Raw genomic sequence first — 72,089 nt, 5'->3', positions numbered from 1 at the left:
CTAGGTCATCTTATTGAAATAAAAACCTGACTAGTCAACGGGTGTTACATCTAATGGTTACTAATTTATGGTCCAGTCTTATATAAACTCATCACATAAGATACCTTCACTCGCATGTCACCTACACGAACACGTTGGATCATTATATTTGTATCAAATACAAAGTAGGTTGTATCCATAGTGTTACCAAAATAAGGTACCCAATCTTATCCTTATACTATAGACTCTTCAAGCTGTATCTTGAACATCCCTGTATGTCTCCACATATAGTTCAAGACTCATAAGATAGTCTTGAATATTAGTTTATTGGATTTAGGGTATTTAAGACAAAATAGACAACAATACAAACAATAACATTTATTGAATTAACATCCATAATTTTTTATTGATGACGGTCAATTAATAACATTTACTATCTACGAGTTTTAGGGCATAAAACCCAACATATTTATATATATGTTTTATTAGTTGCATTATGGGTCAGTCGGGTTCGTTTGAGAAATAGTATTTTTTTTTCAACCGCCTGACTGACCGATCGATTTTCCATTTCAAAAAACTAGTCATCGACTAAACTAGCTATTAAACCACCCGTTCACCATCGAACGTCGCTCGATTTCAGTCGTTTGGATCAATTTTTCGAATTTCTTTTCTCACCCCTACTTTGAGTTGGCTTGCAAGAGATTCTCGCATTGGTGTACAGTTGAGCCTATTGTATTCTAATGCTTATGTTAATACAAGGAGTGACTAATTCAATTAAGCATAAAAAGAAGTAAGGTTGGATCTCTCATTTGGAGATTACTTACTCTTCCATTTGGGGTGGTTAATGAAGCTATTTATAGATCTATCAATTGATCTGGCTACATGTAATAATGGCAGTGTTGAAGGAATCAAATTCCTCGTGGAAGCGCATCAACGCAGTATAATTGAAAATCAATTTGAAATACACTACATTCAGAGAAAAAAGTATTTTAAAAGATAAATATTTAAAAGCTATGAATTGATAAGCATGCTTTTTAGATAGAGAGGAAGAGGGAGAAGAAAAACAACTTACCCTTGTAGAATTATGTCATCACCAAACTCCTCTCTAGTCATAAACACAACTTTTCAGAACGAACAAGAAACAACATTTCCTTCTAGACACCACCACTCAACCATCTTGTTATTCTCAAGAAACAAGGAAAAATGGATGTGTGGGCTCCAACTTCTTTTTTGGGAGAGAGAATATGTAAAAATAGAGAGATTTGTTTTTTTGGAAAAATAGAGAGAGTTCTTTTCTATGTTTGTATTTTGCACTCACTTTTTGATTTCAAAAAACAGATAAAGAAAAAAGTGGTAACTCCCTCTCACGTACAGCAAAATAACTCCCCTGTAATGGGGAGTTATGAGATACTTTATTATTAATTAAAATAATATTAATAATATATATTTACATAATATGGTTGATTTAATTTACCTAAAGACAATAAACCATATAATTATTGGGGTTGATGCCCTAAATCTCGTGGGTTTCGTAGTTTGTAAATTATTTGTACACAAATTATTTATTTAATAAAGTAAAGTGTTATTTTATTTCAAAATTTAGTTTGCATTAGTCCAATCCAATAAATTAAGATCCAAGATTATTAGTCCAGTCCTATCGATTAGTATTTCTTCATGCTCGTTCCAAGTTCGAAGTACAATTTGTAGAAATAAGAATCCCCTTTGTTACATGATTTCTTCTTCATATAGATAGATATAGGATCTATGGAGCAATTACTTAGAAATATATTTTGTGCAACAGACTCTTCCTATCTGATAGAAAGGATCCCATGATCCTGAACCGATCTTACCTAGGATCGTAAAACTCAAGTTTGTCTATGAAGAGCAGATCTAATTATATTAGGGGCTATAATTGATTTCTTCTGCGTAATACTAATCGATAGGGCCTCATTAGTAAGTGCTACAAGATCTCGTACATTAGAACCCATGGTTATGGAACCGAATCCGTTAGTATGGAACATTTTCTTTTCCAAGTGAAATCCCCTAGTATATGAAAGAGTAAAAAAGTGCTTTCATTGTTGTGGAATAAAAAGCCTTCGTATTTTAATGCATGTATTTAATTTATTCGAAGCTATTAGAGCGGGATCCACTTTTTGGGGAATATGGGTCGAAGCAATAACAAGAATATTTCTAGTAGAACATCTTTAATTGACATACAAGTGGATCATGTTTATGTACTAACCTGAACGGTCTATAGTATATGGATAAAGATTAATACCTTATCCTGGTACCACTACAGATACGACCCGCTTTGTAATTGTTACAATAATTGTAAAGTACTACAAATGATCTTATCCTGATCATTTATCTGGAGACGTGTGAGTAGGAGTATCCTATACAAAAAGTTTGTATAAGGCCAGACCACGAGATGATTAGTCTCTCTTTATAACACTGTTACTTGAAGAGACTTACATTTCACTAGGATGACCATAGGTAACTTGACTTTAATCCTAAGTGAGTTGTGAACTTCCTGCGTATGAGGAAAATCCTTTGATCTGTATAGGTGAGAGCACTCAGTTTCATTGACTCAATTAGCCTACCATTTTAGGGAAACTGGGAACACAAATACACAAGATGGAATTCACTCCTTTTCGTCTTGAAAGAAAGTAGATAAACCTTAATGGTTGAATCCAAGTTTTGAAGGATGAGGCACCTCACTCTCTCACTAGCCAGAAAGGGGTCTAGTTTATAGCTGGACTGTAACTAATTGTTCATTAGAGGGATCAGTGGTACGTAAGAAGTTAGATGTAACTACGAGAATAAACGGTAGTTTGACCCAACTGTAGTTACGAGCAATTGTTGAATGGTCAACTTACTGTTGATTGGTTATATCCATGAAAATAGAAATATATCTACAGTACGAAGAGTGCAGTTGTCGATCTTTAGTGGAGTGATCAACAGTTAGTGAATATTGATTAATTTAAATAAAACGTTTAATTAATTGATCTCATATCACTTGAGCTTCAAATTTGTAGGTCCATAAGGTCTCCTTGCTAGCTCACTAAGGTTAAAACAAGGGATATTTATTTTTAGAATGATTTGAATTGTTCAAATTATTTAAGGGAATTAAAAGTATTATTTTTATTAATATGATTGATATAATGTATAATGTACATTGATGCATTATAGTATATAGTTAATTATAAATATGATTTGTAATTAAAATTATATGATATGTGAGAAATAAATACTTGAATAATATTTAAATATTATTTATTTGAATAAAATCCATATAAATACTATATGTTAAATTTAATGTGATAAGATTCATATTAAAACTATAAGTTATAAGAGAGAATTGCATTTTAATATGATTATATTATGTAGTCAATTAACTAAATGTTAGTTAATTGATTATATGATATAATATTACATATTATAATATTAATAACTCCACTAGGGAGTTATTGAAGGAACTCTATACAAAGAGAACTAGTGAGCGGAAGCAAGATCGTTCCAAACCCCATTGTGACAAAACATACACATTTACAATCAAACAGCAATAGTTATGCATAAACTTGAAATTACTGCATACTTCTAATGGAAAATATTAAAGATCGAGTGAACTTACTCTTGAAGAACTTTTCTTCTTGTTTCCCTCAATCTAATAGCACGAACCTTCAACAACACGAACGTCACGCCTTAGCAATCTCCTAGAACAGGAACAAATAACACTCGACCCTCGAACAATAAGCACACACCACCACGAGGCTACCTTGGTATTCTCGGTGTGAGAATCTAGGAGTTGTGGGTCTGTATGGATTTGGTAGAGGGAAGGAGGAAAGGACAGATCGTATAAACGATCGAGTAAATGGGAGATAACAGAAGTCTATCGTATAGACTGGGTACTCGATCGTTTAGTAATGAGTGTCTATCGTATAGCAAACTCTTTTGTGTGTCGATTATCAATCGCCTATCGAAAAAATGAAAACGATTTTCATTTTATCCATCAATTACCGTAATTGATCACAACTTCCTAATAAGTTGGTTATTGGGAGAAAAAACCGAAACCAGTTATCCCATAATTGATTTAATTACAAATAAATAATATATTCAAAACCTATAGTTTTAATATCACATCTTATGCAATATATAAACCATAGTTCTTTTTTTCCTTTATGATATTTAATAATAATTCCTTCAATTAATGTATCTAATACATCAAATCAATTATATCACATATAATTGAAGCAATTTAATTATATCATACATAATCAAATTCCCTCTTGTTAATTTGAACACTTCAAACTAACCCAAAAACTGATTCTCAACTTAAATCCATTGAGCTACCAAGGTGACCTTATGGACCTGTAGCTTGAAGCTCCAACGGTACGTGAATAACTAACTAGACTTTTTAATCACGATATCCACCATCCGTTAACTGTCGGGCACTCGACTAAAGACCGACAGCAACACTCTTCGCACTACAGATATATTTCTATGTCCGTTGGATATAACCAATCAACAGTACGATAACCTTTCATAGATCGCTCGTAAGTATAGCTGGGTCAATTTATCGTTTTGCTCCTGTAGTTACATCTAACTTCTTAAGTACCACTGATTCCTCTAATGAACAATACATCATAGTCCTACTATGAATGAATACTTCTCGGCCTATGAGAAAGTGTGTGGCGCCACATTGTTCAAACCTCGGAATTAGCCCTTAAGGGAGCAATCTATCTACTTACCTCTACTTCAGGGAAGGAGTGAATTCCGTCTTGTGTAGCTGAGTACCCAACTCCCCAATCAGATGAATCCCCAAAGTGGTAAGTGTGAGTCGACAATCTGACCACTCACACCTATGCAAATCAAAGGAATGCCTTCATAGGCAGGAGTTTCCAACTCAATCAAGATTAAGGCCATGTTACCTATAGTCATCCTAGTGAAATGAAAGTCCCTGTCATGAACGGCGTTATATAACGAGACTAAACATTTCGTGGTCTAGTCTTATACAAACTTCTTTGTATAGGATATCCCCACTCGCATGTCGCTACATGAATGATCAGAATTGTAACATCTACAAAGCGGGTCGTATCCGTAGTGTCACCAGGTTAAGGTTTCTCTCCTTTATCCATATACTACAAACCATTTAGGTTATCACTTAAGGCACAATTCACTTATATGTCTCTACATACATGTTTAAGTTACAACGATAACTAGAGATCTTATTTTATTGGTTTGTGGTTAATGCAACTAAAATATCTCATATTTCATAGACAGTAGTGAATAAAATATCTCATATTATTACATAACAAATGTTTTTTCATACTTGTGTTTACAAACTAGAGGACCCTACGAGATTTAGGGCATCAACCCCAATAATTATTTGGGTGGTTTTTTCATGTGAGAGTTAATTAACTCTCTCCCTTTCCATCTGCATATCAACCTGTATTTGATCTCTTATCATGAGAATAGTAAAGGTTCCGCGTGGTGGTATCCTGTTCGTTGGAAAAAGTTGTTGTGTTCGTACTATTTTTTCAGATGAAGTAGTTCCTGTGTACGTCATTAATATTCATGAAGAAAGAGTTTTACAAGGGTTAGTAACATTTCTTCTTCCCTTACTCTCAATTAGAAAGCATGCTTACAAGTTTAATTTTGATGTCTATTCTATTGCAATTATGTATTAATTTCTTTGCATTTTCATTGTTTCAATTTGAATTACAATTGCAGACGTTCACGCACTTTAGCAAAAGAATTCCATTCCTTTAATAATATGCATGATAATCATATTAAAATGCAACTCTCTCTCATAGCCTATAGTTTTAATATGAATCATATTCATATTAAATGTTAACCTATAGTATTTATATAAATCTTATTCATATAAATAATATTTGAATCTCATTCAAATACTTATTTTTCAAATGTTATATAGTTTTAATTATAAATAATATTTATAATTAACTATATAATGTAACATTATTATAATTTATATTAATCATATTAATATAATGAAACCTTAAATCCCCTTAAATAATTTGAACAATTCAAATTATTCCAAAAATAATTATTCATTGTGTTTTATCCTTAGTGGGCTAACAAGAAGATCTTATAGACCTACAGATTAGAAACTTCAATGATACGAGATTAATTAATTAATTTCTTTAATTAAATTAATCAACATTCATTAACTTTTGATCACTTCACTAAAGATTGACAATGCATTCTTTGCACTGTAGATATATTTTTGTATCCTTGAATATAACCAATCAATAGTAAGTCGACCTTTCATGAATTGCTCATAACTATAGCTAGGTCAAATTACCGTTTTACCTCTTTAGTTACATCTAACTTCTTAAGTACCACTGATTCCTCTAATGAACAAATAATTTATAGTCCAACTATAAACTAACCTCTCTCGAGCTAATGAGAGGGTGAGGTTTCATTGTTAAAGACCCAAAATTAGCCATTAAAGGAGCAATTCATCTACTTTCTCTAAAGATGGGAAGAAGTTAATTTATACTTAGACTATAAACTGTTTGTTCACTCCACTAAAGACCGACAGTTGCACTCATTACATTGTAGATACATTTCTGTGCCATGGATATAACCAATCAACAACAAGTCGACCTGTCACGAATTGCTCATAACTACAGCTGGGTCAAATCACTGTTTTACTCCTTTAGTTACATCTAATTCCTTAAGTACCACTAATTCCTCTAATGAATAAACACTTTATAGTCTAACTATAAACTAACCTCTCTTAGGCTAATGAGAGGGTGAGGTCTCATTATTCAAGACCTAGAATCAGCCACTAAGGGAGCAATTCATCTACTTTTCCTAAAGATAGGAAAAAGTGGATTCCATCTTGTGTAGTCATGTTCCCAGCTCTCTACTCGGACAAATCCTCAAAATGGTAGGCTTATTGAGTCAAGAAATTGGCCACTCTTACACATACAGATCAAAGGACTGCCCTCAAAGGTAGGAGTTCATAACTCATTTAAGATTAAGGTCAATCATGTATGATCATTATAGTGCAATGTCAGTCTCTTCAAGTAACTCTTTATACAAGATACCCTTACTCACATGTCTCCACATAAACGATATGGATCATATCGTTTGTAACTCTTGCAATTCTTGTAACATTTACAAGGTGGGTTGTATCCGTAGTGTCACCGGGATAAGGCATACAATCTTATCCATATACTGCAGACCTTTTAGGTTATTACTTGAATACAATCCACTTATATATCTACCACATACTGTTCATGCTACATTAAATAACCTTTAATCTTAGTTTATTGGACTGAGGTATCTAAATGTTGAATAAAATACTTTTTATTTTATTAAATAAATAATTTTTATTTACAAATAACAAACTACAAGATCCATGAGATTTAGGATACTAAATCCAAAAATCTCCCACTTGTCCTAAAGTGAGTGTGGTGTACTGTATAAAATACAATATAAAGTAAAATACGCAATATAATAAACTAGGCATATTCTATACCCCATAATACTCCCATTTGCCATAAATAAGATGACTCATATCTTGTAGACCCAGCCTCTCCAGGTGACCCTTAAATACATTAGTAAGAGCCTTTGTAAATGGATCAGCAACATTGTACTTCGAAGTGATCTTCGTGACAATCACATCTCCCCATTGCACAATCTTCTTAATGAGATGATACTTGCGCTCAATATGCTTTCCTCATTTGTGGCTTCGAGCCTTCTTCGAGTTCGTCACAACACCACTATTATCACAATAAAGGGTGATGGACATTGACATATTTAGAACAACTTCTAAGCCTGTCCAAAACTTTTTGAGTTAGACAGCTTCTTTAGCGGCTTCACAAGCAACTACATACTCCGCTTCCTTGATAAAGTAGTAATACAACCTTGCTTGATACTACACCATACTATAGCACCTCTGTTAAGAGTGAACACCAATCCTAAAGTAGATTTCCTAGAATCTGTATTAGTCTGAACAATGTATCCTGTAAGGATCAAATCCTTAACACTATACACGAGCATAAAATTTCTTGTTCTCCTAATATACTTGAGAATGATCTTAACTGTAATCTAGTGATCAAATCTTGGATTGAATTGATATTTATTTATAATTCTTATTGCATAGCAAATGTCCGACCTCATACACACATGACATACATCAAGCTACATATTGCAGATGCATAGGGAATCTGTCTCATCTCTTTAACCTCTTGAGATGTCTTAGGACATTGTTCCTTAGATAAGATAATTTCATGCCTTAATGGTAATAAACCTTTCTTATAATTTTGCATCAAATACCTAACAAGCATTTTGTTGATATATGATGTTTCAGACAAGGCTAGTGTTTTAATCTTACATTCCTAATAATTTGAATCCATAGAACAAATTATGATTCACCTAAATTTCTCATTTGGAATTAAGCAGCTAGCCATTTATTTATATTAGTTAGTAAACCTACATCTTTCTAATGAACAAGTTATTATCCACATATAACACTAAAAAAGCTACTGAACTGTTGATGATCTTCTTGTATACACATGGTTCACCAACATTTTGACCAAAGCATAAGACTTGATTGCAGTATAAAATATTATATCCTAAGATCGAGTATAAAATCTTATATTGTAAGATCGAGACTCTTGTTTAATCCATAAATGGACCAACTAAGCTTGCAAACTTTATGCTCTTGACCTTGTTCAATGAATTCCTCTGGCTGATTCATGTAGATAGTCTTATCAAGATTACCAATAAAAAAGGTCGTCTTGATGTCCATTTGCCATATCTCATAGTCATTATATGTGGCCATATACAAGAGAATGCAGATAGATTTTAACATGACAATAAGTGAGAAAGTTTTATCATAGTTCACTCCCTCAATCTGGGTATAACTTTTTGCCACTAATCTAGCCTTAAAGGTTTTCACCTTACCATTTACATCTCTATTTCTCTAGTAGATCCATTTGCAACCTATAGGTTTTATCCCATCAGGTTGATCTACAAGATCCCAGATAGAATTAAAGGACATAGAATCCATTTCCAAATTCATGGATTTAACCCATTCATCTTTGTTCACATCAACCATTTCTTGCTTGTAGGTCAATAGATCCTCAACGTCATCATTTGATATGATGGCTTGAGTTTCTGTTAAACTTAAATAGCAAGCAGGTTGAGTTGTAACCTTCCCACTACGTCAAGGCTCCCTTAACTCATGAGGAAAATGTGCTTGACTAGATGAAGCAACATGAACAACTCTTGTTGAAGCGCTAGCTTCTTTAATAACTCTTTTTGAAGTCTCAATTGTTTCGTTGGAAAGCTCATTCAATATGATTTTACTTCTTGGTTTATGCTCAGTAATGTGGTTTTCCTCTAAGAAAGTAGCATTTATTGATTCAAATACTTTATTTTGTTTTGGATCATAAAAGAGACCACATCTTGTTTCTTTGGAGTAACCTACAAGTGGACATAACTTCGAGCATGGTTCTAATGTCTTTGGGTTAACCACTAGCACATGAGCTGGACACCCCCAAATCTTGAGATGCCATAAACTACCCTTACAACCTTTCCATAATTCAAAAGGTGTTTTAGAAACACTTTTTTATGAAACTTGGTTCAAAAGATAAGCTACAGTTTTTACTGCATATCCCTAGAACGAGTGAGGTAAAGAAGCATAACTCTCACCTGTGGAACCATGTCTAATAGAGTTCTATTCCTCCTCTTTGATACACCATATTTTTTAGGTGTTCTAGGTGTTGAGAGTTGAAACATGATTCCATGTCTATTAAATAGTCTTAGAATTCTGCATTTATATACTATCCACCTTGAACTGATCGAAGTGTTTTTTTATTTCTTCCCAATAAATTCTCAACTTCAGCCTTGTACTTTTTGAACTTTTCAAGTGTATCAGACTTATGCTACATTAGGTAAACATATCCATATCTAGAATAATCATCTGTAAAACTGATGAAATATCCATACCCTTCTCTTGCCTTAACATTCATCGGACCACAAAGGTTTGAATGTACAAATTCTAAGGGCTCTTTGGCTCTATAACCTGTTCCAATAAAAGGTTGTTTTGTCACTTTTCTTCTAAATAATATTAAAAAACAAGTAAATAATTTTCTTCTTACTCTTTTAGAAGTCCACTTAGTCTTAATCTTGAGTGTATTATGAACTTCTATTCATGTGGGATTGTTCTTTTATTTGTATGAGTGAGAGTAACCAATTCGTCGACTCAAATATACCTACCATTTTGGGGACAAGACCGAGTGGAGAGTTGGGAATATAATAATATAAGATGGAATTAATTCCTTCTTGTTTTCAGGGTAAGTAGTTGAGTGTTCCCTTAAGTGGTGTTTCCGAAATTTGAATAAAGGGTTCTACCCTCTCATTGGCCTGAGAAAGGTTTTTGTTTATTGGTTGGACCATAAACAGGTTGTTCATTATAGGAGCACTGGTACTTAAGGAGTCAGAGGTAACCCAAAGGTAAAATGGTAATTTGCTTCAGTCGAAGTTATGAGCACTCGTGAAGGACTAACTTGCTGTTATTGGTCTATATCCATGGACACAGAAATATATATGTAGTGAGAAGAGTACAACAGTGGGTCTTTAGTAGAGTGTACCCACAATTAATGAATATTGATTAACTTGGTTAATGAGTTTAACCAATTAATCTCATATTATTGGAGCTTTTGATCTACAGGTCCACCAGGTCTATTTGTTAGCTCATTAAAGGATATTATAGAGGAATGATTTGAATTGTTCAAATCGATTTGAGGAAATTGTACATTAATACGATTAATATGTAATTGATTATGGATGTGATCTATAATCTAAATCAAGTTGAAATGAAACATGTAAATGAGATTCAAATAATTAATTCAAGAGAATTAGATTCACAAAGAATTAATTAATAAATAGAGAGGTGTTGCACATAGACATACGATGTTATGATAATTAAATATGTACGTTAAATTAGATTTAATATATAAATAGTTATTTAATTAATTGTGCACAAGGGAAAATTGGAAAAAGACTTGGAGAAGGGAGGGTTGACCCTTCTCTATATAAAGTCTTCCTTATTTTGGAGCAAGTATTTATTGTGTAATTTTATCATAGCCACAAAAGAAATCATCTCTAATCTCTCAAATGTTTTTTCTTCTTACCCTCTTCCAATAGTTGGATACCACTTATCCTTTTATTGGAATCCTTGAGAAACATGGTTACTCTCATGGTCGTGTTTAAGATTATTCGAGGAAATGTTCGTGTTCAAGATCGTTGGAGGAGTCGTTAATTGGAACATCGAGAGGATCTTTCTAGGAGTTTAAGAATCTACAAAGGTGAGGATGGTTCTATCATTTTCCTAAAGAATGATATTTCACATGTTTATTCTACATATATTCATTTTTAGTACAATGAATTTGTTCATATAAAAATCGATTTGCGGTATGCAAGGCGTTCACTTCCTCTTGGGATTCATCCTTTCAGTTTCTTTTCCAATGCCCTTCCTAATTGCAATGAAAATAAGTTTCCTTTGCAACCTTGACCTTTTTGCCCTTTTAGGCAACAACAGTAAGGGTAACTTTATTCCTCTTGCGACCTTTTTTCTTCTTCCATTTCTTTGTGCCTGAGGAATAAGGTGCAAACTTAATTCTAGAGGTAGAACCTGATGTGAAATAAACCATTGAACCATTGCATATACCCGAGGGATAAATTACAAGAAGAAAGATAAAGAAGATTGAAGAGGTTTTCATATTAAACCTTCAAAGGCTAGCAAATTCATCAGAAACGACAAAAATTTTGAGCCAAAATTTTATATAATGCTAGTTCAATGAGTCAAGAAAAGAATGACATGAAGATGGCCCGGGAAAAAAGTCCTATAGTTTGGAAGATGGCACAGTAATCTAAAAAAGTGTGCAGATTTTGTGAAGAAAATGTTGTGAAATGTACACTACATGGGAAAACGTGATATCAAACCTTGGCAAACGTGCAAATTAGCATTTCCTTCTTCTAGAGGAGTTATTTAAGACATTTTGAAGACTTTCCACATTTTTAATTTTGCATTTTGACTTCTAAATTAGTATGCAATTAAGTTTCAAGTTCATAGGTGTTATTTTCTACAATTTGCATTTAATTGTATTTAAATGGCTTTTGAGCTTCCATCCTATGCACGACTATTTGACCTTTAAAATGGCTTGTAATGCTCTTGAAAACTTAGATTTTCAATATTAAAAAAACTTGTACTTATTCAATCCTTTGGTGTTGTCTTTTCTTTCAAATCTTGCTTTAGATTTGATGTTTAAATTAATTCATTGGAGTAGTCTTGATCAAGCTAATTCTGGAGTGAATTGTCTTAGTATCTAAGAGTGACCATCATAGATTCTAAGTTTGATCTAAGTTAGTTTTCTTTGCGAGTGTTTGCAAAGATCCTAGAAAGACCTCTAGTTTTGCATCCACCAAACATTGTGGTCGCTTATCATTTGATATCAGAGCATTTGGTCATCCTTCTTGGTCGACTCTAGAGGTGAAATATTTTACTTTGTTTTAGTTGTTTTTTGTTTCTCCTCTTTCTTTTTTGTGTAATACAAGACATACTATAACTTATCATGAAATCTTTTTCATACTTGCTCTTGGATCATAAAGAAAATCATTAGAAAAAAAAAAAAAAAAAAAAAGAAAGAAAGAAAGAAAGAAAGAAAAATAAATTTAGTAGTTAAAAAAAAGAAGAGAAAAAATCAGCAACAAAAAAAAAAATAGTAGCCAATTTTTTTTCAAGGATTCAAGGCACATGAAAAGTTTCTTGTCATTACATTTTACTTTGTTCGAATTTTCTAGTTGTTGATCCTAAAGATTGAGTTACTCTAGTCTTAGTTTGTGAGAGTTGTTAATTTGAATTGGTTTTCATCAATCTTTTAGTGAGATTGCACCAAAAATTTAAGCCAACCCTTATATTTTTGACCTAGTATAAAAAGCCTACTCTTTAGTGAAATTGATGAGAAGTGTGGTGAGGTCATTTTATTACTTACTTTAAAGTATCACAGTGTGAAGGAGTACCACAAGTATAAGATACTAATGTGGTTATTCTTCAAGATATTCAAGGCAGGATGGAAATGATGAGGGAGAATAGGCAAGAAAGAAGGGCACCACAACAAAGAGATGAACGAGCCTTACAAGAAGATGAGGGAGTGATTGATTTAATTGAACAAGAAAGACAAGTTGGAGGAAGAGGAAACGTGAAAGAAAGAGGAAGAAATAAGTTTATGCAACCTAGAAGATAAGAAAGAATCCATGAAGATAGGTATAACAGAGACAAGCTTAAAATTCCACCATTTTGTGGAATGGTGGATGCGGAGGCATATTTGGAATAAGAAAGGAAGATAGAACATGTGTTTGATTGCAACACTTTTAGTGAGAATAAGAAGATGAGGCTTGCCATTGTCAAATTCACTAACCACGTTAAAAATTGGTATCGATATCTCAAATCAGAGAGACAAGGGAAAGAGGAAGATCCCATTGGAACTCGGGAAGAACTTAAAGAAGCCAAGAGAAAATGGTATGTTCCAAAACATCATGAAAGAGATTTGAAAATTAAATTACAAGCTTTGAGGCAAGGAATAAAAAGTGTGGCAGAATATTATCAAGAGATGGAAACTTTGATGGAAAGAGTAAACATTTTAGAAGAAGAAGAAGACACCATGTCTAGATTCCTTGGAGGTTTGAATCGAGAAATTGCTCATCCCATTGATAGGTATCCATAGTTTTACTTGGAAGATATTTATCATTATGAAATCAAAATTGAAGAATACCTGAGAGAAGAAAAGGAACATTCCAAAAGGTATAACTCTAAAGCTAATACCTTTTCAAATTTTAATGTTTGGAACAATGATAGTTTTAGGAATAGGAGTAAAGCAAAAGGGAAGTTTGTGGCTCCCAAAAAGGTGGAGGCCAAGAGCACCAATACTAAAAAGAATGAAACTTCGAAGGAGGTTAGAGAGAAATCTAGTTTTATTCAATACTGGAAGTGCAATGGGTTTGGACACATGAGCAAAGATTGTGTCAATAAGAAAGCTATAGTGACGAGAAATGGGATACTAGAATCGGAGGATGAATGCGATGGCTCGACTTCAGAAAGAATCTGAAGCATATAATATGGGTACATTGAAGAAGGTAACTTTATATCCTTAGTTGCAAGAAGAGTACTTAATGTACAAATCAATGAAGAAAAAGTTGAAGATAAAAGGGAGAACGTGTTTCACACAAGATGTTTGATTGAAGGAACACCATGTAGCTTGGTGATTGATAGTGGAAGTTGCACAAATATAGTAAGTAGTTTGCTTGTAAAAAGACTCCAGCTCACTACTCATCCACATCTAACACCATATAAACTTCAGTGGTTGACAAACAAAGAAGAATCGAAGGTAAACTCCCTAGTTCTTATTTCTTTTACTTTGCGAAGATATAAAGATGAAGTCCTTTTCAATGTAGTACCTATGCATGTGGGTGATATATTATTGGGCCGACCTTGGAATATGACAGAGAAGTCACATATGATGGATTGTTGAACAAGTACACATTAACTTTGAATGGAAAGAAGTTTACTTTGCTTCCATTATCTCCATATGAAGTACAATGTGATCAAGTGAAATTAGAAAAGAAAATAGAAGAATTTGAGGATCAAGAAAAGAGAGATGAAAGTATGTTAAAAGAGAAAAGCGAAAAAAGAGAGAAAAGTAAGTGAAAAAGGTGAGTGAAAATCAAGAGAGAAAAAGAGTGATTTGAGAAGAAAAAGAAAGAATGTGAGTTTAGTTATGAGAAAGGGGGAAGTGAGGAATATGTTTTCATTCGAAGCACCAAATTTTGTACTCATGTGCAAAGGAATATGTTTACTAACTGAATCTAACTCTAACGATGCTTTGCCTAGTGCTTTTAAATCTATTTTGCAGGAATTTAATGACATGCTTCCACATGAAGGTGCACCTATGGGTCTACCTCATTTAAGAGGGATTGAGAACAAAATTGACTTCATATCTCGGGAAAATCTTCCAAATATGGTTTTCTGTAGTACCAATCTAACCAAGGCCAAGGAAATTCAAAGGCAAATGGAAGAACTCATGAATAAAGGTTATGTTCGCGAAAGCATGAGTCCTTGTTCAGTTCCGGTCATTTTAGTACCCAAGAAAGATGGAACATGGAGGATGTGTATTGATTGTCGAGTGATAACGGACAAAAATGCACATTATTACAGCGCAAAGTTATAAAACAATGCAGGATTGCGATGGTAAAAATATACAATATTGTGTCCAAAAGCATTAAGTTCACAACATTGCGATCGCATGCGGCCATCGCATTAAAACAACTAACTTATGTATTTTGTGCAGAAAATACGTGGACGCAAAGTGGAAATGCGATCCAAAGAAATTAACGTTCGAGCGCATTAAGAGATTGCATTGATGCAAGGGTATGCGATCATTTGCGCTCACGAATATATGCTCAAGAAGGTTCCTGCATAGAGCCGACGCATCATAGTGGGTGCATCTAGGTGAAAAGCGTAATAAATCACGATGGGACAGAAAGCTGATGATGGTGATTCCAAATTAAGTTGACAAGCCGTTAACGACCTACTGTAGCAAGTACATTCAATTTTTCAGTGACAAATATTTGGCGCATCAGACAGAAAATTAATGTCACCCCATCAGTGCAATCTTAAGAGAGAAAGCATTTCATCCCAAATCTCTATAAATACCGAAGGCCACCTTCAGTGAAAGAGTTCAGCCAGTTCACTGCGTTCAGCCAGTTTGAGAGTTCAGCTAGTTCGACCAGTTAGTTAGTTAGCCTTGCACTTAGTTCTTATTTTATACTTAGAAGGCGGAAGCGAGAGAAGGGAAAAGATGCCAGAAGATCGTCCTGGTCAGCTCGAGAGAGAACCTAGGGAGTGTGGAAAGCAAAGAAAGGGCCGATTCTTGCGAGAGCAAGAATATCTTTTGAGCCGAGTAGAGAAGAACAGTGTAAAAGTCTCGGGAAGCAAGAAATTGTTACCAGACTCTTTATTCTTATTCCACATTGTCATTCTGTATTTTGATTATATATCTATAAAATGGAACTTGCTTATCTACATCTCTTCACTCTTTTTAAAACACATATGAGTAACTAAATCTATCGAATGGGTTGAGAAGTATTTAGCTAACATGAAATAGGATTTTCATTGCATGCGATCATCTTGTCTTATGTTGTGTCCATCACCCCTTTAGAGCTACTCGAGAGAGAGTCTAAAGAAAGAAACTCAGACTTAAGAGAGCTAGGTTAGAATCTAGACTCGAGAGAGCAAGATTAGATCTGCATAAGCAGGAGATAGAGACTTAGAGATAAGCTCTATTTGTCAACATGCATCGCATGCACCCTAGAGATAGGTTATGGTATTTTGCAGTCGCCTTGTATGTGTGTGTGTCAATCATCATCGCATAGAAAATAATAAAGGCTTATGTGTAAGTCCTATAGAGATCATTGTATATATCGCATACGTTCTAAAACTAGACGCCGTAGCATTTATGTTGAAAGATGATTTACTGTTGTATGTGTGTAGCATGATCGTATAACATGAACGCAATCTTAGGAAGTGTTAACCAAACCCTTTCTCAACCTGTTCCCCCGCATATTCATCGCATCTTTTGTAATATTAACTCTTTTCTTAACTCCGCCACATACATTTTATATTGTAAACAACAAACCAACCAACTTTTTGATTTATTGTTACCGTAAAGTGATCTAAAAATTACCACCGCATATTGTTTTCCTTAGTCCATGAGTTCGACCCTGGACTTACCAGGAAACTTAGTAGGATTTATACTTGGATCTTACTGAGAAAACTTGCATGCTCAACGCATTTTCCATCAACGCAATCTCTACCATTATTTCATAGCATACAAAAAAACGCATCAAGTTTTTGACGCCGTTGTCGAGGAGCGTGGAAAGTTAAGTTCATAAAAAAAAAAGTCTAAAAAAATGCAAGGATAAAAATCATTTGAAAACACCCCAGTGAATTTTTCTTTTTTATGAAATAAATCATGCGATGCCCTAGAATCTGGTAAAGTCTTTTTGAAGGTTAAACTTGCGGTCCCTAAATTTTAGAAATATTTTATGAAGAGACTTGGACAAAAATTAAGGAAATTTTGGTGCATAGGATTTGAATAAGGCATTCTCGAGAAATCTAGGAAAGAGAAGGCGGTCGACTTTGTAAAGAAAATTTTTAGCTTATGCTTGAAGACAAACATTGTTTAAATTTGGAGGGTGTGATAACGGGCAGAAATGCACGTTATTACAGCGCAAAGTTATAAAACAATGCAGGATTGCGATGATAAAAGTATACAATATTGTGTCCAAAAGCATTAAGTTCACAACATTGCGATTGCATACGTCCATCGCATTACAACATTAAGTTCAGTAGCATAGCCTCACCATTGAATGAACTTGTTAAAAATAATGTGAAATTTGAATGGAAAGAAAAACAATAAAATGCATTCAATGAATTGAAAGATAAATTGACTAATGCATCTTGTCTTGCTTTACCTAACTTTGGCAAATCTTTTGAGATTCAATGTGATGCAAGTAGAATAGAGATTAGAACTATTTTAATGCTAGAAAAGAGGTCAATTATGTTCTTTAGTGAGAAGCTAAATGGAGCATAACTTAGCTACCCAACATATCCATTTCCAAGTTTGGCAACATTACTTGTGGGTAAAAGAGTTTGTCATCCACACGGATCATGAAAGCTTGAAGTACCTCAAAATCCAAACAAAGTTGAATAAGAGACATGCTAAATGGGTAGAATTCATTGAGACCTTTCCATATGTCATTCATTACAAGAAAGGTGAGGACAATGTGGTGTCTGATGCATTAAAAAAAAAGGTATGCATTGTATTCTTCCCTTAGTGCAAAAATTCTTGGATTTAAACATATGATTGATTTGTATAAAGTTAAGAAATCTAAATTTCATGATGTGTACATGCAATGTTCAGAATGGAGTGCATGATTATATTGTGTTTGATGAAATGCTCTTTAAGAAGGGTAAACTTGGTATTCCTGAGTGTTCCATTCGAGAGTTACTAGTGAAGGAGGCTCACAAGGGAGGATTAATGGGGCATTTTGGAAAATTTAAAATATATAATGTGTTGGCTGAACATTTTTATTGGTTGAAAATGAGAAAGGATGTGAATAAATGTTTCAAATGTAAGGAGGCTAAGTCTAAGACACAACCACATGTTGTTTACACATATTTGGATGTTTCTAATAAACCTTGGGTTGACATTAGCATGGATTTTGTTTTAGGACTACCAAAGACTATGAGACATCATGATAACATTTTTGTGGCAGGATACATAAAAAATTTGTATAAAGAAGTCAAAGAAATGATTAAAAAGAAAAACCAAAAGCTTATCCATAGCAAGAACCAAGGGAGGAAGAAGTTGATTTTTAAATCTAATGATTAGGTTTGGGTTCATCTATGAAAGGAATGGTTTCCAGATTAAAGGATGTCTAAACTTCAACCAAGAGGAGGTGGCCCATTTCAAGTGATAGAACAGATCAATGAAAATGCCTACAAACTAGATCTTCGAGGTGAGTACAAAGTAAGTTATACTTTTAATGTGGTTGATTTGACTTCTTTTGATGTAGGAAATGAAGACCTTGATTTGAGATAATTTGTTTTAAAGAAAGGGGAGATGATGTGAATTCAACCATTTAACCATTGTTTGTACCCGATGGAGCAATTACAAGAAGCAAGGTAAAGAAGATTTCAAGAGGCTTTCACACTACACCTTCAAAAGCTAGTAAATTCACCAGAAGTGACAAATAATTTTGAGCCAAAATTTTTATATAATGTTAGTTCAATAAGTCAAGAAGAGAATGGTATGAAGATGACATGGAAAAAGTCCTACAGTTTGAAAAATGACACGGTGGTTTAAAAAAGTGTATAGATTTTGTGAAGAAAATGTTATCAAATGTGCACTACACGAGAAAACGTGATATCAAACCTTGTCAAATGTGCAAATTAGCCTTGCTTCCTTCTAGAGAAGTTACTTAAGAAATTTTGAAGACTTTCTACATTTTTAGTTTTGCATATTGACTTATAAATTAGTATGCAATTAACTTTCAAGTTCTTAAGTGTTATAAATTACATTTAATTGTATTTGAATGACTTTTGAGCTCCCAGGTTGATGCCCTAAAGTCTTGTGTCCTGTAGTTTGTAAACAGCTTGATGAACGCTTGTGTTGTATAATATATGATATTTACTTCACATCTAGTATTTTGTCCAGTTGCTTGTTTTATTTGCTTTACCACAAACCAATAAACATAAAATCTCTGGTTATCTGTATGTGACTCAAGCATGTATGTGGTGACATACAAGTGGATCATGCCTTGAGTGATAACCAAAATGGTCTGTAGTATATGAATATAGGAGGGAAACCTTATCCTGGTAACGCTATGGATGTGGCCTGCTTTGTGGAATGGTCACAAGTTTTATGACTTGTGATAGATGGTCTGATCCTGATCATTCGTATTGGGGACATGTGAGCGGGGGCGTCCTATACAAAGAGTTTGTATAAGACCTAACTACGAAGTGTTAATGTTTCATTATATAACACCGTTCATGATAGAGACTTCACTTCACTAGGATGACCATAGGTAACATGACCTCAATCCTGAGTGAGTTGGGAACTCCTACCATTGAGGGCGGTCCTTTAATTTGTATGGGTGCGAATGGCCAAGTTGCCGATTCAAACCTACCATTTTGGGGATTCGTCTGATTTGGGAGCTGGGAACTTAGCTACACAAGATGGAATTTACTCCTTCCCCGAGGCAGGGGTAAGTAGATAGATAACTTAAGGGCTGATTTTGGAGTGGTGCCACACACCTTTCCTTGGCCCGAGAGGTGTTCACACATAGTTGGACTATGTTGTATTATTCATTAGAGGAATTAGTGGTATTTAAGAAGTGAGAAGTAACTACAGGGGCAAAACAGTAATTTGGCCCAACTGTACTTACGAGCATCTGTGAAGGGTCATCGTACTCATGATTGGTTATATCCGATGGACACAGAAATATATCTGTGGTAAGAAGAGTTCAGCTGTTGGTCTTTGGTAGAATGCCTGACAGTTAACGGATGGTAGATCTGTGGCTAAAGAGTTTAGTCAGCTATTCACGAATCGTTAGAGCTTCGAGCCACAGGTGCATTATGTCCCCTGGGTAGCTTGGATAAAGTTGAGAATCAATGTTTGGATTAATTTTAATGTTCAAATTGACAAGAGGAAGTTCGATTATATATGATATAATTGGACTGGTTAATTATATATGAGATACATTATTTTGGAGGAAATTAGATATAAATATGATTTATATCAAGAAGAGGAGAAAATACTATAGTAGATATGTGATATCAAACTATAGGGTAAAAATATAATATGATTATATTTATTAATATTTTAATTGGTTAATTATATAATAATTAATCCAAAAATCATATTCGGATGTATGTTAGTGGAAACTGCGTCGGTTATTGTAACTGATGAATTAAAATGAAAATTGTTTTCATTTTGAATGGTCTGTCCAAAAAGAAATAGAGAGGAGCGCGCTGGTGAATCGTAAACGATCGTTTAAGTATTTCGACAGTCTATGCGATAGTCACTCTGCGCCTAGACGATCATCCACCTCATGCCTAAACGATAGCACACTAAGTCCTAAACGATCGGATAGCTTCCTTAAACGATCGTATAATGTGTCGTGTTAGCTAAACGATCGTTCAATAAAATCTACACGATCGTGTAGCTTCTCCTAAACGATAAGCATTTTTCTATACGATAGCGTCTTTTTCCCTCCCACTTGCTTATCGCCTACACAACCCGTGCTTCCTCCTTCCTCTACCAAATTTACCAAAGACCACGCTTTGGGTTCTCACTCTGAGAATACCCGGGGCTCTTTTCTGGTGGTGTCGTCCCCATTGCGTTCGTGATCTTGCGGTTGTGTGTGCTGCTGCAATTGACGCTTCTGCTGGGTGTTGGTAGATCGCATGAAGGTTTCTGCTGCATTGAGTTCCAAAGTTTGAAGAACGTCTTCAACTGGTATGGCAACTCTTTCCCTCGTTTATTTTTGTTCAAAGCATGCCTTTAATTGACTGTTCGTTTGCATAATTTTCATTTGAATGTATATTGTGTATTTCGGTCACTATGAAATTGGAGTGATCCGAACGTGCTCATGGAACTCTTCAGTAAGAGATCCTTCAATCCTATGCACGACCATTTGGCCTTTAAAATAGCTTGTAATGCTCTTGAAAACTCAGATAATATATATTAAAAACCTTGTGCTTTTCAACCCTTTGGTGTTGTCTTTTCTTTCAAATCTTGCTTTAGATTTGATGTTTAAATCAATTCATTAGGTTAGTCTTGATCAAGCTAATTTTTGAGTGAGCTATCTTAGGATCTAAGAATGGCCATCATAGATTCTAAGTTTGATCTAAGTTAGCTTTCTTTGTGAGTGTTTGGAAGGATCTTAGAAGAACCTCTAACGTTGGTCCAACAAACATTGCAAGCGCTTATTAGAACCCTTGTGGAAAATTTTCGAGGAAATGACAACATTTGCCTCCTCGTGTTGTCCTTTGACTTTTATCAAGGACCTGTAAGTCTACAGCTCATTGAGAATGATGGTAAAATTGTATTCTATTTTGTTCATTACAGTGTTGCTGTAGAACTGCAAGAAACTCCTTAAAAGTCTCCATAATAAAGCTTAACTAATTGGACTCATCTATGACAACCCCATTCATTTCTGCCACGTTAAAGTGGACCATCATATTAAGGGCGTGTTCCTTAATAGATGATCCCTCGTTTATGCTAGCATTGAAGATGAACTTGAGATCGTCATACTTGAGATGTGTGGACGGTTGCCCAAACATCTCACGCAATGACTCCATGATCTCGTGTTCAGTGATCACGATCTCATACTTTTTTGGCCAAGACTTCAGTTAAGCTTGCCAAAATGTAGACTCGGGCCTCATCGTTAGCCTTAGTCCACCTGTCATAGGCATCACATGAAGGGATAGGATCCCACAGTGGAAGCATTTTGTAAGAATGCCTTGCATCCCACAATTTGATTTTTATATAAAACATTCAATATACTAAAACAGAATATAAACATGTAATATATCATGCTTAGGGAAAAAGATTAGAACCATTCATATCTTTGTAGATTCCCAAGCTTCACGAACAATCCTCTTTAAGTTTCAACGAATGGCTCCTCTAACGATCTTGATCACGAACAATTTCTTGAACAATCTCGAACACTACCATGAGAGTAAGCTCGTTATTCTCTAGGATTCCAATAGAGAGATAAGTGGTATCCAACTATTGGATAGAGAGAGAAGAAAAGGGTTTTGGAGAGTAGAGATGATTCTCTTTATGGTTTAGGAAAAAATTTGCACAATAACACTTGTGTGTATTATTAGTGTTAGTCTCAATCTCCCCCAAAGGGGTCAAAGGGAGGTCTTTATATAGAGAAGGGCTAAACATTTTTCCTAATAAATTTTCTATTTCCCTTTTCCATAATTAATTAATTAAATAACACTTATTTAATTAATTTAGCACAATTAAATAACACTTATTTAATTTAATTTGCACATTAATTAAATAATTATTTATACATTAAATCCAATTTAACACACATATATTTAATTATCATAAATATCATATGTTTATGTGCAATACCTCTCTATTAATTAATTCTTTGTGAATTTAATTCACTTGAGTTAATTATTTGAATCTTATTCAAATGTTTCTTTGCAATTTAATTTAAATTATAGATCATATCCACAATCAATTATATATTAATCACGTTAATATATAGTTTCCTCAAATTAATTTGAAAAATTCAAATCATTCCACTTAAATATCCTCTAGTGAGCTAACAAGGGGACCTGGTAGACGTGTAGATCAGAAGCTCCAATGATATGAGATTAATTGGCTAAACTCATTAACCAAGTTAATCAATATTCAACTGTGGGTACACTCCACTACAAATATATTTTAGTGTCCACGGATATAAATCAATAACAACAAGTTAGTTCTTCATGAGTGTTTGTAACTCCAACTGGGTCAAATTACCATTCTACCTTAGGTTACCTCTGATTCTTTAAGTACCAGTGCTCCTCTAATGAACAATATGCTTATAGTCCAACCAACAAAGAGAAACCCCGCTTGGGCCAATGAGAGGGTAGGGTCATTTGTTTAAGTCCCGAAGACACCACTTAAGGGAACACTTATCTACTTACTCTTAAGGCGGGAAGGAGTGAGTTCCATCTTGTACTATTATGTTCCCAACTCTCTACTCGATCCTGTCTTAAAAAGGGTAAGCATATTAGGTCCGCGAACTTGCCACCCTCACCCATACAAATCAAAGGATAATCACTCGTGAATAGGAGTTCATAATATACTTAGGATTAAAACCAAGTTACCTAGGTCATCCTATTGAAATAGGAACCTAACTAGTTAACGGTGTTACATCTAGTGGTTACTATTTCGCGGTCTAGTCATATGCAAACTCATTGCATAGGATACCCCCATTCGCATGTCAACTACACGAATGTGTTGGATCATTTCGTTCGTATCAAATACAAAGTGGGTCGTATCCATAGTGTTACTAGGATAAAGTACCCAACCTTATCCCTATACTATAGACCCTTCAAGCTATATCTTAAACATTGATCCCTGTATATCTCCACATACAGTTCAAGACTCATAAGGCAGCCTTGAATGTTAGTTATTGGATTTAGGGTTATTAAGAAAAAATAGACAAACAACACAAACAATAACATCTATTGAATTAACATCTATAACTCATTATTGATGGCGGTCAATTAACAACATTTACTATCTACAAGTTTTAGGGCATAAAACCCAACATCACGAACATTTCACGATGCAACAGGTATAGGGGCTAGAGGACACTCATCCGTTAGGACAAATTTTTGGTCGTCGATGACTAAGACAATATTTATCGTATTTTTCTAACTAGTGTAATTTTTGCCGCTTAATTTATCGACACTAAGTAGAGAGATAACAACACTAGTCATGATTATAAAATTGTTGAAACAAAACAAATAATTTATATTAGATATTTGAGCAAAAAATCATTTAATTCCATCATATTTAGCAAAAGATTAATGAACCTTAACAAAATTTAACATTGCAATGATACTTCTATGATTTAGAATAAATACCACCTTGGGGTGTAAGATATTCTTTCATTGAATTGTGACATTTCAATTAAATATTACACCAGATTATCTCTTATTCCTATAATATTTAATTACCATTTATTTGGTTAAGAAATCGTTAACTTCCTTAATGTTTTTCTGTAAGTGTAACCCTTCATTTTCAATCCTAGCCCTGCCTCGATTAGCTTGCCTCAGGGAAGAACGTAATTGGTGCAATTACTATAGCGATCTTATCCATTTATGAAGTTCACTCTGTCCCTTTCCATGCAAACATCTTCCTAAGAAGAACACTTTCAGGGCGCCATGAGACCGAGCATGAAAAGACATTGCAAGCTAATGAAGGGAGACCGTAGGATGTATTGACATACGCCCTTCTCCCAGTTACTATAAACATTTTTTCCATTCACCTTGATATTATCTCATGCAAATACCTTCCTAAGGGAGGATGCACCCAGGGCATCAAGAGGCCGAACATGGATTTCACGGTATGAACTTTTAAGTTAAGGAGAATGTGAGTGGAAAAATGACATATCATATATATCCTTTTCCTCCCACTAAGTGTTTTAGAACCTAGGATTTATTAACTTAGGTAAATCCGACTAATTAATTTAACTAAATTATTGTTAATTTGCTCAATATAACATTTATATTAAAGATTTTAACAATATATAATTATTGTTTATTAAACACGTTAATAAATCTAATAATTTATTGCGTGCTTATAAAATATTTGTGTAATTCACCTTCTCCCAAGTAGGGGTATTTCATTTCCATCAGTTTAAATACCCCAATCCTTAGACAAAGATCCTTTATAGATAAACATGTTATAAATTTAATCTTTTATTAACTCATGTTAATCCTATTAAAAGAAAAAAAAAAAAGATTGACCTATTTCTAATCATATTAGAAATATTGTTAACATAAGTCTAGGTGACTTAGTTTTAAATCATTTGAAATTAAATAAGACTTATGTTTGCATGCAACTCTTGATTATAGATTTTAATCTAACTTATTAAACTTATAAATTTTGTAAATTAGTGAAAAATTAAAACCTATAACATGCGTCTAATGACATTAATCAAATATAACATTTATATTTACTAAATAATGTCATGTTCAATGTATTATCATTTTCATCGTATAATATAACCATTACATTATCATTAATAAAAAGAATACATGTTCAACATATAATATAACATTTATATTAAGTTTGATGCATGTATATGCTCAATGAAACATGCAACTATATAATATAACATTTATATTAAATATGATGAATATGCATGCTTATAAGATAATGCAACTATATAGTAACATTTATATTAAATATGATGCATGATTAATGTTTATCCTTAAGTGGGAATTTAAAACTATATGACATACTTTATGCAACATATAATATTTAATCATATATCAAATGCATACATTAAATAAATAGTAAAATAGACCCAATTTTGGAACTCTAAAAATTAAATAAATCAATATAATCAATGTTATATCGATTTAATTAATTTTAAAATTACAAATTTCAAAATTAAAATAGGCAAACTGCTTCCGATAGGCTCAAACCCATGATCTGGAATTGTTTGCATGCACGCGTCAACTGCTTTTCCGAGCGTAGCTACGCTGGGCTGAAAATTTGTCGCAGTGTAACGCTACGCTTGGCCTCAGTGTCGCAATATTGTTTTCGAACATAGCTATGTTGGGCTTTCTATGTCGCAATGTAAAGCTGAACATTGTAACGCTGTGCCTTGCGCTCTAGCACATAATGCAGTGCTCTGTTCCATTCTTCGTCTGTTGTGCTCCGATCTTGATCTCAATTCTGAGGAACACTTGCCAATCTTCAAGACATAAACTTATAGACTCGATAGCGGAATTTAAATGCCCAAAAATAATGGGCTCTTACAACTTTAATTGAATTAAAGCGGTAAAACTAGTGTCAAAATTTGAAACATCTATTTGCAAAACTCAACATTCACACGATTTGGTTCTGATACCAATTAAAGGAATCAGATTTCTCACGGAAGCGCATGTACGCAATGCAACTGAAGATTAATTTGAAATATACTAAATGCAGAGAAGAAAAACAAACATTTCATAGGATATACATTTAAAAGTTATGAATCTATAAGCATACTTTTTATATAAAAGGGAAGAAAGAGAAAAAAAATAATTGATGTTTGTTAGGGATGTACATGGGTTGAGTTGAGTTGGGTTGAGAGTATTTTTGGACCAACCCGAAAATCCAGGTTGGTTTGATTGGCAACCCAAATGACCCAAATAAAGTTTCCAACCCAACTCAACCCAACCCTTAAAATTCGGGTTGGGTTGGGTTGTCGGGTTATAGCTTTTTTTTTTAATGAAAAATATATAAATTTATATATAACACATGACTAATAACTAAAATCTCATAAAATTAAGATGCTAAATACCAAATATCTATGATATTTATTGTAAACTTTAAACAAAACAAATATCATAAAAATTTTAAAAGAAAAATATTAAAAATTCAAAAATTAATCAATACAAAGAAATCAAACGTTAACAAAGAGATATATACAAAATTCGGGTTGGGTTGGGTCAACCAAATTTTTTTTTCGCCAACCCACAACCCAATCCAACCCAATAAAAATAGAAAAATTCAACCCAACCCAACCCTTACATTTTGGGTTGGGTAGTTCGGGTTGTTCGGGTTATTTGAACACCCTTAATGCTTGTAGAATTTAGTCTTCACAGAACTTCTCTCCAAAAGTCACAAACACAGCAACTTTTCAGAATGAATAGGAAATATCAATCCCTTCTAGATACCATCACTCGATCATCTTGTTATTCTTAGGAAAAAGGAACAATGGATGTGTGGGCTCCAACTTCAATTTTGGGAGAGGGAATGTATAAAAGTAGTGATATTTGTTTTTTGGAAAAATTGAGAGAGTTCTTTTTTATTTCAAAAAACAGATAAAGAAAAGAGTGAGGTAGAGGGAGTTACGATAATTTCTCTCATGTATAACAAAATAACTCCCCCTGTAATAGGGAGTTATGGATATTATATTATTAATTAAAATAATATTAACAATATAATATATATATATATATATATAATATGCATTATATTCATGTTAAAATACAACTCTCTCTTATAACCTATAGTTTTAATATGAATCATATTCATATTAAATTTTAACGTATAGTATTTATATAAACTTTATTCATATAAATAATATTTGAATCTCATTCAAATATTTATCTCTCAAATGTTATATAGGTTTTAATTATAAATCATATTAAAGTGAACTATATAATGTATCAATATGTATTATAATTTATATTAATCATATTAATATAATTAAAACCTTTAATTCCCTTAAATAATCTAAATAATTCAAATATTCCAAGAACATGTTCCTTGTTTTTATCCTTAGCAAGCTAATAAGGGGACCTAATGGACCTACAGATTAGAAGCTCAAATGATACGAGATTAATTAATTAAACTATTTAATTAAATTAATCAACATTCATTAACTGTCGGTCACTCCACTAAAGACCGACAGTTGCACTCTTCGCACTGTAGATATATTTCTGTGTCCATGGATATAACCAATCAACAGTAAATCGACCATTTACGAATGACTCATAACTAGAGTTGAGTCAAATTACCATCTACCTCTTTAGTTACATCTAACTCTTTAAATACTACTGATTCCTTTAATAAACAAACAATTTATAGTCCAACTATAAACTAACACCTCTTGGAAATGAGAGGGTGAAATCTCATTGTTGAAGACCCGAAATCAGCCATTAAGGGGGCAATTCATCAACTTTCCCTAAAGATGGGAATGAACGAATTCCATCTTATGTAGCTGTGTTCCCAACTATCTACTTAGTCAGATTCCCAAAATGGTAGGTTTATTGGATCGACGAAACTGGCTATTCTCACTCATAAAGATCAAAAGATTGCCCTCATAGGTAGGAGTTTATAACTCACTCAAGATTAAGGTCAAGTCACCTATGGTCATCCTAGTGAAATGTTAAGTCTTTTCAAGTAACATCGTTACAAAGAGAAACTAATCATTTTGCAATCCCGATCTTATACAAACTCTTACTCACATGTCTCCACATAAACGATTTGGATCATGTTGTTTGTAACTCTTACAATTCTTGTAAAATTTGCAAAGTAAACTGTATCCGCAGTGTCACCAGGATAAAACACCTAACCTTGTCCATATACTATAGACCTTTTAGGTTATTACTTGAGCATGATCTATTTGTATGTCTACCACATACTGTTCAAGCTACATTAAAGACCTTAGATCTTAGTTTATTGGATTGAGTTAGTACAATCTAAATGTTGAATAAAATACTTCTTATTTTATAGTATAAATAATTTGTATTTACAACTAACAAATTACGAGATCCACGAGATTTAGGACACTAAATTTAACAAGTATCAAGGACGTTTCTAGCGCTCAAGGTTGCAGGCCGTTAGTTCGAAATTGGTTTGGTTGTATTCCAATCGATATATATTCATTGGCTTAACAGGTTGACCCAAATCCCAAGTTGTTTACATTCCCATTTGAGACATACGCTCCCCTATGCCTCCTCTTGATATCCTATAGGCTTTGGCCCGCCCGTCGATTTTGAGCCTTCCCTTGGGTAACTCTGAGCATTCATCTTTCTTTCATTTGATTTAAATTCCATACTTCACATAAATAACCCAAATGGTCAAAACATTTAACTTTAAAAGTTAAGTAATGTCTTAAGTAGTGACAATAATTTGTTAGACAAAATTTTGAAAAGTAAAAAAGCCTGTTAATTTTTTTTAAAAAAATATATGGACCGGGTAATAAATAAACATAAAATTAAAGCCAATTTGGGAACCATTTTATTTTTTGTTTTTGTTTTTGAAAAATAATTCTATGGACATTATTTTCACCTTTAAATTTCTTTATTTGTTATCTACTTTTCACCAATTGTTTAAAAAACTAAACCAATTTTTTAGAACTAAAAAAAGTAGCTTTCAAAAAGTTATTTTTATTTTTTAAATTTGGTTAAGAATTCAACCATTGTACTTAAGAAAGATGCAAATTATTGTAAAAAATTAGATGAAATAGGCTTAATTCACAAAAAAACAAAAAGCCTAAATGATTACCAAACATAACCTAAAAGTTTAAGACTTTAATTAGATATAGAGTTCAATTTTGTTTAAGAGTTCTTTGGATTTTAAAACCATGACCAATAATTTCATAATTTAACTTAACAAATATTTAATTAATCAATTAATTCGAGTATGGATAAAGACATTAATTATTATCTCAAAATTTAAGGAGTCCATTCTTCACCCTATAATATTGAACTAAATAATAATAATAATTAGGAAAAAAAAATGTCTTTTTGGTTCTTCAATTTTGCATATGGTTTTCATTTGGTCTTTTAATTTCAAAATGTTACTTTTTTTTTTTTTTAGTTTAGTTTCCATTTTTTCTATACACTTTAGGATTTTACATCGTTAACTTTGTCTTAATTTTCTATTGGTTAATTTAAAATAACCAAGATAATTATAATTAAATTGGTTTTCATTCATTTTTAGTCATTATAAACATTAGTAAAAAAAAATTCACATCATAAATATTTTAAATCAACTTATTGAAAGTTGACACCATAGACCTAAAGTGAGCCAATTAGTTAGAAGTTAAAAGTGTAACATCTTAAAATTTAGGGATCAAATGAATGAAATTTAAAATTTAAAGTAGAAATATAATATTTTGAAAGTTAAGTATCAAATGGACGTTAACTCAAAACATAATAGTAAAAATGTTACATTTTAAAATTTATGGACCAAATCAAAACTAAATTCAAAACTTAAAAGTTAAAAAATGAAACATTTTGAAAGTGAGAGATGAAATGGAAACTATAATCAGAAATATAAAGAGTAAATAAATATTATTTTGTTTTCAGGTAATAACCAAAAGTATTCTATAGCTCCACAAAACTTACAAAAAGTCATGGAATATAGTAAAAGAAAAAAAAAAGAGACAAAAAAGAAAAAGAGGTCAATCGATTAATTTTGACATCAATAATGGGAGGTTAAGTAATTGATAATTTGAAGAAGTTTTTTTCTTTTTTTGAAGATTAAAACTCTCTATTATTATACTTCTAGACGAATAGTCCTAAGAATTAAAAAAAAAAAGAAAAGAATAATAAAATTATTACAGTCCATGAGTTTGGAAACATATATGTGGGTTTGATTTTGAGTTTTCACAATGATATATTTTTATTATTTAAACAATTTTATGACAAAATAATTTTATGGGATTTAATATTCATTCTGTCCCATGTTTCAAAATAATACTTAGTTAATCATTAAATTTTGAGTTTGATTTTAATTTAGTCCTTACGGTTCAAACTATTACAAATTTACCCTCATAGTTTTAGTTTGGTTTCAATTTGATTCAAGTTTCATGATTTGCACTTTTAACTTCATTTTTTTAATTATTAAATAGCTACTTTCAATCTTTGGTTAATTAAGTTTCATTATTTTTGCATCACTATTAATTTTAATATTTCACTTCATAATTCTTTTAAATTAATTAATAGACATTAAAACCAGTGAATATTTAGTGAATAATCAAAGATAAAAGTGTGAATCTTAAAACCTTGAACCAAATTAAAACAAAATTCAAATTACAAGGATAAAATTATAATATTTCCAAACATAGAAATGAAATTGGAATCGAACTCAAAGCGTAAGAATTAAGTCACATTTATACCAGTTGAAAAGTAATCCATCAATGATAATGTAAAAAAGTGGATCCCGAACTCCGGTTGATTATTTTTGTTGTTGTTTATATGCATTTTGTTAACGTAATGAGTGTAGGACCTGCCTAGAAATCTATAATCAAATTATGCAATCTAATTGGAGAAAAAGAGTGTTAAATATGGTTGTGATTGAAAATTACGTGGAATACACTATCTTTACCATTGGTTATCATTACCTTTATAGATATTGTTATAGTAGTATGAAAATTATGAATCTGCCATATTTATTATTACATTTACTTGCTAACGTTACTGTCACGGTCAAGTTAGGGTCAAACAGTAACGGTAATAGTAACAGTAAAATATGACATATTCATAATTCTAGGTAAACGTAATAAAATACAATCCAATTACATTTTCGATTCAGGCTCATTATAATTGATCCATCAACGAAATTCTATTCCAATTGTACCAATTTTCATTATGTTTTGGTGGCCTAAAAGTATAACATTTTGAAAATTAAAGGACGAAATGAAAACTACACAAAAAAAAATTTAAGAAAGAAGAAATATTTTTTTTCTCATTTTTTAATACATCCAACCATACTTATTCTTCAAAACTTCAAAACTAAAATATTAACTTTTCTAAAATAAAATTAAATAAAGAAAGGGATTAAGAAGCCCAAATATGTCACTAAGCTGAACTATCTCACGTAAACACATCTTAATTAAAAATTATACTTATAAGCCCTGATCTGTTAATTGGCTGGGAACTGAGGAAAAAATTAAAAAGAAAAAGAAAAAGAAAAAGAAAAAGGAAAAATAATAAATAGAGAAGGAGACCGAAGTGGGTCAGAAGCACACGTTATGAGCAGGCAAATTCATGTGGCCACATGGATGATTGGAGAAGCCATTGCAGATTTTGTGGAAACGAAGAACAACAAAGAAACAACAGCAGCAGCGATTCCAGCAACAACAACAACAATCACCAATTTCCAATTTACTCCCAATTTCTGATTTGAATCCATCGATTTCTTGCACAGATTCCTGCTTACCGCTTTGATTTTGTCGCTAAATCGGAAATGAAGGAGAACAATGATGGATTTGTGCGTGCAGATCAGATTGATCTGAAGAGCTTGGATGAACAGCTTGAGAGGCATCTTAGTAGAGCCTTGACCATGGAGAAGAACAAGAAGAAAGATGAAGATGGCGGCAATAGCTTTCTCACTTCTGCTCCTATCGCTCGTAGTAGGTCTACTAAAGTCGCCGCTAAGGAACGGCAGGAGTGGGAGATCGATCCGTCTAAATTGATTATCAAGAGCGTCATTGCTCGTGGTACTTTCGGCACCGTCCACCGCGGCGTTTATGACGGACTAGATGTTGCCGGTCAGTCTCCGATTTCTATATGCAACCTTCAACTTTTGCCCTATTTTTAGTTACTCTTAGACCTCTGCTCTTACTATAATTACTTCCTGAATCGTGATCGAATTTCTCACTCCTGATCTTTCAGAATGTTTACACACCTATAGTTTATGTCTTAGTTTTATTTTGTGAATTTCCTTTAGCTTGTTTTCAATTATTTCTAATCTCTTGTTCTCTGCTCTTAATCGTCTTAAATGTTCATCAATATGTACTGGTGAATTTGTTTGAACACGTATAGGTTTGATTCGTTGGTAGTTTTTTGAAATCTCATACCAATTTAGCACCCTCCTCATAGGATCCCGATTAGTGATTGCGTAGACTTCTTTGAGTTTAGGCTAACCTTTTATTTTAAAGACATGTTCCCACTGTAAGGAAGTGGTGATTGGCCATTTGCTCTCTTTTAGATGATCCGTGATGCATACACGAGATTGAGTTGAATTTGTTTATGACAACGATGGCCTGAATGCCTTTGTGTAAATAAAGTTTTATACTTTCATGTGATTCCAGCTGTTGGATAAAATTTGACTTAGAAAAGCTATTATAATGAATTGGCTATTTCTTCTAGCTACTACAGATTTGTATTTAATTCTGTCTTTATCATCATTATCATCTGCTTTTTTTTTAATGCGATCATTATCACTCAATTATTTTAAGATCTGTTCACTCGCTCATTCACTCACTCACTCACTCGTATATATGTTTTCTTAAATATTATCTTAGTTTGTAGTTTGTTTAGGTTACTAGGTTTCAGTTTGTTTAGGTTGGTTTCAGTTGGTTGCTACCATCCACTAAGTTTTCTTTTGACGTTTTTTAATGCATTAGTCAAGTTGCTGGATTGGGGAGAAGAAGGTCACAGGACAGAAGCTGAAATTGCTTCACTAAGGGCAGCTTTTAAACAGGAAGTTGCTGTTTGGCATAAACTAGAGCATCCCAATGTTACTAAGGTCACTACAACTCCATTATGTATTTACTACATCTTGTGATTCTGAAACTTGAAATGGATGTCTTGTTAGCTGCTTGTTCCGAAGCTCAATTCTGTTTTCTATACTTACTGACATTGTATCAAATCAATTGAATGCACTTCTAATAATTGTTTCTCTTTTTGAAGGCGCTGACACTAAAGAAAATAGAGGATCAGTTAGACCCAGAATTGTTAATGATCCAATAACCAGAAACTGTTCTTTTTCCTCCCACGCACCCTTCTTTTTGATTTTTGTGATAATTAATTTTATGACAAAAAGGTTTGCTTTTAATTCCCTCAAGCCTTCTGTATATACCATTGAAACTCTTTTTGCATGAACTTCAAAAATTCATTTAAATCTCTTCTACTGGTAGCTCAACCTAAAATGTTCAGCTGTGATAGAGTCTAAATCTCTCTCCACCATTGTACTTTTGTAGGAAGGGAAAAGAAGTCAACTGAACTAAATCTTATCCTTGCCAGAATAGAACTAGATAGGGCCAAAAAGCATGTTGCTCAGTTGGATGGTCTCAATCAGATAAAAGAAGTGTTGACATCTTTGATAGTGGAAAAACTAAGTGTCTTTATTCAGACTCCTAACTTATCATCTTTCCATCTTTTTCCCTTCCTCCTCTTATACCTGTAGTCGTGGAAGGGGAACTCAATTTTAGACTTTTAGTGTTCAGATAATGATATATCAAACTCGACGTGCTTATTCAATAATTAGTGCATTACGTCATCCCTTTCTTTTTTCTTTTCCCCCTTTGTAGACTTGGTTTCTAGTTTTGGATTTTTCACAAATTTCAATTGATTTTCAGTTTATAGGGGCAACAATGGGATCAGCGGAGTTACAGATCCAAACTGAAAATGGTCTAATAGGCATGCCAAGCAACATATGTTGTGTTGTGGTGGAATATCTTGCTGGAGGCGCCCTTAAATCTTATCTCATAAAAAACAGGAGAAGGAAGCTAGCTTTCAAGGTGGTTGTCCAGCTGGCACTTGATCTTGCTAGAGGGTACCACCTGCTCACACGATTCCTTCTATTCGCTAGTCTCCTTTTGCTTGAGAATAGTATGCACTTGTTGATATTTGGCTCTCAGAAATTGTTCCATTTATTTTGTAGGTTGAGTTACCTTCATTCCCAGAAGATTGTCCACAGAGATGTAAAGACAGAAAACATGCTGTTGGACAAAACACGTACAGTCAAAATTGCTGATTTTGGCGTTGCTAGAGTCGAGGCGTCAAATCCCAACGACATGACTGGGGAGACTGGAACACTTGGTTACATGGCTCCTGAGGTATGCAGTTCCTCACTTTTCAGCTAACTCATATGACTAACGACATTTAGGAGTGGAGCATTGTCCATAAAATGTTTCCCTTTGACTCCATAGTTGTGGTTTTACAGGTTCTCAATGGCAACCCATATAACAGGAAGTGTGATGTGTATAGCTTCGGTATCTGCCTGTGGGAAATTTATTGCTGTGACATGCCATATCCTGACCTTAGTTTCTCCGAAGTGACTTCTGCTGTGGTTCGTCAGGTAAACTGCCGATTTCTTCGCCCTTACATCTTCATATCTGCAGGACAATGCGCAGTTGAGAAGAAATCACTTCGTTGTTTTCAACTTATCATTAACTCTGCTGAAAACATTAATCCCAAAACCCTGCAGAATCTGAGGCCAGAGATACCGAGATGTTGCCCGAGCTCTCTAGCAAATGTGATGAAGCGTTGCTGGGATGCGACCCCAGACAAGCGGCCCGAGATGGACGAAGTAGTTTCCATGTTGGAGGCCATTGACACTTCCAAGGGTGGAGGTATGATTCCTGTTGATCAAGCTCAGGGCTGTCTATGCTTTCGAAAATATAGAGGGCCCTAAAGATTTGTTTGCTTGTTTGAACTGGATATGGAAATCTGATAAAATTATTTTGAAGATGAAAGAAAACCATAATGTGATTGTGGTAATGACAAATAGAAGAAGTAGGAAAAAGAAAAAATATATATATATTGAGGGTGAGGCTAGTAGTAAAATAGATGATGGTGGTGGGTACATAAACCAGGGACTTTGCTGCCTTTCACTTTGCCATTGGATGTAAGCCTTTTGTAATGACATTAAATTGAATGAATTGTAAGATTGAAATGCAAAAATGGTATCGTCTTCCTCTGGCTTCTACCTCCATGGATGGTTTCCCGAATTTGAAAAAACTTAAAGCCACTGAGGACCGTTGTTACCTTTTCATCGGCGTCGTTATTGTCGTCTTCATCATCTGTGATAGGGTCCACTGGAAAACTTACAAATATTTAATTATGCTTTTGAAAAACAAATCACAGCTTCTTTTTGAGAAAATTTGGTATGGTGATGGAAATATCAACTTGTGGGTGAGAGAGATAGCAAACAAAAATTCCTTTTCAGTAGTTTATTTCGAAAATTTTAGTTTGCTTACAATTTTTGTATGAAATTTCAACCAAAATTGATGAGCAAAATTATAACTTCAGAGACAGTTTTTAGTTCTTCAATTTTGCATATCAATTTAAAATATCATCAAGAAGAATAAATTGCAAAAAGAAAGGAAATCATGGATGAATAAGATTATTTCTAACATAGAAAACTAAAACTAAAACTATTGTAAAAGAATATCTAAAATAGATGTTTTTTTAATAAATAAAATAAATAAGAATATAAAAATTATTTTATGATGCTTCTTTCATCTTTATCTTCGGGATTTAAAAAATAAAAAAAATAGAAACAATCATTGATTAGAACCTTTGCAGTTACAGTTATACTCGATATAATGAACCAATAGAGAAATGAGGAGGTCGTTTTTATAGGTTTAGGAGAATGGAGGTTCGTTATTAGAGCCTTAACCCTTTAGAAGGCTTCTCTTAATCTTTTTATTAAAGCGTGCCAGCAATAAGAAAACTAAAGCACACATATAAATCCTACTTCACACTTGTTGAACCACCTCTACCTAGACAATCAATCTTTTAATGCGTGGATGATTATGATTTCAAATTTTTCTTCACAAGTTTTACTCGGCTGAGTGAATATTTTGGATCGAATATTTAGAAAATTATCTTTGTTAGTTGGTCATTTATGTTGTATCCTCTTTTAGAAGGTAAAGGAATATATGGATCACTTTTTTTAGTACAAATTGGGAGTGAGGGGATTGAACCACATACCTCTTGGTCTTTACCACATACATGTACAAGTTCTTGTTGGTGAGTATATGAATCACTTACTTTGGAGGTCTGAGTTTCATGAGGTCGGTGTGGGACCGCTTCTTCCAGAAGTTTGATTTTATCTTGGCTCATCAAATGGATGTTGATAGTTTGATTGGGGAGTTTCTTCTCGATCCTCCATTTCAAGAGAAGGGTCATTTCTTATGGTTAGAAGGGATGTGTGCTTTGTTATGTATTTTGTGGGGAGAGAGAAACAATAGAGTTTAGAAGGGTGGAAAAGGACCCTAGTGATATTTGGGCTTCAGTGAAGTTTCAAGTTTTCCTTTGGGCTTTGATTTTGAAAAGTATTTGTAATTAGAGTTTAGGACTAGACAAATATCTAAATTGAAAAAATATCAAAATCTTATTTTTCCCTCAAAAAATGTCTAAATGCATAGATTCTTTAATTTATTTAATTTTAAAATGAACAAATATACCCTTCCTAAATATTTGAAAATCTATATTGTTTAGAGCATATTTAAAATGAAATCTACTTCCAAAAATAAAATGAAAACTAAACGATAAAAATAACATTACAAAAACTAAAAAGCGAATAACATCTTTTTGGCAAAAATAAAAATAAAAAATAAATAGAGATACGATTTGGAAAAAAAGAATTGAACTTATTTTCAAAAATTGAGAAATACCCAAAACCAAAACTCAGACCATACACAAATAAAATGTTTGCATGTTAACCCAAAAACTATAAACCACACCACCTACAACTCTTCCTATTATTAACCAAACCCACAATTCTTTGTATTACTACTAGGTTCGTCAATTGTATTTCCATTGTTACCACACATTGCTCTTAAATATTGTTCCTAAAACCTAAATCCAAATGAGATGGTTGACACATATCTAACAAATAGTGAAATTGAAGATGAACGAATGGTGAATAATATATTCAACAAAAACCCCTACAATATAGGTAAAAGTAATAAAAAATAATTTATATAATAATAATAGAGGATAAAATCTTCAATTTCTAAAACCAATTCAATTATATTATAAGATATTGTATTCAAAATCACTAAAATGAATGAGAAAATAAATATAATCCTATCAAAATAGGAGAAAATACGAAATATGTGGAGGGTAAATGTGTAAAATACATCCTCTCTACTGTCCCACCCAACCAACTTTAGACATTTTTCATTTAAAATTAAAAAAATTCCTTTCAAAATCAACCCGCCGTTTTAGACATTCTTTGCGATTTCCCTTCTAATTATTCCTTAGACAATATTTTACGGTCTTGGTCTCCCTTTTTTTGATAGGATTTTTGGGACTTGATCTTTTGTTGTATTTTTTTTTTCAATAAAAAGTTGTTGTTTCTAAAAAAAAGGAATAAACTTTTCATGAATTATTGAATTGGATGGAAATGAAAGTTTTTGAAACATATTGTCCAGAATATATTTCAAATGTTAATGTCAAATTAGTAAAACATCACATCATTTTGTCTTTAGTCATTAAGAAAAGTTGATGTTCAATCAAAATCATTCAAAAGGGATAGCTCAGAATCACATATTAAGAGGCAGATATTATTAGAGTTTAACTTTAGTATAACAACAGAAGCAAGGCCCTGTTATATTCTTAAGAAAGAAGAAGAAGCTGATTTTGCAAAATAAAACATTGTTGTACTTCTCACATGCATTGCTGAAATTCTCACAACCATGCTGGATTCTTGAGAGGTGTAACAACAGCCTTTACTTGCAAGTAGTTTTGGAGGCTGTAAATTCCCTTCTCCCTTCCTATTCCACTCATCTTATACCCGCCAAACGGTATTGCAGCATCGAAGATGTCGAAGCAATTGAGCCACACAGTCCCGGTTCTCAATCCCCGTGTTAGCGTGTTGGCTGTGTCGATGTTTGACGTGAAAACTCCGGAAGCTAAACCGTAGCGAGTTGCATTTGCCCTTTGAATCACTTCATCAATGTCCCTGACATTGACAAAATTTCAAACAAAATACTTTAGACCATGCATGATCAAGTCATACGAGTGATATGACGAGTTCGAGATGTGAACAACTTACTTGAATTTCAAGATGGATTGTACTGGACCAAAGATTTCATCCTTCGCTATCAACATATCGTCCTGATTGAATCGATGAGAGAAACATATTGGAATGACAGTTTACATTCTTTAGAGTATGTAAGGAAGATAGTTAAGACAGAGAATGATCACCTTAACATTTGAGAAAACTGTTGGCTCGATAAAGTATCCCTTAGACCCAAGTCTACCACCCCCACATTCCAAAGTAGCATCACTTTCAATGCCAGATTTGATGTATTTTAGGATTTTTTGGAATTGCTCAGAGTCAATCTAGAAATAATTGTAACGTACAAAAATGGCATATCGATTATTCTTCACATGGATTAAATGGGGAAGGAAAATGCCTCAAGGGGGAGAGAGTTACCTGAGGACCCTGTTCAACACCCTTCTTGAAAGGGTCACCAACAACACGTCTTTGAGCACGAGCCCTCGATTTTTCGACAAATTCATCGTACACACGCTCATGCACAAAAGTACGAGAGCCAGCACAACAACATTGCCCCTGAAAATGAACAAGAAACGACGAACAATGAGTTTAAGTCCTACAAATCCATGACAAAAGTGAGAGATCCTAGTGACAAACCTGATTGAAAAAAAGAGCAAAATGAGCAAGCTCCACAGCCTTATCAACATCTGCATCCTCGCAAACAATGAAAGGTGATTTCCCCCCAAGCTCCAGTGTCACTGGCTTCAAATTGCTTTTTGCTGCCAATTCGAGTACAATTTTTCCTGTGCTCGTCGATCCGGTGAAAGCTAGCTGCAAACGTGAAGAAACATGTACATTAGTTCGTGATAAATGGCTTTCGAAAACAAAGCTACGAACATGACAGCATTTACATCTAAGAACCAAACAATAGAACATGCTAGGTTTGAATCAAACCGAAACATGAAACATATAAAGCAAGATGATTTCAAGATTGATCACCTTGTCCACATCCATATGACTAGCAAGGGCAGCACCAGCCGTCGGACCATAGCCCGAAACGACATTTAGAACCCCCGGAGGAAGACCGGCCTGTTCGATCGAGAATATTAGCCAGAACATGAATAAAGAATATTAGATATCATTAAATCCATGCATCAACCAAAAAACCGATTAGGGAACAAACATAGCTTTGAAGACACTACCTCGTGGAATAACTTAGCCACATAAAGGGCAGTCAGAGGTGTTTGCTCTGCAGTCTTCAGGACAACAGTGTTGCCACAGGCTAAAGCAGGACCAACTTTCCAGGCAAACATAATGAGAGGAAAGTTCCATGGAATTATCTGTCCTGCAACTCCAATTGGTTCATGTAATACTTGAACATGATGATTTCCATCAGCTGGAACTGTTAAGCCATGGATTTTGTCTGCCCAGCCTGGATAGTTTGTGAAGAAACCAACAGCAAAACCAGTTATAAATTCGAAAATACAGCAGGACAAGAGCTGATATGCTACAATGCTGCAGCAAACTAACCCGCGTAATAGTGAAACAAGCGCACAAGTAACGGTAATTCGGATTTAACCGATTGTTCGTAAGGTTTCCCGTTGTTCCATGTTTCCAATGCTGCAAGTTCAGGGATATGTTTTTCAATCAAATCGGCAAACCGCAGTAATATCCTCGATCGTTCCTGAAAATCGATACAAAATAAACAGTAGATATAGCAAATCAAATAAAGGCAAGAGAAGGAAACAGTAGGAGTTGCAGCCTGCAGGAAAGTATTACATAAGCAGTCATTCTTGGCCATGGCCCCTCGTCGAAAGCCTTTCGGGCTGCCGATACTGCACGGTTGATATCCTCGGCATCGGCCTCGGCAACATGAGCAATCACTTCCCCAGTGCGAGGATCATAAGTCGGAAACGTTTTTCCTATGATGAACAGATCATATCAAATTCAACCTTTTATCTCCCATCCATCAGAGAACTTTCGAAAGGTAAGATAATGACAGAAACACAACAATTCCAATGAATATAACGACATGTTTAAGAGTGATTCATTACAAGTGGTTTTCATATCATCATTTAATGTTTTGTTTCACACTTTAAATACAATTTTCCAGACATTAGAAAGCTAAAACAGGGAAAAAAAAAATTAGATGAAGAAAAATTCACCTGATGCAGCATCTACAAACTGCCCATTAATCAAATTTTGAGTGTAACTGATCTGAACAGGAGGAGTGATAAGTTCCTCCTCTGCCAAAGCAGATGTGCTGAATCTATTCCCTCTTCCATGGAACCTTGAAACTCTTGCTGAAAATCACACAATTTCATATCTCCATAATCTGATACTCCACCTTTGAAAATTAAGCTTCTAAACACTATTCAGTATACCCACCTAACAACTTTAGAAAACGAAAAACAAAAAGTAGTATTTTTAAAACCTGTTTGACGGTTTTTGGAATTTTGCTAAAAATTCAAACGTTTTCTTGACCATAATAAACAAATGGTAATAAAACAACACAACTTTTAAATACACGAATGGTTATCAAATGGACTTAAACTAACAGGATCTCAAACCAAAACCATTTCAAACTTGAAAAGAAGAGAACCCAGAAGAGATCAAACAAATAAAGAACTTCACTCAAACCATTAAACAAACAGTTAACATACACCCAACAAAGAAAAAAACAGAACACCACCATAGCAGGAGGAAACTCACCATGAGATTGAAGAAGAGAACTAAACCCATAAGCAGAAGCAGAAGCAGAAGAAGAAGAAGAAGAAGAAGAAGAAGAAGAAGATAATGATGATGATAAGAGAGAACGAGAGAGTAAAGAACAGATTCCTCTACGAGCAGCCATGGCCACAAAACAGAAAGTACTTTGCAAGAAGACCCCTTTGTTTTCTGTTGCACACACTTTAAGCACGATAAGATTGATTAAGTAGACAACGAGATTTGGCCATTGAATGCCATTTTAAGCCACAAAATAAAATGAGTTAAAGCCGGTAAGTTACAATCCGAACAAGGTGGGTAGTTTCTAAATCATTTTCACATTCCATTTTTGCCTCCATCATAACATATGGGGCTGTGCTGTTTGGATGTGCATAAAGTAGATTGGAGAAACCAATTACATACGCTTAAATCGTTACCAAAATTGTATGTTTTCTTCCTTTTTTACAAAGACTACTTTTTAATCTTTCAAATGGGACAAACAACAAAAGGATGAAATGATAAAACTTGTTTGTTTGATTATCTTTTGGATACCTCCTTTTATTCTTTGAGATACCCACCTCAAAACTCGGTGAAAGGATTGATTTTTGTCAAAAAATACGAGTCTCGAGATTTTAAAATTTTTTGTCTGGTCTCGGATTCTGAGAAAATTGGTGAACATAAACAATTTTTTTTTTTTTTTTTTTTTTGGAAAAAAGGTAAGAAATTATACCAAATATTCTATCAAGGGGATGAAAAGAGCTTAATGCTTTAAGATGCAAAAAAGATACAACTAAAAAATTATTACCAAACTTTTCATTAAATGAATAAAAACCGATGAACATATTTGGTGTGTCATGGACCTGTTCCTATCTTTGTTCAACCCACTGAAATGTTTAATTATGAATTATCACATGGTTGTCTAATTACAAATTGTCAAGCGACAAATTTATCTATTTTTTTAATAAATATTTTTTTTCTTTATGATTGAAAGAGATGCAGTGAGATTGTATTCAAGTATTATTAAAAAAATAATTCTTTTTTTAAAAATTTATTTGACCGGTAATAAATTTTTTTAGACAACTAATAGTTTTACTTAATACGAAGTTATATGATAAATTATGATTGAATAATTTGATAAACGAGAAAAGAGATGTGAAGTTTTTTTAGATTATTTTTTTGGGAGCGTGGGGATTGATGTTGATTTTGATTTTGGTTTGACTTATTAATATTATTTTTTTATTTTGAAATTTCGAGGTATGAGTTTTGGAAATCCCAGCGAGAATCTTGGAAAGAGGGCAGATTTGAATTCTTCAACTTTGTTTCGGCTAAATTATAGATTTAGACACACTCTGTCTGGAAAAATCTTTGAGAAACCTAAAAACAATTTTTTTTAACAAATTGTTCGTTTTATATTAATTTATTAAATACAGAATTGAATTTTATTTTATTAAAATTTAAACTTTTATAAATTTAACCTCTCCGATTAGGGACGTCCAAAAACTTAATTATCTAAAAAAAAAAAAATCGATCAATTCAATCCAATTAATTCGATTTAGATTAATTTATCAACTCGTTTAAGGTTGGATTGAGTTTAAATAAATGAAAAAATCCAATGAATTAGGTTCGTTAATGAGTTCACTTAAGAATGACACGAACTTATTATTAATTTTAAAATGTATGATTCTTCTATTGTTTTATTTAATTTCATTGTTTTTTGGATAATTATTTTTTAACATCTCCTAAAAATAATCTTTTCTCTTTTGAGAGAAAATTTTCATAATATGAATTAAAATTGATTTGTTAATCTTACCTCAATATATGAAAATAATTAAATAAAATTTTGACATACAAACATTTTACTTATTTTTAAAATAAAATTTAAGGATATTTTTTATTTTATAAAGTTTTGAATAAATGGTTTAGGTGTTCGAATTCCTCTTTATGATGCGTTGAAGTTTACCAAATAATAATAATAAATAAATAAAAGAAATTTAAACTATCAAATTTGTGTCTAGTAATTTTAAAATAAGATTAAAAAAAATAGGTGATAGACTATCTATTAGTCACAAAATTGAATGTTAAATTTATTGATATTTTTTCAGTAATTAAGAAGTAAAGAAGTAACAAATGATTTTACCAGTAATTTGTTAAAAATGATTTTATTGTTCTTTTTGCACAGGAAAATGTTATTATTGTTCAAAACCTAACAAATGGAGAGGTATGTGGAAATACTTTCTTATTACTTTCGCTTATTGTATTTACATACTTCAAGTTCCTTTTATAGAAGAACTTGTTAATGTGCTTGACTAACTAACAGCTGGAAAATACAAACAAACTCAAACAGAATCAAACTCAAACAGAATCTTAACTGTTGTAACAAATAAATTGTTATAACAGAATGTAACAAATAAATTGTGTGTGTAGAATTAAGACAGAATGTAACTTTTACTGTTGATACTCCCCTCAAGTTTAGACGTGAATGTCAATGATGCCCAACTTGGATACTAGTTTAGACAAAACAGATGTAGGCAATGCTTTAGTGAACATGTTTGTGAGTTGTTGATTTGATTGGATAGGGAGAAACCTTAGAGAACCATCAGCTATCTTGTCCCGAACAAAATGCACATTCAATTCATGTTTTGTCCTCTCATGAAACATTGGATTAGGGCAAGGGCAATAGCAACTTGATTGTCATAGAAACAGTAGTGGGCATTAGGATCTTAACCTGAAGATCTTTGAGGAGTTGAGAGATCCACATTAATTCACTAGTAACTGAGGCTAGTGCCCTTGTACTCCGCTTATGCAGAAGATCTAGAAATGGTGGCTTGTTTTCTTGATTTCCATGATATGATAAGATGCCCCTAGGAATATGCAGAAACCAGTAATGGATCTTCTAGTATCAGGACATGATCCCTAATCAGCATCCACAAAGGCTTTTAAATGAAGAAAGTGATAGGGCTGATTAAAATGCCTTGTCAGAGACCGTTTTAGGTACCTGAGTAAGTGATGAACGACATTTAAGTGAAGCTGGGGCTGTGGATGAATGTGCTAGTCGATGAATAGGTGAGAAAGTGTCTGAGAAATCTATTTCTTCTTGTTGATTGTAGCCTTTTGCTACAAGTCTTGCCTTATATCTGTCAACTGTTCCATCTTGTTTGTACTTGACTTTGTAAACCCATTTACTGCCTACAGTATGATGATTCTTTGAAGAGAGACAATAGTCCATGTATTAGTTCGTCCATGGCTTCTATTTCCTCTGCCATAGCCTTTTTCCAAATCTGGTGGTTCGCGGCTTGGTGGTAATAGGTGGGTTCATAGATGGAAGTGACATTAGGATGTAGTTCTTATGGTTTGGTTGTAGTATTATATGAGAGGTATTTTGTGAGAGAGAAAGGGTGATTTTCTGTGGGATGTGAGGTTACAGTGAAAGTCTTTTAGGTAGGAGGGTGGGTAATGTGCTTTCGATGACCTTCTTGGGCTATGGGAATGGTTGTTTGGGGTGGTTGATTGGTTTCTTCTGAGGTTTCAATATGAGGTTGTGAACCATCAATACCGTGGTTATCCTCACATAAGCGTTCTAGATATTAACAACAAGATTTTCAGTAGTACCTTTGTTTTCAAAGTGATCAAATAGTGGGCTTGGTAGACAAACTGATCAATAATCATGTGAAATGGGCTTGTGTCTTCTTTGACAGAGTGGAATGGTAACCTTTCTTCAAAGAATAAGACATCCCTAGAGAATAAAAGATGTCATTTTAGTCATATCATATAGCTTATAGCCCTTTATACTTGATGGATATCCCATGAAGACACATGGTCTTGCTCTTTTGATCGAATTTAGACTTGTTGACTGTTGGTGTAGAAGATAGGCAAGGCATCCGAATGTTTCATGAAGCCATAGTCAACAGTTTTGTTAAACAGAACAGCATAGGCAATGTTGTTGGATGTAAAACCATAGTGTGTCTATTGATTAAGTATGCTGCAGTGAGGACGCATTCTCCCCAAAAAGTGAGAGGAACATTGAACTGAAACATTAGGGCTCTTGCAACGTTGAGGAGGTGTTGATGTTTCCTTTAACCACTGAATTCTGTTGAGGAGTATTGCACAAGAGAGAGATGAGTAGTTTTCTGTTTTGGCAAAAAATTCTATGAAATTTAATTCAGGAGCATTATCAGAACGAAAACTTTTGATTTTCTTTGAGAATTGAGTCTCAACAAGTTTGAAGAAACTGGAATGACTTGTAGAATGTCACTTTTATTTTTCAAGAGATGTATCCATTGTGTACCTTGATGTATCATCAACAATGGTGGCAAAGTAAGTATTGACCTGCATGTGTTCGGGTTTTAAAGGGACCCCATATATCACAGTGCAAGGTCGAAGATATTCTCAGCAACATTATTTAAGGCAGGGAATGAAAGACACTTCTGTTTAGCTAAAGGACAGATTGACATAATTGTTTACAATTTAAGAATCAGAAATCTCTATAATCTTTGACAATTCTCTTTATTTCTACTAATAGAGGGGTGTCCATTGATATGCCAAGTAGTTGCGGAAACTTTCCACAAAAACAGCAGATTCAATAGACAAGTCTTTATTCTTTTCATCATTTACTTTGAGTAAGTATAGGTCACTCATTAGTTCATCCCTCCCAATCGTTCTCGAAATTGACTTGTCCTGAATGATACAATTGGTGTTATAAAAGATATAGAATATCTTCCATCCTTAAGTAAAGCACTCACTGATAGCAGTTGTATTTGAACCAGGAATGTATAGACTTCAATATACACTGTTTTATTAGAATGTCCTCTACATACTCAACCTTCAAACGAGCTTTAGTTGGTAGTATAACTGACATATTTTGAGTGTTGTGTAGTTCTTTAAACATAGATTTATCATGCATATATGAGAAGAGGCTCCAGAATCAATGATCCAACAAGAATCGATGAGTGAAATAGAAAGACATGTACCTGTTATGTGGATAGTATCTGTCTTAGAGATCTCATCAATTTGTTGAGTATTCAAGTTGTGTTTGCAACATGTTTAAGAGCTGTTATTTATTGGTCATTATTCAGGCTGGCAAAGAAGGCAGACTGATTGCTCTTAGGAGCTTCTAATGGCTTTTCATTACTAGTTTGCATAGAGTTCTGCGGCCTTTTGTTGATGGACTGAATTGTTATTTGATGTCTATGCCTTGGTGGATAACCATGTAGTCTATAAAATTTGTCAAAATATGACCTTATATCCATAGTTAATGCATACTGGCTGAGTATTTTTCTTCTTAGATTTCTCAATGTAAACCTTTTCTCAGCATTAGCATTAGAGTTATACTTTCAATTGTTAGGTGTGGATCCAATGGATCTTTGCCTTTCTTCATTGGATGATAAGAGAGAATACCTTGTTTATTGTTGGCAGAGGGTCGATCAATAGAATTTGTGCTCTGATTTGTGCATATGACTCGTTTAAGCCCATAAGAAATGTCATTACAAATTCTGCATTCAAGAATTCTATCATCTTCTTTGACCCTTGACAAGTACATCCATCTGTTGGTTTGTATTCAACAAGTTCTTGCCATATCGTAGTGATTTTTGCGTAATATACTTCCACTGAAAGGTTTCCTTAAGTAGTAGTTACAAGATCCTTTCTCAATTGGTATATATGTGGCCTATTGGACTGACGGTATCTTTCTTTTAATTCATCCCATATCTCATTGACGTTTCCTCTGTAAACTAAGCTGGCAGCAATTTCTTTTGAGACTGAGTTGATAATCCATGAGGTTATCACATCATTATTACATCTCCATGCTGATTGTAAGCTTCCTTCTGATGGTTTTTCAATTGTTCCAGTAATAAAACCAATCTTGTTCTTCCCTGATAATGCAAGTTTCATTGCTCTGCTCCATGAAGAGTAGTTGCTTGATCTTGCAAGTGGTGTAGATACCAGATTGGTGGTTGGGATGATTGAATGATGAAGGATGAAGGGATTCATTTGAGCGTCGAGTTCCGAAGAGTTGCCGAACGTTGAACTCTCTGATGTCGTCATGATAGGACTGCACGAGGGTAATGGCATTCAGGTGGGTTTTTAATTTTCTCTCTTGCGGAAATGCTCTGATACTATAACAAATGGAGAGAAAAGGTATGTGGAAATACTTTCTTATTACTTTCGCTTATTATATTTACATACTTCAAGTTCCTTTTATAGAAGAACTTGATAGTGTGCTTGACTAACTAACAGCTGGAAAATACAAACAAAATCAAACAGAATCAAACTCAAACAGAATCTTAACTGTTGTAACAAATAAATTGTTAGAACAGAATGTAACAAATAAATTGTTGTAACTAATAAACAGAATCTATCTGTTTTACTGTTGATAAAACCAAAGTTTGTGGGCAAATTGCAACCTTATCCAAGATGCTGGATTGTTCACATTTTGTAATGTTGTGATATTCTCCTTTGTGTTCAGTTTTTTTTCATTCCTGATAACTGTTTTTTAAAATATAAAAAATAGAAACTTTTAATCTAAAAATTACGTCAATTTGCATGTTAAAGGTAATGGTAAATAGGTCAAAATTTATAATTTTTACTTAAGAACAATAACAATAATGGTAACTATACCAGTAATCATAGCAATATAACATAATTTTTAAACGCAATTAGATTAAAGTCGCCTCGCTTGTCAATCAATTTACGCTTTTTTCATTATAGACTTGGAAGTGAGTCCATGTATTAATATAGATATAGAACACAAGTAAACAACACTAGAAATAATCAAATAGAGTCTGCTTTTTATATTACTATTGATTTATTACCTTTAGACGGAGATAAACGTGTCCCAAACTCGTAACTAAATTACCTTTCATTTTCTAGAAATGATATTTTTGTTCAAAGCTAAAGTTTGTTGGCAAATGGCAACCTTATCCGAGATGTTGGGTTGTTCACCTTTTATAACGTGGGATTTCTCCTTTATGTTCGGTTTTTTCACTCTTGAATACTGATTTTTTTTTTCAATTATAAAATATACAAACTCATTATTTAAAAAAATATATTTATTCTTTTAAAAGTTTTAATTATTATAACCCTCAAATGTTGAAGGTATATAAATGAATTGAAAGTCATATCTAAATGAGAGAGATCCTGAGAATATAAAAGTTTGATTAAAAAAGGTTTAAAAAGTTGAAAGATACTATCTATCAACAAAACATCTTCATTTTTTGTAGATCAATCAAATGAATTCAAAAGTTAAGTGTGTTTATCTCATATGATGTATCTTGCAAGAAAATTGTAATTTTCATATGTACTAGTTATGTAATGCCCTGGGACCAGGATCTGAAATTCGAATTTGGCCCTTGATGGCCCCGACATTCCTCTACAACCTGATTATGTCATCCTCCTTTGCCTTGAATGCTTTTTAGAAGTGAAAGTTGTCTCCACAAACTAACACAGATCTTTTCAGCATGCTTTATCCTTATTCACATGATGATTGAGCCACCGAAAAGGAAAGTGTATCTTGTTGGTATAGGTAGTAATTTTCAATTCTTTTAAACATTTTTTAATCATACTTTTATGTCTTCAAATTTCTCTCATTCGGATGTGATACCGGTTCATTCATGTACCATTCCTAAACTCAGGTCGTTCCAAGTTAAAATTTAGCAATTTTTTATTAAAATTTTATTACTTATAAAAGATACTCAGTTGAAAGCTTGAAATAGAGCCTTCAAAAAGTATATAGATAGTTAGTTCGTGCTACACTGCTAGCATATTGATTGTAGAATAGGGTTATATCGTACAATATCTAGATTGTGACCACTAAGTTCACATCATGCTTAAATGTATATGAAGACATGGAAAAACAATAAAAAAGACGGATATTAATTACATTTTTTGAGTCAACATGAACATAACTAGGCGGATAAACACCAATTACAATTTATAAAGTTAATGGCCATTTTGGTGAATCTGGTCTTAATTTAGTTGCTGAGACAATTGAAAAAGTTTTTTATGTGATTTTTAATCGTTCCAAAATGAATGCAACATACCACCATTTTTTTTTTTCATAATTCAGTAGATAAAGTACCAATTACAATTCATAAGGTCACGATTAAATCTTCTATTTTGTAATTGTTGACCTAGAAAAAAAAAACAATATCTTTTGAAAAGATGAATAACATAAAAGTCCATTGTGTTTTCTACTAAATCTAATTAATTAAGCCAATATATATATAGTTTAATTGATTAAGATATATATATCTCTAAAAGGTAGAAAAAGCTCAAATCCACAGCATGCATATTATTCTAACAAGATTGTAAGTTAATAATTCAATATGAGTTAATACAATTATTTATTTATTTAATTTTCCTTTTTAAAGTTTAAACGTATGAATGAACATTTAAAGTTGGATAATTTTTCAGGCCACTACTTTTTACTTTTTATTTTTGGTATTTTTTACTTCCAAATCTTTAAAATTGACGTTCTAGATTTGTATTTAAATTTGGGAATTTCTCATCCAAGCTCCACACGATGATAAAATTCCAGAAGACACTATGAGAAATAATAATAATAATAATAATATTTTTAATTATTATTATTTTTCTTTAGAATGACCCTATGAGAATTAATTGACTGGACCAGACCAAATTTAAGATATTTTCCTTTGCAAAAAAAAAAAAAAATCAAGAGATTTCAATATTCGATTACTTTTGGTTTTTCTTTTTTAAGTTATTTATTATCGTTAAGAACAAAATATTCGATTAATTTTCAAGCTTCTAAGTTCTAACCTTCAATTATTTCTGTGTTGAACACAAAAACAAAACTTTCAATCGATTTATCATTACGTTACAATAATGACGGCTTTTTTACACAGAGTAATGACGGTTTTATTAGCATCTATCTCTCACTTTTTGAATGATCCATTGACTTGTGATATATGTATTAACAAAAAATACTTATGACGAATTTTCCCCATTGCATTGGTCTCTAAACTTCGTTTTACAAAATAGAAAAATACAAACGATAAACAATATTAACTTAAACATGCTATCTACTGTGTTAATCAAATAGAGAAGAAAGATATAAAGGGAACCACATACCTTTGAAGACCAATTCTTCGTGTTCCTCCTCAATTTGCGTCATCTTCTCTTGATCTCACGAACATCACAATTGGACACCACTATGGGGTCTTTCCTTTTATTCTTAGGAACGACAATCGGACAGAGATGTAGGCTTCACTTAAAATTGGCATGAGAGAAGGAGAAGAGAATTAAGAGAAATTTTCTTCTATGTGAAAACTCATCTACATAACACAGAGAGCTAGAGAAACTATAGAGAGAGCCATAGAATAGTTCTCTCCTTCTCGCCCCTTTTGTTTTGGACTCCCTCCCCTTTAATTTTATTAAATTCAAATTTAATTTAAATTTAATATATATATATATATATATATATATATATATAAACTATATGTTATATCACATATATCATGTATAACCTATAATTAATGTTATATCATATATAACATAAACTATAATTTATTATTCTCTCAAATAATCTAAGGTATTAATATGAATTACATTCATATTCATTTTAACCTGTAGTTTTTATATGAATCACATTCATATAAATAACAATTGAATCATATTCAAATCATAATACCTCTCAATAAAATATTTAAATTTAATATGAATCGTATTCATATTAACTTTAACATATAGTTCCTATATGAATCATATTCATATAATTAATATTGGAATCATATTCAAACATTTATTTTTGTCATAAAAACTATATAAATTTAATATGAATCATATTCACATTAAATTTTAACATATAATTTTTATATAAGTCATATTTATATAATTATTTGAATCATATTCAAATATTTAATTTTCTCATAAAAATGTGTCAACATACATTATTATATAATGTATTAATATACATCGTTTAGCTGTATCTTATACAATTAATTCTCTTTAATTAATTCGAACAATTCAAATCACACCAAAATTAATTTGATTCCCATCAGTTCTCACTGAGCTAACGAGGGGACCTTATAGACCTATAGATTAAAGCTCCAATGATAAGAGGTTAATTGATTAAACTCTTTTAATCAAATTAATCAACATTCATTAACTGCCGGTCACTCCACTAAAGACTGACAACTGAACTCTTTGCACTATAGATATATTTACATGTCCATTGGATATAACTAATCAACAGTGTGTTGACTCTTCACAAATTGCTCGTAAGTACAACTGGATCAAATTACCGTTTTATCCTTATAGTTACATCTAACTCCTTACCATTGATCCCTCTACGAACAATTAGTCATAGTCCAACTATGATCGAACCCCTTTAGGGTCAAGGAGAGGGTGAGACACCTCATTGTTAAGCCTCAGAATCAACTCCTAAGGGATCAATTATCTTCTTACCCTAATTATAGGGAAGGAGTGAACTCCTTCTTGTGTAGCTATATTCCAAGCTCCCCAATCAGAAAATCTCCAAAATGGTAGCCTTATTGAGTCGGTGAATCTGGTCATTCTCACTCATACAAATCAAAGGATCGCTCAGATAGGCAAGAGCTCATAACTCACTCAAGATTAAGGTCAAAGTCACCTATGGTCATCCTGGTGAAATGTAAGTCTCTTCTAGCAACGATGTAATAAAGAGAGGCTTAACATTTCGTGGTCCGATCTTTATACAAACTCTTTTGTATAAGATATTTCCACTCACATGTCTCCACAAGAATGATCAAGATCAGATCATTTGTAGTACTTTACAACAATTGTAATAACTACAAAGTGGGTTGTATCAGTAGTGTTTCCAGGATAAGACACCCAACCTAATCCATATACTACAAACCATTTACGTTATTACTTAAACATGATCCACTTGTATGTCTCTACATACATGTTTAAGTTACATCAGATAACCTTGGATCTTAGGTTAACGAATTATTGAACAAGTTTTTGGGGTTGATGCCCTAAATCTCGTGGGTCTTGTAGGTAATTGTAATATACAAACAATTTTATTAATTTAATGAAATATGAGATACATTATTTGACATTTAGTAGCATTAATCCACAAACTAATAAACTAACGTCCAATGTTATCTTCTGTAGCTTAAACATGTATGTAGAGACATACAGGTGGATCATGTTTAAGTGATAGCCTGAAGGGTCTGTAGTAGATGAAGAAGGTTGGGCACCTTATCTTGATGACACTACGAATACGACCCGCTTTGTAGATGTTACAATTGTTGTAAAGTGCTACAAATAATCTGATCCTGATTATTTGTGCGGAGATATATGAGCGGAGATATTCTATACAAAAGAATTTGTATAAGATCGGACCACGAAATGATTAGTCTCATTATAAAATACCGTTAATAATAAAGACTTACATTTCACCAGGATGACCGTAGGTGACATGGCTTGAATCTTGAATGAGTTGTGAACTTCTTCATCCTTTGCTTTGTATGGGTAAGAATGACCAGATCACTGACTTAATAAGCCTACTATTTTTGGGATTCGTCTGATTCGAGAGCTGGAAACACAGTTACACAAGACGGAATTCACTCATTCCCCAATGCTAAGGTAAGTAGATAAATTACTTCCTTAAGGGCTCATTTTGGGGCTTGAATAATGTGACGCCATACTGTCTCTTGGCCCGAGAGGGGTTTGATCATAGCTGGACTATGACTTACTGTTCATTAGAGGGATCAGTGGTACTTAAGGAGTTAGATGTAACTACATGGGAAAAACAGTAATTCTGGCCTAGTTGTACTTATGAACAATTTATGAAGGGTCATATCCCTGTTGACTGGTTATATCCAATGGACACATAAATATACCTAATGTGCGAAAAGTGCAACTGTCGGTTTTTAGTGAAATGACCGATAGTTAATGGATGTTGAACAATTTAATTAAACAATTAAATGAGTTTAATTAATTATTCAAGTACCATTGAAGCTTTAATTTACAGGTCCATAAGGTCCCCTTTGTAGCTCAACAGAGATTATTGAGAATTAATTTTGGATTAATTTGAATTATTCAAATTAATTGAGAGAATTAATTATATATGATATAATTAATATAATGCATTTGATACATTATGATATAAAATTTATTTTGGGAGGAATTAAATATTTGAATGTGATTCAAATACTAACTATATGAATTAGATTCATATAATTTATATTAAATATTTGGATGTGACTCAAATTTAGTATAAATGTAATTTATATCAAATACTAAAAATGATTGAGAGAATTAAAAACTATAGGTTATATTGTATTTTATATAATATAAAAACTATAAGTTGTGTGTTATATTTGATATAACATATAGTTTAATATATATAATATATGATAAGGTAGTTATATATATTTATATATATATATATATATTAATTAAGTTAAATTTATTTAATTCATTGTTTGAATTTAATATTGGGAGAAAGTTGTAACTCCTTCCTCCTTAATTCTTTCAAATACGTGAAGAAGTGAGAGTCAGTTTTACCACTTCATCATCTTCCTTACAGAATTCTTTTCACATAGAAGGTATGTGAAATTTTTTTTGCTCTCCCAACGTATTCCTTAGAGAAAATATCCTCTAAAAAATTCTTCTCCCCCTTCCAAAAAGTAGTAGAGCCCACATCTCTTGCCAATTCTCAACCCCTAAGGAGAATACAGGAGATTCACTGATGGTGGCGTCCACATTGAGTTTTGCAGCTCTTGGGAGATTTCAAAGAGTTCGTGTAACATCCCGAGTTTTCAGTAATTTTAAAGTTGATTATCTTAAATTGATTGGATTTATGGTGTTTTAATTTTAGTTTTAAGAGCCAGATTAAAGAAGACAATTAATTTTAATTGAGTTATTAGGAGAAATTGGGATTTAATTCAAATTGATAGATGAAGGTTTATTTTGGAATTTCTACTTTAATTAGAATATGAATTTCTAAATTAATTAGATTATGGAATTTCTAATTGTAATTAGAATATGGATTCTTGAATTAATTATATTATGTCATATTCAAAAAGTAAATCTATTTACTACTTAAATTATGGATTTTCTAATTAATTAGAATGTAGATTTTCTAGTTAGAGAAAATGTCTTATTCAAAAAGAAAATCTAATTTATCTACTATTTTAATTATTTATTTTCTAATTAATTATTAAAAAAAATTAACCTATCTACTACTTTAATTATTGATCTTCTAATTTAATTAAAAATAGATGTCCTAATTAGATAAAGTATTCTATTCAAAAAGGAAATCAATCTATCTACTACTTTAGTTATGGAATCCCAAATAATTTAGAATTAGGATTATTTCTCCTCTATAAATACAATCATCCAATTTCATTCCAAACCATCAACTTCATTCCAAAGGGAGGTCAATTAGAGAGAAAGTCCCTTGTTACTTCCACATTTTTTTTCCAGCCATCTTGCTATTCTTTATGCAATAAAGTTCATCTTAGAAACTTCTAAAGACATTTCGTTGTTTGAGAAAGACAACTTCTATTTTCCTTTTCCAACAAACATTCCTAGAAGTTGATGGGGGAGGTTGATTGCTTATAGAGTTCCATATGGGCTCAAGTTCAAGCTAAGTAATCTTACTACTGTAACCGCCTTCGTGTCGGGTAATAAAATCAAGGATAATTTTATTGGTTCTGAGACTTATATGAGTATGTGATAAATATGTTTGAAGCATGTTATAGCAAGGTTTAGAATTTTATGATATATTTAAGAGAGCGATTGAGCATGGACCTAAATTCTGAGGTAAGTGACATTACTACTAAAATGCCTTAGCGCTAGACAAAAATTAGATATATATTGATGTGCATGACTTCATATGATTATGTGAGTATAAGTGTATGCAATAAGAATTAATATGAAATTCTGACTTTTTTTTTTTTTTTTTATGTACATGATCTAGTGCATGAAAGTGATGTACTAGGATTGATTCGTTAAAACTAGATTAAGCATGTGTGTTGAGACCGACTAACATGACATTGACTACGAATTTTTATGGGACTCATGAATATGTGGATGTTATATGTAATATTAATTTAGATGTGATCTCTCTTTTCCTTTCCACACTATTTGATTGCATCAAAATGGTGTATAACCGAGGGTGCTAGTGCATGAAAGAGATATACTATGAAAGTGATACATACCTAGAGGGGATTGTGGGTGTACGAATGAGGTGCACGCTCGGTGGGTTATGTGTATACGAAAGAGGTGTATACACAACCATTTGTATTATAGAGGTGCACATCCTGACATATCCAAAGAGGCCTGAGGTATACGAAAGTGGTGCATGCTTAGTGCGTTATGTGTATACGAAAGAGGTGTATACATAACTATGTGTACGAAAGAGGTACACATCCTTACATTCATAGAGAAGACTTGAGGTGTATGAAAGTGATGCATTCCTAGAGGGCTTAATGTATATGAAAGAGATAAACATCAGGCTTGTTGTGTGTGAAAGTGACACATATCTAGGGGAAAGGTAAAAGAGTGAGTCAAGTAAGAGAAATTTATAGGTCCCACTAGTATAGAGTTTCGGTTCATATTGCATTTATTGGACATAAATGCTTAGCCCGACCCCAGTAGTGGGCTTACTTACTGAGTATTTTATACTCATTTTTTCTCATGTTTCTTTTCTAGGAAAAGGTAAGAGTACACCGATGAATGACAGAAAAAATCCGTGTTTGAGCCACTGGGATTAGTCCTATGCTTCTACTCATGTTTTCAGGCTTTATGTTTTAAAATTTCTAGTCTTGATGTTTGAACTTAAAGTTTTAGTATTTGTGCTTTTAAACTTTTTATGAGAATTTTCTAGTTTTGTTTTTATGATTTTAAGGGTACCCTATTAAATGAATTTCAGTCATTTACTTTTATTAAAGTTATTTATTTTATAGTATTTAGTTGGTTTTTACTAAATCATGAAAAAATGTCGATTTGAAATACATGCATGCATGTAGTAACTGCCTAGTATAAGTCTTAGGGAGTTAGGTCATTACAGTTCGTGACTAGATTAAGGAACGAATTCATGAAGAAGAACGGTTCTTCAAGGGGTAATCTTTCTCTATTCCTCCTATTTTATTAGCATGCTGTAAATTCTTTTGTATATATTGTAATTTATTATTCTGTGAAAAATGAAAATTAGGACTAATCCCGCTTCCGTAGTGGACCTCAGGGTTCCTTCACAAGTAATATAAAATTAATCATTCACTGATTTAACTAACATAAAACTACGAGGCTTTATGGCATATATCCCAACAATCTTTCACTTGCACTAAAGCCGATAAAATATGAGTTGGTGAGACATATATCCTAGGGCATACACTATACTCTATTGGGGTTTGTACCCTAAAGTCTCGTGTCCTGTAGTTTGTAAACAACTTTGTACGAACACTTGTGATGTATAATATAAATGATATTTACTTCACTACTAGACTTTGCACATTTAGATGTTTTTTTATTTTACTACAAACCAATAAACTTAATATCCCTGGTTATCTTTATGTAACTTAAGCATGTATGTAGTGACATACAAGTGGATCATGTCTTAAGTGACAACAAAAATAGTCTGTAGTATATGGATATAGGAAGGAAACCTTATCCTGGTAATACTACGGATGCAGCCCGCTTTGTGAAATTGTTACAAATGTTATGACTCTTCATAGATGATATGATCATGATCATTCGTGTAGTGGACATGCGAGCGGGGGCGTCCTATATAAAGAGTTTGTATAAGACTTGACCTCGAAGTATTAATGTCTTGTCATATAACTCCGTTCATGATTGAGAATTCACTTCACTAGAATGACCATAGGTAACATGACATCAATCCTGAGTGAGTTGGGAACTCTTGCCATTGAGAGTGGTCCTTTGATTTGCATAAGTGTAAGTGGCCAGAGCATCGACTCAAACCTACCATTTTGGGGATTCGTCTGATTTGGGAGCTGGGAACTCAGCTTCATAAGATGAAGTTCACTTCTTCCCCAAAGTAGGGGTAAGTAGATAGATTGCTCTCTTAAGGGCTGATCCTGGGGCTTGAATGATGTGGCGCTACGCACCATCTCATGGCTCGAGAGGTGTTCACATATAGTAGGACTATGTTGTATTGTTCATTAGAGGAATCAGTGGTACTTAAGGAGGAAGATGTAATTACAAGGGCAAAATGGTAAATTGGCCTACTTTAATTACGAGCATCTGTGAAAGGTCATCATACTGATGATTGATTATATGCAATGGACATAGAAATATATCTATGGCAAGAAGAGTTCAATTGTCGGTCTTTAGTGGAATGCCTAGCAGTTAACGGATGGTGGATATCGTGACTAAAGAGTTTAGTCAGCTATTCATGTACCGTTGGAGCTTCGAGCAATAGGTCCATAAGGTCCCCTTGGTAGCTTGGATACAAGTTGAGAGTCAGTTTTTGGGTCAGTGTGAAATGTTCAAATTGACAAGAGGGAGTTCGATGATATACGATATAATTGAACGAGTTAATTAAATCTAATATAATTAACTTTATATATGAGATACATTAATTTGGATGAAAATATTATAATTAATATATGATATTAATTTATATGTTATGAATATGATGAGATCACATTCATTGGACAGTTATAAAGGAAATGGGATGGCGTCTCTTCTGTTCTAAATAACGGATGAGTGCATTGAAAGATCACTTTGAGATGCATAAATAGTTGATGGTATGTTGAGCGTGGAGGTGCGGACATTGTGTTAAAGAGAGTTTCATCGTTTAGAAAATTAGTGCCTATACGATAATGCCTGCATGAGCGCTTACATATACGATATTGCTAAACGATCGCTTACTAATTACACCTTCGCGCGCTATTAACTAAACGATCGTTTACCTTTTCCTAAGTGATCGTTTAGCTCCCGATATTTACTAAATGATCATATAGACGATCACTTAGTTTTTCCTACGCGATCGTTTAGACGATCGCTCACCCTTTTCCTACACGATCGTTTATACGATCGCTTACCCTTTCCTACGCTATCGTTTAGACGATCACTTACTTTTTCCTATACGATCATATACTTCACTTAAACAATTAAACATCTTGTCTATGTGATAGATGACCTCATCTCCCACTTGCTTGATCGTTGTGTACGGTCTCTCTTCCTCCTTCCCTCTACCAAATCCGAACAAAGCCCACACTTTGAATTTTCACTCCAAGAATACTGAGGGCTCTGAGTGGTGGTGTCTTCTCCGTTTCCTTCTATCCGAGTGGTGATTGTTCGAAGTAGATGGTTGGGTTTTAGACTCGTTGTGAAGAAGAAATCTTCATCTGGTATGATCTCTTGATCTATTTAGCATTAAGAATGCATATTAGTATGTTTTGAATGTATATGTGGTAATTCTATCACAATGAATTTGAAGGATTTGCTTCCGCTTGTAGGTACTCTTGAATAAGAGTTCCTTCATACTCTACATGCTCTCCCACTTGACCTAGCACACTAGAGACATGTCTCGTAGTCCTAGACAGTCTAAGAGATCCTTTCACATTTTAGCCTAGAGAATCCTTTTATGTAATACAAACAATTATGTCAATAAGAACCATTTGTTCACCAACGAGATGTACTCACATTCCATGTTATTCCTTCCACTAGGTACTTACAAATGGGCTCCAACCTAATCCTTGAATCACGTTATCGCATAAAGTGAATAGATTAAGTAATATTTGAAACAGTTTTCAAATATCTCAAGACATCTTGAACATAGGCAAATTATTGCTTCACAAGCAAAATACTGCCTCTCAGTCCAATAGAGACCATATAGGATAAAATATGAATTTCTCTAGATCCAATATGAAACAGTGTAATTGGTAAAAAAATCAAATCTTAAACTTGTTGGGATTGATGTCCTAAATCTAGTGTATCTCGTAGTTTGTAGTTTTGTTAACGCAAATTATTTATCTAATAAAATTAGAGGTATTTTATTTAACATTTAAACAACATTAATTCAATCCAATAAACTAAGATCCAAGATCATATGATGTCACTTGAACAGTATATAGTTGACATACAGATGGTTCATGTTCAAGTAATAACCTAAAAGGTCTACAGTAAATGAATGAAGGTTGGGTGCCTTATATTGGTAACACTACGGGTATGACCCACTTTGTAATTGTTACATGAGATGTAAGTGTTACAAACAATATGAGCCATATTGTTCATGTAAAGACATATGAGTGGGGGTATCATGTATAAAGGATTTTATACGTAGACCGGACCATGAAATAATTAGTTTCACTTTATAACATTGTTCTTTGAAGAAACTAATATTTCACTAGGATGACCATAGTATTGGGGTTGATGCCCTAAATCTCGTGGGTCCTGTATTTTGTAATTATAATGTACAAACATTTTATTTACTTAATAAAATATGAGATGTTTTATTTATCATCTAGTAGCATTAACCCACAAACCAATAAACTAACATCCAAGGCTATCATTTGTAGCTTAAACATGTATGTAAAGATATATAAGTGGATCATGTTTGAGTGATAGACTAAATGGTCTATAATAGATGGATAAGACTCGGTACCTTATCCTTGTGACATTATGCATACAACCCGCTTTGTAGATGTTACAATTATAATAAAATGTTATAAATGATCTGATCCTAGTCATTCATGTGGAGACATTTAGCGAGGGTATTCTATACAAAAGGGTTTGTATAAGACCGAACCACAAAATCACTTGTCTCATTATATAACACCGTTAATAATAGAGACTTATAGTTCACCAGGATGACCATAGGTGACATCACCTGAATCTTGAGTGAGTTGTAAACTCCTACCTATAAAGGCAGTTTTTTGATTTGTATGGGTGAGAGTGGCTAGATCGCCGACTTAATAAGCATATCATTTTGGGGATTCGTCTGATTGGGGAGCTGTGAACACAACTACACAAGACGGAATTCACTCATTTCCTGATATTGGGGTAAGTAGATAAATGGCTCTCTTAAGGGCTGATTCTGAGGCTTGAACAATGTGGCGCCATACTCTCTCTTAGCCCGAGAGGGGTTTATTTATAGTTGGACTATGACTTATTGTTCATTAGAGGGATCAATGGTACATAAAGAATTAGATGTAACTATATGGACAAAATGGTAATTTTGGTCCAGCTGTACTTACGAGCATTTTGTGAAGGGTCATCGCATTGTTGACTGGTTAAATTCAATGGACACAAAAATATATCTGTAGTGTGAAGAGTGCAACTAGGTCTTTAGTGAAGTGACCGACAGTTAATGGATGTTGAATAATTTAATCAAAGAAGTTTAATTAATTATTCAAGAACCACTAGAGCTTCATTCTACAAGTGTATAGATCCCCACTGTAACTCAACAGGGATTATTAAGAATAAATTTTGGATTGATTTGAATTGTTCAAATTAAATGAGTGAATTAATTGATATAATTAATTTAATTTAATTATATATGATATAATTAATATAATATATTTCATACATTATAATATAAAGTTTATTTGAGAGGAAATAAATATTTGATTATGATTCAAATATTAATTATATGGATGAGATTCATACAATTAAATTTAGTATAAATGTGATTTATATTAAATACTATGCACGTATGAGAGAAATAAAAACTGTAGGTTATATATCATATGTGATATATCATATAGTTATGTATACATATAATAAGATAGTTATATATATATAATTGTTATTTAAATTAAAATTATTTATTTTAATTTTATTTTTCAAAATTAAAAAGAGAGGGAAATAACTTCTCTCCCCTTAATTCTCTTTGCAAAAACGTGGTGAGTTGGAGATCAGTCTCAACGATCTCATTCATCTTCTTCACGGGGAAGGTCTCTGTGGGTTACAGCTTCATCTCTCTGAAAGAAAAATCTCTCTTCTCAAAATATTTTTTGCTTCCCTCTTCCTAAAAGATCACAGAGCCCACACCTCATGTGTTTCTCTTTCCCTACAGAGAATACAGAGAACTCTTGTGGTAGTGGGCATCTTGATTTGCTACGTTTGTTGGAATTTATTTGGTTCATGATCGATTCAGAAAGGAGGATTTCGTGAAGAGGTTTTGGCTTCATGGGTAAGATCTTCTCTAACCCTAATTTTGTTTTTCCCCCTTCAATTGCATGTTGTTATTTTTCTGTATTATGCATATTTTGTTCTGTAATTTTTTCATTATGTGAAAATTAAAATTGGGATCAACACCCGCTTCCATAATGAAACTTCACAGTTCCTTTAATTGGTATCATAGTAGAGATTTTTGGTCCCAATTTTTATTGATCCAGAATTGATATTACAAAATTGGTGGATTGCATTCTGTAATTTGTTCATATGATGAATGGTTGTTGAATGGCTTACAATTTTTTTTGGACAATTTCGAGATTGGATTTTAGTTTTATAGCTTTAATTTTACAAAATTGGTTTTTAATGGCCCTTTGTTTTTGGGAATAATTTGTAATAGAGTTTGTATTTTGAAAGTCTTGAGTCGTTCGTGAGTTTTCCAGTGGATTTCTAGAGAAAACGTGGTTAAAATCGGAGGAATTCGCAACTGTACAGTGGCTATTGTACAGTAGTGTTGCAACACTACAAGGGTAGAACTAAATGTTCTTTTCGTAGTTGCAACGCTAGGTCATAGTGTTGCAATGCTTCGAGACGAAAATAATAAACCCGTTCGCACGTGATTCGGTTCGTGATTCGTTTGGTTCATGTCTGGTTCCTTGGTTCGAGCAATTCATGGGCGATTCGGGTGCTGGGCATCCGGTTTGTACGGTTCAAGGTCCAGTTCGCTTGTTTTGAACTGATTATGTTATTAATTTGTAATAGTTAGTTATTTTTAATTAATTAAATTAATATAAGTGTTATATTAATTTAATTAATTGCTTAGGAGTCCAATCCCGATCCAATAATTGTTGTTTAAATTATGCATTTGATGTATGATTTAATTTTATTTATATATGTTATAATATATATCATATAATAAAATCCCACAATAGGTTATGCATTTTTCATGCATCATTTACATTATAAATGTTATAATATATAGTTGCATTATTTAATTTTACAGCATGCTCATGCATCAAATAATATAAATGTTATAATATATGTTTGCATGTATTAATAACATAGCCATGCATCATTTATATTATAAGTGTTCTAATATATAATTGAATGTATGGATGTATGTATGTTGTTAATTATTTCATTACTTTAGTATATAAGTGTTATGTATGTTAAGTAATGAAATGGAATTGCATGAAGCATGTCATTGCTTTAAGTTATTTTATAATTGTTATAATTACCTAATTGTGCTTTCACATGTAATGATTGGTTTTAATTTATTTAATTTCTTTTATAAATTTTAAAATAAAATGAAATTAGGAATTAAAACCAAAATTTCAAAATTGAATGCAAACTTAGGTTAAAATCATTTTTTAAAGTAGTTTTAAAACATGATTCACATAGACCTAAGATCACATTTCTAATGAGATTATAAATAAGTTTAATCTTTTAATCAGTTTAATAGGATTAAATTGGTTTTAATTAAAAGATTAAAATTGTAGCAAATGTATCTATAAGGGATCTTTTGTATAATGCTAGTTCTATCTAGGTTGGGGTATTTAAGTTGACGAAAACGAAACACCCCTACCTGGGAACTGACTTGGAAAGGTGAATTAGATAGATTTGTTACAACTATGCAACTTTTTATTAAAGTTTATTAAAGTGTTTAATGAACATTAATCAAAATATTTTAACTATCCAAAGTAAGTGTTACTTTTGGGAAAATTTAAACAATCACTTAGTAAAATAAGTAGTCGTATTTTTCTAAGTTATATATGAAGGAAATCAACCACGGGGATTTCCATGAGCAGCGGAAGGATCATTCCAAATTACAATCGTATATGAACTTTACAATTACAATAAAAAACAGAAACATATGGTTATGCATTAAATATAGAAATTACAGCATGATATACAACAGATCAAGGACAAGAGTAACACACTTTAGTCGACTCATCACAAAGCCTTGATCACGAATGCTCTCACTGCAACACAGCTACACACGAACGATCGTCCAACACGATTGCTACACCGCACAAACACCGTGCACTCGAACTAAGCGATCGCCTTGGTCACGACCACCCCGAACAACAAAAACGACCTCCACAGAACCTCGATAGTGTCGAGTTGAGTATGACATCACCGAGAAGGTTACCTTGGTATTCTCGATGTGAGAATCCAGAAGGTGGGCTCTATATGGTCTTGGTTTGAGACAGAACATAGGAGGAAACACAATCGTGTAAACGATTGAGCAAGTGAAAGATGGAAGAACCTATCGTATAGGTCGATGCCCAATTGTTTAGGAAAAACTAAGTGATCGTCTAGCAAAAGTTATGTGACCGTTTAGCTCATCGCTTAGCTGAGTGTCTATCACCTACTAACACCCCACGATCATTTACCTTACTCCAAGCTGTCGCTTAATACATCCAATTTACTTGACAATTTTCCGTGAGAATTTTTCCGAGATTGGAAATCTCAAAACAATATTAATCAACCTTACTAAAATTAGGAAAACATTTTTCCTTTTATCTTAGAGTTACCATGAATCCACCAATAACCTTTCACTCAATTGGTTATTAGAGAAAAAAAAATAATTATCTAATAATTAATATTATTATAAATATAAATAATAACCAACTTATCATACTATATTTATAACCTATAGTTTTAATATTTCATCTCATGAAACATACAAACCATAGCTCTTTTTCTATTCCATGACACTTAATATAAGTCTCATTTACATTAATCCTCCACTTGATGCATCTCATACACCATATCGATTATATCATATATAATCGAATTTCCTCTTGTCAATTTAAACATTTCAAATCAACACAAAAAATTGATCGTCAACTTGAATCCATTGAGCTACCAAAGGGACCTTATGGACCTGTAGCTTGAAGCTCCAACGGTACGTGAATAACTGACTAAATTCTTTAGTCACGGTACCCACCATCCGTTAACTGTCAGGCACTCCACTAAAGACCGAAAACTGAACTCTTCTTACCACAGTTATATTATGTGTCCATCTTAACCAATCAACAGTGCGCCAACCCTTCACAGATCGCTCATAAGTACAACTCGACCAATAACCTTTATGCCCCTGTAGTTACATCTAACTCCTTAAGTACCACTGAATCCTCTAATGAACATAAGTCATAGTCCTACTATGACTGAGCCCTCTTTTCCAAAGAGAAGTTGTGGCCACTATGTTCAAGCCCCGGAATCAGCCCTTATGGAAGCAATCTCTCTACTTACCCCTGCTTCGGGAAAATGAATTCCATCTTGTGTATTGAGTTCCCAGCTCCCAAATCAGAAAAGTCCCCAAAAAGGTAGGCATGTTGAGTTGGCAATTTGGCCACTCTCACTCATACTAATCAAAGGACTGGCCTTAAAGGTAGGAGTTTCCAAAACACTCAGGATTGAGGTTGTGTCACCTATGGTCGTTTAGGTGAGATGTAAGTCTCCAGTATCAATGATGTTATATATAGAGTCTAGTCATCTCGTGGTCCGGTCTTATACAAACTCTTTGTATAGGACACCCCCACTTGCATGTCTCCACATGAATGGTCAGGATCTACCATCTGTAGTAGTTTACAATACTTGCAAACCTCTACAAAATGGGCCGTATCTGTAGTGTCACAAGGATCAGGTATCCTACCTTAATCCTCATACTACATACCTATTTAGGTTATCACTTAAGGCATGATCCACTTGTATATCACATATACATACTTAAGTTTACATAAAATAACTATGGAGCTTTGTTTATTGGATATGAATAAATGCCAAAATGAAATAACAATTATTTTATTCATAAAACAATGTGTATCATTACAAACAACGAGACTTCGTGAGAATTAGGACACCAATCCCAACAATATAACCCTAGGTAAAACACCCAGTGGAAGGAAAATGAGGTATATGATACTTCATTTTTTCCTTTTCATGTTTCTCCCTATAAGTTCACATCATGAGATCTATACTCAATCTGGAGGCACCTTTTCTTGTGTCATCCTACGGGTGATGTTTGTTGTTGGGATTAGTGTCCTAATTCTCCTGTAGTCTCATAGTTTGTAATTTATACACATTGTTATGAATAAAAAATAAGAGTTATTTTATCTGGCATTTACTCATATCCAATAAACAAAGCTCCATAGTTATCGTATGTGAACTTAAGCATGTATATGAGATATACAAGTGGATCATACCTTAAGTGATAACCTAAATAGGTCTGTAGTATAAGGATTAAGGAGGAATTCTTGATCCTGGTGACACTACGGATACGACCCACTTTGTAGAGGTTTGCAAGTGTTGTGAACTACTACAGATGGTAGATCTTGACTATTCATGTGGAGACATGCGAGCGGAGGTGTCTTATACAAAGAGTTTGTATAAGACCGGACCACGAGATGATTCATCTCTGTATATAATGCCGTTGATACTGAAGACTTACATCTCACCTAAACGACCATAGGTGACATGATCTCAATCCTGAGTGTTTTGGGAACTCCTACCTTTGAGGGCGGTCTTTTGATTAGTATGGGTGAGAGTGGCCAGATTGCCAGCTTAACGTGCCTACCTTTTTGGGGACTTGTTTGATTCGGGAGCTGGGAACTCAATTGCACAAGATGGAATTCACTCCTTCCCCGAAGCAGAGGTAAGTAGATAGATTGCTCCCTTAAATGCTGATTTCAGGGCTTGAACATAGTCACCACAACTTCTCTTTGGAAGAGAGGACTCAGTCATAGTAGGACTATGACTTATGTTCATTAGAGGGATCAATGGTACTTAAAGAGTTAGGATTAACTACAGAGGCATAACAATTATTGGCCAAGCTGTACTTACAAGCAATTTGTGAAGGGTTATCACACTGTTAATTGGTTAAGATGGACACATAATATATCTGTAGTAAGGAGATTTTAGTTGTCGGTCTTTAGTAGAGTACCTGACAGTTAACGAATGGTGGATCTCATGACTAAAGAGTTTAGTCAGTTATTCACGTACCGTTGGAGCTTTGAGCTACAAGTCCATAAGGTCCCCTTGGTAATTCAATGGATTCAAGTTGAGGATCAGTTCTTGGTGTTGATTTGAAATGTTCAAATTGACAAGAGGTAATTCGATTATATATGATATGATCGGTGTGTTGTATGAGGTACATCAAGTGGAGGGTTAATGTAAATAAGATTTACATTAAGGACCATGGAATAGAAAAAGAACTATGTTTTATGAGATGAAATATTAAAACTATAGGTTATAAATATAGTATGGTAAATTGGTTATCATATATATTTATAATAATATTAATTATTGGATAATTATCTTTTTTTTTTTCTCTAATAACCAATTGAGTGGGAGGTTATTGATAGTTTTCATGGTAACCGTGAGATAAAAGGAAAAATGCTTTCCTAAATTTAGATGTTGATTTGAGATTTCATTCTCAGAAAGTTCTCACGGAAAGACTGTCAAGTAAATATGATTTACTAAATGGCAGCTTGGAGAGACTAGACGATAGTGGAGTGCTTCTATATGATGGTCACTTAGTTGGTCGATTAACTAAATGATCGTTCAACTTTTGTAAACGATTGTATAACATTTGTTAAACGATTGGGCATCAAAGTTTCATTTATAATTGAGAATGAAAAAACAAAATGGATTCGTCTGCGGTAAGGTCCACTCAACTACGGATCATATGTTTTTGGTAAATAGTATTTTTTAGTTTTCTCATTACATAATTGAGTCCTTTTTTCCAGTACATCCCGAGCTAGAGTAAGGGATCCCTTATCCAGAACTTGAATTCTATTTATCAATTTTTTGTTTAAATTGATTTTTTTTGTTCATTAAGATAATTCCAAGGATTATCGAATTCATCATAAGAAAGTTTTTCTGTTGTGAACAAAGATATATTTTTTTGACCTTGCCATCTCCTACTTGCTTAATCCTTTACACGATTGTTCCCCTAGTCTCGTCCTCTAACCAAGTCCACACAGAGCCCACACTTTTGGATTCTCACACCGAGAATACCAAGGTAGCCATAATGGTGGTGTCGTACTCAGCTCAACTAAGTCGAGGCTATTTGGAGGCCGTTCATTGTGTTCGTGGTTACCGTGGATTGTGCAGTGCAGCGGTTGTAGTGTTTGAGCATTCGGGTTTGTCGTCTTGCTGTGAACGAGTGTTCGTGATTAAGGTTGTTGAAGATGAATCTTCAAAGGTATGTTAGTTCTGTCCCTTGTTGTTTATATACAATTGACATTTGGAATTGTCACACCCCACCCCAGACTACCCTCTGAGCCTAGGAAAGGGCATGACTGCAGCAGTTATCAACCTTTCGTTGACATTTACTGCCTAAAAACTCTTGCGAAATAACTCTGATACTAATGTACAAATTGAACAATCAACTGATTAAGTAGGCCCATTTATTTACAATAATGTAACATTTATACAATCCAAGACTTAATTACAAGTTTACAAACAATAATTGTAAAACCCTCCGGAAGTGTAACTGTGGCACGTGGCAGACCTTGACCTTAGTAGCACCCTGAAACTCCTCACCTTTTGCTACCTTAGAGGGGGGGGGGTGGGGAACATAAAACATAGAAAACATGAGCTATAAAGCCCAGTGAGTGGTGCCTTTAGATAAACAAATAACTTTGTCAATAGAAATATACTTTGGAAAGCAATACATAGTCAACAAGAACATTACCACAAGTTCAATATTGTTTTCCAGCCAAACTGCTAGACAATCCCCAGCTCGACCGCTGGATAAAAAAATCAACCCCAGCTTGACTGCTGGTTTTCACATAATAAAAACATCCCTAGCTTTACCATTGGTTATCCCTGGCATGATCCTACATTTTCCTCAGTACTTTCACACGTATACTAAGACAAGAATAATTCCTGTGGAAACTTTCCCTGGTACCCTATTATCCCGCCAATGTGCACATCGGCTATTTTCCTGCTAGCTATGCTTAGGTAACTTGACTATATTTCCCACCGGTCGTCACCGACTACCATTTTCCGTCGATCAAAGCTGACTATATTTTTCCGCCAAGTACCTTTTCAAGCATGCTAACTACATATCCCGGGTACAATTTCAGTTTCCAAAACAAATATACAAACAATATCTTAACAAGCATAATAACAAGATAAACATATACCCCTGCTCATGCCAATTTAACATTATCCCCTATATATATTTACCTATATATAGAAATTATATCAACAATACAACACACAATAACCACTCACATTGGTTGGTTTGGAACTTTCCTTTCCAAAGTTCCTTAGGCTTCTTTGGTTTCCCTTTTGAACCCTAAATTCCAGATTCAATTATCATCTTATATTACTCATAGTTCCAGACCTTATTTTAAGATACTTCCTTCTGAAAAAATGTTCTAAAATATCTCAGGAAGCTTACCATAAAATCTTAGCTTATAAATCATCGCGATTTGGCTGAAAACATCAAAATATCAAGACTGGCCCAGCTTGCTCGACAGCTCGACCCCTCTGTCTTGTCCTCACTTTACAGCCCGATTCCTTGGAGCTTCTTCTCCAGCAGCCCTACCCTGGAAACTATACTCTTTTATCTTTTAGATGGATTTAGAATCACTTCAAATGCACAAGTATTTTGGGAGAAATTCTTGTTTCAATTTGATGCTACTTCCTGTCTTTTCTACCTGACAGCATCTCCCCTCTTGGAACTTCTTGATCAACGCATGGTCTTGCTACCAATGCATAGCCTCCTCCCAATACACTCTTCTTTATGTCATTTGAAGAGAATTTTACTTCTCATTTGAAGTCCTTGGCTTTATTTATAGGTGTCCAAGATTGCTCTACGGCCGACACCTCCTACTTGATCGTATGTTCAAGTGTCTTTTCCTGACACCATCAACGCATTCTTACATCAGCGCAAGCCAAAGTGTCTTCTTCTCCTCAACTTTGCATGTCTTCTTATGCGTCCACCTCTTTTACTTAAGGGTTAAGAATTCCTTCTAACAAGCCACAAGTCCGGATGACGTCCTTGAATGCATCCATCCTTCATATACGTTCATCCAACTTCATATGCGTTCAACTAGGATAATGAGCAACACTCCTTTCAACGCACAGTATATCATCAACGCATAGTGCATCAGCGCATAGTACATCAACGCATAGTATTACCCTGCCGCGTCCATCACGTCCATCACATCTATCATCCAGTGCATCTAATGCATCCAACGAATCCATCATCCTACGCATTGAACGCATCCATCGCATCCAATGCATCCATCTTACTCAGTCATCACAAGCCTTAACCATCACAAGAGCTAACCACCATGCGTCCAACCTAGCCCATCGCATGGCCTATGTCCAACGTACCCATCGTGCATGCCATCGTCAACTTCCAATGCATAGCGTGGTCGCACGACACCAACGTATGGCCTCGCTCGACCGCATCGACGCATAGGCGCTTGGCCGCATCGACTTACCATGGCTCACTAGGCCGCATCGACACATAGACACTTGGCACGGCTGCTGGCGTCGACCATAGGCGCTTGGCATGGGCGTTTGGCTTCGACGCATATGCGCTTGGCATGGGCGCTGGGCATCGACGCATACCACCCTCCCGCACTTGCCTTGCCCCGCGTCCTAGCTTACCCCATGCATGCTCGCATGCCAAACTGCCCTCGGCTGCCTTTCAACCACATACCACCCTCCAACGCATCCATTTAGCCTAACACATTGGTCTAACCTCCAAGGCATGCGCCACTCCCACTTCAAGTTCTCCTTTGACCCAAGTAATCTCTCCAAGATCTTATGGCCAACGCATGGCAATGCCTAGTCTAACACTTAGTCAATTTTCATCAATTTAAGCTAAACTCAAAGCTACTCAAGGAAAATCTATTCAACATTTAGAAATTTTCTTCAGTTCAACATAGGATTTAACTCTCACTTAGTTAATTTCCTTAACCAGCTGCTTAAGTAGGAAAAATGAAAATCCGGGTTTCACAGGAATGATCCTTCCGCTGCTCATGAAAATCCTCATGTCCGATTTCCTTTCGTTTGTATAGGTCAATACCAACGTAAATAGAGTAAGTGTTTATAGTAAGTGGGAGCAGGACGTGTGTCAACACATTCCTCGGTCTCTCTTATTAGTTTATAGTAAATTTTCATGCTCGGCCTCAAGGTACCTTTGCTTGTGTCACCCTACGAATGGCATTTGCATGACTTTTTACTCAAACTTTAGAAATGGATAGGATTACTTTAGTTTTTATCCTAATCGATTTTTCCTACGGTTGGCTCATTGGGGCGGAACTATAGAATCTAAAATGAGGGTTACAAAAAAATGTTGAGTAAGTTAATAATTTCTGGACCGAACAATGGTGATTGATATTTACAGCAACAATTGTATATTGGTTGGGATTGTCTCATTTTAGTGAAAGGGTACCTGATCACTCTACAGTGGCTTTTATCTTGCCTCACTGAAACATCATTGCAAAATAGATGTCACATAGGGTGCATTAAATTATTTTGTTATGATTGGTTTTTCAAATGGGTAGTGCTTGAATTCTAATATAAATAAATTGTATGTTTCAGCAAATTCATTATGACTTTTGCAACATTAAACTTACTCGCCACCGACAAACTTACCAGTGAAAATTACACTACATAGAAAAACACAATCAACATGATTTTAATCATTGATGACTTGAGATTTGTCCTTATAGAGGATTGTCCTCCTATTCCTGCTTAAAATGCTCCTCGAAATGTTCGGGAGAAATACGAGCGTTGGATACGGGCAAATGAGAAAGTCCGAATGTATATCTTGGAAAGCCTTTATGAAGTCTTAGCTAAGAAGCATGAATCCGTGATCACTGTCGTCCCTACGGGGAATGTTCGGACAACTGTCTACACAACTCAAGAATGACACTCTAACAAACTTCTTCGATGCCCGTATACAAGAAGGGGCACCTGTTAAAGAACACGTTCTTAGCATGATGGTCCACTTCAACGTGACAGAAATGAATGGGTCTGTCATCGATGAAGCCAGTTAGGTTAGCTTCATCTTGAAAGTTTCCTACAGTTTTGTAGCAATGCTGTTATGAACATGATTGACTACAATTTGACCACCTTGCTTAACGAGCTACAGACATTCCAATACTTGATGAAATCCAAGAAACACAAGGGTGAGGTAGATGTTGTTTCATCCTCTAAGAAGTTCTACAGAGGTTCAACCTTGGAACTGAGTTTGTTCCTTCTTCTTCTGGTACTAAAAAGTGGAAGAAGAAGAATGGTGGAAAGGAGAAAGCTAACCAACCAGTTGTTTCTCAGAAGGACAAGAAAGCCAAGGCTGCAAAGGGAATCTATTTCCATTGCAACCATGAGGGATATTTGAAGAGGAATTGTCCCAAATACTTGGCAAAAAAGAAGAAGGCTAAACAAAGTAAATATGGTCTACTTGTTTTGAAGACTTGTTTAGTGGAGAATGATAATTCAACCTGGATAATAGATTTAGGCGCCACTAACCATGTTTGTTCTTCATTTAAGAGAATTAGTTCCTAACGGCAACTGAAGATTAGAGAGATGACGATGCGTGTTGGAACTGGGCATGTCGTCTAAGCTGTAGCAGTTGGAGGACTCCGACTTACTTTACAAAATAAACATATTTTATTAGAAAATGTATTTGTTGTTCCTGATTTAAAGAGAAACTTAATTTTTGTAAAGTGTATGATTGTACAAAAATAT

At 33.6% G+C, this 72,089-nt stretch overlaps 2 protein-coding genes across 2 annotated transcripts; one reads left to right on the top strand and one right to left on the bottom strand.

Annotated features, from left to right (window-relative positions):
- Positions 1-31,836: 31,836 nt before the first annotated feature.
- On the top strand, positions 31,837-35,521 carry LOC120071669 (serine/threonine-protein kinase STY13-like). The gene is made up of 6 exons (XM_039024043.1): positions 31,837-32,382; positions 33,241-33,362; positions 34,195-34,391; positions 34,500-34,674; positions 34,782-34,916; positions 35,046-35,521. Exons 1-6 carry the CDS (start codon positions 32,079-32,081, stop codon positions 35,250-35,252), a joined length of 1,140 nt encoding a protein of 379 aa, XP_038879971.1. The 5' UTR covers positions 31,837-32,078; the 3' UTR covers positions 35,253-35,521.
- A 2,581-nt stretch (positions 35,522-38,102) lies between these two features.
- LOC120072304 (aldehyde dehydrogenase family 2 member B4, mitochondrial-like) lies at positions 38,103-41,597 on the bottom strand. The gene is made up of 11 exons (XM_039024758.1): positions 41,283-41,597; positions 40,736-40,873; positions 40,350-40,492; positions 40,101-40,254; positions 39,773-40,002; positions 39,570-39,659; positions 39,228-39,401; positions 39,009-39,146; positions 38,777-38,914; positions 38,625-38,686; positions 38,103-38,531 (listed from the first exon to the last, which is right to left on the bottom strand). The coding sequence occupies exons 1-11, from the start codon at positions 41,422-41,424 to the stop codon at positions 38,258-38,260; spliced, it is 1,683 nt and encodes a 560-aa protein (XP_038880686.1). The 5' UTR covers positions 41,425-41,597; the 3' UTR covers positions 38,103-38,257.
- Positions 41,598-72,089: the final 30,492 nt, after the last annotated feature.

This window comes from Benincasa hispida, chromosome 2 (assembly GCF_009727055.1).
Source record: "Benincasa hispida cultivar B227 chromosome 2, ASM972705v1, whole genome shotgun sequence".
Lineage (NCBI taxonomy): Eukaryota > Viridiplantae > Streptophyta > Magnoliopsida > Cucurbitales > Cucurbitaceae > Benincasa > Benincasa hispida.
This window is presented reverse-complemented; position numbering and strand designations above follow the sequence as displayed.

Coding starts and splice junctions, on each gene's coding strand:
- LOC120071669 (XM_039024043.1), top strand. CDS start 32,079: ATGAAGGAGAACAATGATGGATTTGTGCGTGCAGATCAGATTGATCTG. Junction 32,383..33,240: donor TGACGGACTAGATGTTGCCG/GTCAGTCTCCGA, acceptor TTAATGCATTAG/TCAAGTTGCTGGATTGGGGA. Junction 34,675..34,781: donor TTGGTTACATGGCTCCTGAG/GTATGCAGTTCC, acceptor GTGGTTTTACAG/GTTCTCAATGGCAACCCATA.
- LOC120072304 (XM_039024758.1), bottom strand. CDS start 41,424: ATGGCTGCTCGTAGAGGAATCTGTTCTTTACTCTCTCGTTCTCTCTTA. Junction 40,493..40,735: donor GTTTGTAGATGCTGCATCAG/GTGAATTTTTCT, acceptor TGTTCATCATAG/GAAAAACGTTTCCGACTTAT. Junction 39,402..39,569: donor GTCATATGGATGTGGACAAG/GTGATCAATCTT, acceptor TCACGTTTGCAG/CTAGCTTTCACCGGATCGAC.